Source organism: Coregonus clupeaformis, chromosome 1 (genome assembly GCF_020615455.1).
Source record: "Coregonus clupeaformis isolate EN_2021a chromosome 1, ASM2061545v1, whole genome shotgun sequence".
Lineage (NCBI taxonomy): Eukaryota > Metazoa > Chordata > Actinopteri > Salmoniformes > Salmonidae > Coregonus > Coregonus clupeaformis.
Window position 1 is genome coordinate 79,648,378 of NC_059192.1, and position 72,089 is coordinate 79,720,466.

Sequence of the window (72,089 nt, forward strand, 5' to 3'; positions counted from 1 at the left end):
TACTGTGCTGGGAAAACTGTGAGTCAGGTGAAAAGAGTCCTGACGATTAATGATGGTTTAAAACGTCACAGCTGCTTTACATCTCCTACAAGACAAGGGCATACATAGGCGGAGAAAGAGAGAGAGAAAACTGGAGGGAGAGAGAGAGAGTGAGAGCGAGAGAGAGATAGCGTCCTTGTGGTGAAACACTTGGCAGAAAGAGTTTGAGCCAATCCTGATGAGCCAAAGTGTGTCTGAGAGTGTGTGTTTCAAAGTTTGTCTCGAAGTGTGTTCCTCTGAAAGTGTATGGGGAATAAGTGAATGGTCTGTGCCTTCAGGTTTCATATTGTAGCTAAGACACGGATGAGTTTGCTGGATAAGACGGAGCACAACAAGCTGTTACAGTCTAACTGAATTAGACGTTCATCAAAGTGTTTTTGTTGCTTCTGCTGCTCTCGTTCCATTTCTCCAAACGTCAAATTTCAAAGTTAAGGGTTAAGTTTAGGCACTCATTTCAAACGGTTAAGGTAAGGCTTAAGGTTTGGATAGGGTTAGAAAATTAAGTTTAGGCACTCATTACAAACGGTTAAGGTAAGGCTTAAGGTTTGGATAGGGTTAAAATAAAATAAACAGTTTCCACGACTGGGATCGAAAACGCAACCTTCTGATCCAGAATCCTGGATCAGAATCCATCCACCACCCCCGTCCACAACACCCTAGCAAAACCCCATCCTACTTGATGGTAATAGTGCTCACTATTGCCTCTAGTGGCCAGTTTTAAAGGCATTTCCCAATGTCCTCAGGACATGGATAGACGTCCAATTTCAATCTTGAACGACCTGGCTGATGTGCGTCCTTGCGTGCATGTTTGTATATGCCATTTTGTTCCTTGGGGCAGAGAAAAGTGGTGATGGTGTGTGAGTCTGTGTGTTTGTGTGTATGGATGTGCAATGTGGTGGTGTCAACACGCCAGAGGAAGTGTCATGTAACCCAAAGCTATTTACTGAAAGTGGACTACATGCTCACACACACACACACACACACACACATACACCCCTAGCTGGGTTTAGGCAATCTCTCTTTCTCTGATCTGTCTCTTTACATTAGGCTCCATGATGCTGACCCATTCACAATGGGCTTTTCACACAGCCACCCTCTGATTGGACAAACTCAAGCCAAACGTGAGGGCCGTGCCTCCAGTGGACAGGTCCACGAGTGTGTGTGCCTGAGTTTGTGTGTGTGTACCTTTTGACCCCTTCTTGGTGGCCTAAACTCTTCTTGTGCAGAGAAAGCGTGAGAGAGAGAGAGAGAGAGAGAGAGAGAGAGAACCACAAATTCAAATTGGCTATACTCAAACTCTTCAACATTATCCTAACTTGGGGAAAATTATCTGCAGTATCATCAACAGCAGACTACATAATTTCCTTGATGAACACAACGTCCTAAGCAGAAGCCAGATTGGATTTGTAAAAAATTATATTACAACAGACCACATTTACACCCTCCATACTCTAGTTGACAAACAAGTAAACCAAAACAAAGGCAAAATCTACTCGTGTTTTGTAGACTTCAAGAAAGCATTTGATTCAATTTGGCACAAAGGTCTTTTTTACAAAGTAATAGAAAGTGGTATTGGAGGGAAAACAATGATGTTATTAAATCATAAGAAATGTGCGGTTAAAATTGGCAACAAGCAAACAGACTTCTTCTCTCAGGAATGTGGTTTAAAACAGGGCTGCCCAATACTATTTAACATCTACATTAATGAATTGGCAAAAACATTAGAAGAATCGGCAGCACCTGGTCTCACCCTACACAACACTGAAATCAAGTGTCTGCTGTACGCAGATGACCTGGTGCTACTGTCTCCCACTAAGGAGGGGTTACAGCAGCATCTAGATAATCTGCACAGGTTCTGTCAGACCTGGGCTCTGACCGTTAATAAAAAAAAACTGAATATAATGATATTCCAAAAAAGGTCAGGAAATCAGGATGACAAATATACATTCTATTTGGACACAGTTCTATTAGAACACACCAAAAATTACATGTATCTAGGACTAAATATCAGCAACACAGGTAGCTTTCACATGGCTGTGAATGAGCTGAGAGACAAAGCAAGAAGAGCATTCTATGCCATTAAAAATCGAAATTCCAATTAGATTCTGGCTCAGAATTTTCCAATCAGTTATAGAACCAATTGCTCTATATGGCAGCGAAGTATGGGGTCCGCTCACTAATAATGAATTTACCAAATGGGACAAACATCCAATCGAAATACTGCATACAGAGTTTTGCAAGTGCTAAGAAAAACTCAAAATATCACATGTAGAGCAGAATTGGGCCAATGCCCCCTCCTTATTCTAATAGAAACAAGAGCCATCAAATTTTACAACCATCTAAAATCAAGTGACCCCAAAACATTCCATCACACAGCTCTAACTATGTCAAGAGATGAAACAAGAGAAGAGTCCCCTCAGCCAGCTGGTTCTGAGGCTCAGTTCACTAACCAAAACCAACCTCATAGAGCCTCAGGACAGCACTCTCAAATCTGGCCCAACCAAATCATCAAAAAAAGCAACAAAAAAAATATATCACTTATTGGAAAGACACCACAAAAAATCTAAGTAAACTTCAATGCTATTTGACTCTAAACAGACAGTACATGGTGGCAGACTATCTGACCACTGTGACTGATAGAAAACTGAGGAAAACAATGACTAGGTACAGACTCAGTGAGCACAGTCTGGCTATAGAGACCGGTCGTCCCAGGCAAACCTGGCTGCCCAGAGAGGACAGGCTGTGCTCACTCTGCCCACGGGGAGAGGTAGAGACAGAGCTGCATTTCCTATTACACTGGGACAAATACTCAGACCTAAGAGAATCTTTCTTTCCCAAAATTATCATTCAGTACAAAGAATTTGAAACTATAAAAGAGGAAGAAAAAATCAAATATTTATTGGGTGAAAAGCCAAAATGTGCAATTGGCAGCCAAATATGTGTCCTCCTGCCACAACCTGAGGGACAGCCAGTGAAAAGTGTAATGTAATGTCAATAATATTTCCTGTTTTGTTTTGTCTTTCATACCATGCCATGTGTCTTCTCAGTCATGTTGGGACTGGTCGACTACTATTGCTTTCTCATTAATATTGTTGTTGTAGTTACTGTTAATGGTAATCCCATTTCCACTACTACTATTATTATTGCTGTTGGTCCCATCATTTTTGTTATATGTATACTTTGACAATGTAAGCAATTTAACTTGCCATGTCAATAAAGGAGAGAGAGAGAGAGAGAGAGAGAGAGAGAGAGAGAGAGAGAGAGAGAGAGAGAGAGAGAGAGAGAGAGAGAGAGAGAGAGAGAGAGAGGGGGGGGAGAAGAGAGAGAGAGAGAGAGAGAGAGAGAGAGAGAGAGAGAGAGAGAGAGAGAGAGAGAGAGAGAGAGAGAGAGAGAGAGAGAGAGAGAGAGAGAGAGAGGTTGGCTGCCTGTTCCTCTGTCCGCTGCCCAGTGTGACAGGTAGCAGTGTTTATCACCGTCTCGATGTGTGGTGAGAAAATTCTCCTACATGATTTCATCACATTTTAACAAGTACGTGCAACAGCCACTCCTCGAGAGAGAGACTTCAGCATAGAGAGTCAAAGCAATGAGAGTGGAGAACATTGAAACGTTGAATCAACTCAAGTAAATGCTGGATTTAACTGTAAAACCCACACATTTGTCAGGCAGTGGGTGGTGTGTGTGTGTTTCAGGATCGGAATCTTTACCCTCTCACTGTGTGGACTGACTGACCTCTTACACTGTTTGCAAACATCCAGAGTTAAGAGGCAGATTAGTCTGCTACATCACTATGACTTTCCCATTGGCACATAGTGTATTTTTCTGAGAGTTGAGCTAAAGTTATTTCATACTTTAGAAGGGATATTTGAGCTGAATATTGGTTTGCAGTGTAATACTAGTGGAGAAGCCGTTACTCTTGCTTTGACAGCTCTGCCAGCTAATCCCTATTGTAGCTGTTTGAGGTGTGTGTGTGTGAGTGTCTTTTCAAACCACACTGAACCTTTAATCTCTAATCCTTCCTCCAATCACAAAGCAGGAAACTCTGGCACATGTGGCTGAGTGGCCAATAACAGAGAGAGACAGAGATGGGGAAAAGAACAAGAAGACAGCTATTTTAGAATGATCACTGTACAATGCACATTGGATACATCCTGCCTTGTCTATAACTAAAGGACATGTCCAAAGACTTGAATTTGATCCACAGTGTTTTCTCAAAATACTTATTCGGAGATGTTGGATTAGAAATAAAAAATACAATCACAAATCTCAATGCAAATCTCAACACAAGCAATATAGACTGCTGTAACAGGCGTGCATTTCTCTTGTTTATGTGTGTGTGTGTGTGTGTGTGTCTGTGTGCATGTGTGTGTGCATGAGTGTGTGAGTGCATTCCAGCTTGTGTAAATGTGTTTTCTGACACAATCTACACACCTTATCAGTGGAGCCTAAAGTCCCCCGATCGTTAGGTCCTATAGGAAAACCCATTTACACATGCTGGAATGCAGTCACACACTCAGACACACACAATATTATTGGCTCCTAATATTTATTAGCTCTGGTTCAAAGATCAGAAGGCCTCTCTCAATCAGTATAATGAGCCAATCTGGACAGAGGAGTGGATAGACGGAGGCAAACAGACTTCTTGAAGGGGTGGAGAGAGGGAAGAATGAAGGGGTGGAGAGAGGGAGGAATGAAGGGGTGGAGAGAGGGAGGAATGAAGGGGTGGAAGAGGTGAAGTGTAGACCAATTAGAACCACTAAGTATCACACGAAGGTCCTCTGTTTGGAAGCTACATTGAGTTACACTGATCAGGAAGGATTGGGACAAAAATAATTCACAACAAGATCGAATCAGACAGGTGCAGATAAATACTAAACTTGTATTCAGATATCTTTATGTCAACATATCTTCCATCGAACTAACTCTCAAAATACAATCCTTGTGCAAACGCATTTCCCAAAATGTAACTGTATATTCAGCAAATAAAATGTGCATGAATTTCTATTGGGTCTTCCTTCAGTGGACTCTGTAGCGTGTCATAATTTCTCATCATTTTACTATAGTTCAGAATCAACACTCATCATAGAGCTAAGTGACTGTTTACTCTGCTGGCAGGGACTCTGTTTCCCATTATATCATTCTGCAATGTCTCAACACATGAGCAAGGCAGCAACTCAACAGGGACTTTAACTAGAGCTTTGACAGATAAGGGCGGAAGTTGGAACGTGCTATTTTCTACAATAAACATGATTGGCAGAGGACTGTTATAATGTGTTATAATCCCTGGAGATCTTCTATAATAAACTGTAGATGTTAACCATACTCTCACATCTTACTTGATGGAGTTTGAAAAACATTGGACATAATTTTGCATTTATGCTATTTTATAATCATGAGATAATTCATTGAATTAAGTCAGTGCCATCCCGCCTCTTATAATGTAACAATCTACTCTGACTACAACAATATCTGTCAGCCTCTCATATAACAACAATCATACAATGTTATTACAACTGTTGATACAATCAACAACACTAACAATATCTGCCAATCCATTACTGGCTTATCTGTTTTGCTGTACAGATTGACCTGTTTTATAGTTGTAGACATGTGTCTAATAGTTTTGGTCTGTGGGGAGAACAATGCAGCTAGTGACAGTAGTCCTGGTCAATCATCACATAATGATATGACATAAACCAACCATCAGTGGTGTAAAGTACTTAAGTAAAAATACTTTAAAGTACTACTTAAGTAGTTTTTTGGGGTATCTGGACTTTACTTTACTATTAATTTTTTGGACAACTTTTACTTTTACTTCACTACATTCCTAAAGAAAATTATGTACTTTTTACTCCATACATTTTCCCCGACACCCAAAAGTACTCATTACATTTTGAATGCTTAGCAGGACAGAAATGGTCAAATTCACACACTTATCAAGAAAACATCCCTGGTCATCTCTACTGCCTCTGATCTGGCAGACTCACTAAACACAAATGCTTTGTTTCTGAATGATGTCTGAGTGTTGGAGTGTGCCCCTGGCTATTCGTAAATTTAAAAAACATGAAGAATTGTGCCATCTGGTTTGCTTAATATAAGGAATTTGAAATTATTTATACTTTTACTTTTGGTACTTAAGTACATTTTTGCAATTACATGTACTTAAGTATATTTAAAACCAAATACTTTTAGACTTTTACTCAAGTAGTATTTTACTGGGTGACTTTCACTTTTACTTGAGTCATTTCCTATTAAGGTATCTTTACTTTTACTCATGTATGACAATTGGGTACTTTTTCCACCACTGCCAACCATCACATGATCACATAATCTCCTTAGCTTGTTTAATATCTCCCTGAAATGGGAGAAATGTAGATGTGTTTATAGCAGTATTGGAAGTCATACCAGAATAAAGTAAAATAGAGTAAAACCCCTATAAAATGTAGTTCCTTTTTTATTTATTTTTTGGATCCCATTTAGCTGTTGAAGAAGCAGCAGCTATTCTTCCTGGGGTCAACACAAAACATACAGTCGTGGTTAAAAGTTTTGAGAATGACACAAGTATTGGTCTTCACAAAGTTCGCTGCTTCAGTGTTATGAGATATTTTTGTCAGATGTTACTATGGTATACTGAAGTATAATTACAGCATTCCATAAGTGTCAAAGGCTTTTATTGACATTTACATTAAGTTTATGCAAAGAGTCAATATTTGCAGTGTTGACCCTTCTTTTTCAAGACCTCTGCAATCCGCCCTGGTATGCTGTCAATTAACTTCTGGGCCACATCCTGACTGATGGCAGCCCATTCTTGCATAATCAATGCTTGGAGTTTGTCAGAATTTGTGGGTTTTTGTTTGTCCACCCGCCTCTTGAGGATCGGCCACAAGTTCTCAATGGGATTAAGGTCTGGGGAGTTTCCTGGCCATGGACCCAAAATCTCGATGTTTTGTTCCCCGAGCCACTTAGTTATCACTTTTGCCTTATGGCAAGGTGCTCCATCATGCTGGAAAAGGCATTGGTCATCACCAAACTGTTCTTGGATGATTGGGAGAAGTTGCTCTCGGAGGATGTGTTGGTACCATTCTTTATTCATGGCTGTGTTCTTAGGCAAAATTGTGAGTGAGCCCACTCCCTTGGCTGAGAAGCAACACCACACATGAATGGTCTCAGGATGCTTTACTGTTGGCATGACACAGGACTGATGGTAGCGCTCACCTTGTCTTCTCCGGACAAGGTGTTTTCCGGATGCCCCAAACAATCGGAAAGGGGATTCATCAGAGAAAATGACTTTACCCCAGTCCTCAGCAGTCCAATCCCTGTACCTTTTGCAGAATATCAGTCTGTCCCTGATGTTTTTCCTGGAGAGAAGTAGCTTCTTTGCTGCCCTTCTTGACACCAGGCCATCCTCCAAAAGTATTCGCCTCACTGTGCGTGCAGATGCACTCACACCTGCCTGCTGCCATTCCTGAGCAAGCTCTGCACTGGTGGTGCCCCGATCCCGCAGCTGAATCAACTTTAGGAGACGGTCCTGGCGCTTGCTGGACTTTCTTGGGTAGAGCATGGCGCTTGCAACACCAGGGTTGTTGGTTCGATTCCCACGGGGGACTGAAATCCTGCAGCACCCGCAAGGTCCCCCTGCTCAAGAAAGCACATACAGTGGGGAAAAAAAGTATTTAGTCAGCCACCAATTGTGCAAGTTCTCCCACTTAAAAAGATGAGAGAGGCCTGTAATTTTCATCATAGGTACACGTCAACTATGACAGACAAATTGAGAAAAGAAAATCCAGAAAATCACATTGTAGGATTTTTTATGAATTTATTTGCAAATTATGGTGGAAAATAAGTATTTGGTCACCTACAAACAAGCAAGATTTCTGGCTCTCACAGACCTGTAACTTCTTCTTTAAGAAGCTCCTCTGTCCTCCACTCGTTACCTGTATTAATGGCACCTGTTTGAACTTGTTATCAGCATAAAAGACACCTGTCCACAACCTCAAACAGTCACACTCCAAACTCCACTATGGCCAAGACCAAAGAGCTGTCAAAGGACACCAGAACAAAATTGTAGACCTGCACCAGGCTGGGAAGACTGAATCTGCAATAGGTAAGCAGCTTGGTTTTAAGAAATCAACTGTGGGAGCAATTATTAGGAAATGGAAGACATACAAGACCACTGATAATCTCCCTCGATCTGGGGCTCCACGCAAGATCTCACCGCGTGGGGTCAAAATGATCACAAGAACGGTGAGCAAAAATCCCAGAACCACACGGGGGGACCTAGTGAATGACCTGCAGAGAGCTGGGACCAAAGTAACAAAGCCTACCATCAGTAACACACTACGCCGCCAGGGACTCAAATCCTGCAGTACAGACGTGTCCCCCTGCTTAAGCCAGTACATGTCCAGGCCCGTCTGAAGTTTGCTAGAGAGGGAAAAAAAGTATTTAGTCAGCCACCAATTGTGCAAGTTCTCCCACTTAAAAAGATGAAAGAGGCCTGTAATTTTCATCATAGGTACACGTCAACTATGACAGACAAAATGAGGAAAAAAAATCCAGAAAATCACATTGTAGGATTTTTTATGGATTTATTTGCAAATTATGGTGGAAAATCAGTATTTGGTCAATAACAAAAGTTTCTCAATACTTTGTTATATACCCTTTGTTGGCAATGACACAGGTCAAACGTTTTCTGTAAGTCTTCACAAGGTTTTCACACACTGTTGCTGGTATTTTGGCCCATTCCTGCATGCAGATCTCCTCTAGAGTAGTGATGTTTTGGGGCTGTCGCTGTGCAACACGGACTTTCAACTCCCTCCAAAGATTTTCTATGGGGTTGAGATCTGGAGACTGGCTAGGCCACTCCAGGACCTTGAAATGCTTCTTACGAAGCCACTCCTTCGTTGCCGTGGCGGTGTGTTTGGGATCATTGTCATGCTGAAAGACCCAGCCATATTTCATCTTCAATGCCCTTGCTGATGGAAGGAGGTTTTCACTCAAAATCTCACGATACATGGCCCCATTCATTCTTTCCTTTACACGGATCAGTCGTCCTGGTCCCTTTGCAGAAAAACAGCCCCAAAGCATGATGTTTCCACCCCCATGCTTCACAGTAGGTATGGTGTTCTTTGGATGCAACTCAGCATTCTTTGTCCTCTAAACACGACGAGTTGAGTTTTTACCAAAAGTTCTATTTTGGTTTCATCTGACCATATGACATTCTCCCAATCCTCTTCTGGATCATCCAAATGCACTCTAGCAAACTTCAGACGGGCCTGGACATGTACTGGCTTAAGCAGGGGGACACATCTGGCACTGCAGGATTTGAGTCCCTGGCGGCGTAGTGTGTTACTGATGGTAGGCTTTGTTACTTTGGTCCCAGCTCTCTGCAGGTCATTCACTAGGTCCCCCTGTGTGGTTCTGGGATTTTTGCTCACCGTTCTTGTGATCATTTTGACCCCACGGGGTGAGATATTGCGTGGAGCCCCAGATCGAGGGAGATTATCAGTGGTCTTGTATGTCTTCCATTTCCTAATAATTGCTCCCACAGTTGATTTCTTCAAACCAAGCTGCTTACCTATTGCAGATTCAGTCTTCCCAGCCTGGTGCAGGTCTACAATTTTGTTTCTTGTGTCCTTTGACAGCTCTTTGTTCTTGGCCATAGTGGAGTTTGAAGTGTGACTGTTTGAGGTTGTGGACAGGTGTCTTTTATACTGATAACAAGTTCAAACAGGTGCCATTAATACAGGTAACGATTGGAGGACAGAGGAGCCTCTTAAAGAAGAAGTTACAGGTCTGTGAGAGCCAGAAATCTTGCTTGTTTGTAGGTGACCAAATACTTATTTTCCACCATAATTTGCAAATAAATTCATTAAAAATCCTACAATGTGATTTTCTGGAATTTCTTTTCTCAATTTGTCTGTCATAGTTGACGTGTACCTATGATGAAAATTACAGGCCTCTCTCATCTTTTTAAGTGGGAGAACTTGCACAATTGGTGGCTGACTAAATACTTTTTTCCCCCACTGTAGATACATTTGTACCTGTTTCCTCCAGGATCTTCACAAGGTCCTTTGCTGTTGTTCTGGGATTGATTTGCACTTTTCCCACCAAAGTACATTCATCTCTAGGAGACAGAAGGCGTCTCCTTCCTGAGCGGTATGACGGCTGCGTGGTCCCATGGTGTTTATACTTGCGTACTATTGTTTGTACAGATGAACGTGGTACCTTCAGGCGTTTGGAAATTGCTCCCAAGGATGAACCAGACTTGTGGAGGTCTAAAAAAAAATTCTGAGGTCTTGGCTGATTTCTTTTGATTTTCCCATGATGTCAAGCAAAGAGGCACTGAGTTTGAAGGTAGGCCTTGAAATATTCCACAGGTACACCTCCAATTGATTCAAATGATATCAATTAGCCTATCAGGCTTCTAAAGCCATGACATAATTTTCTGGAATTTTCCAAGCTGTTTAAAGGCACAGTCAATTTAGGGTATGTCAACTTCTGACCCACTGGAATTGTGATACAGTGAATTATAAGTGAAATAATCTGTCTGTAAACAATTGTTGGAAAAATTACTTGTGTCATGCACAAAGTAGATATCCTAACCGACTTGCCAAAACTATAGTTTGTTAACAAGAAACTTGTGGAGTGGTTGAAAAACTAGTTTTAATGACTCCAACCAAGTGTATGTAAACTTCCGACTTCAACTGTAACTACTGTTCCCTGAAGGAGGGAAACGAGGTACAACATACAATGGGGAGTCGCACTCTCGCAACCTCGGTTGACAGATCTACAATCACGCCTGACAAGGCCAATGAATTCTGCACCTCGCTGGAAGCCTTGCCTTCCACAGGTGATAAGCGTAAGGCTCAGATTCATTCCTTCAATGTAATACCGCTCTTCAGCGAGCCCAGGAACGGGCGGAGTGGAGCCAAACGTGTTGTACCTCGTTTATCTTATTCAGGTAACAGTAGTTATAACGTTACATTCATAACGTTACGTTCCCTTTCAGTCAGTCAACTTCGGAATAACATACTATGGGGAAATATAATCATGCCCCAAGCTGACAGATACTAAATGAAACGGCCCATGGCAGACCACCCAGACCTGACCGCGCCAGATGCAGCAGTCTGGGTATTGCGCACATGGCGTGCTGCCTAGTGACTTTCCCCTATCCCAGCCGTAAGCACGTTGTGTGCTATAATGGGAGCAGTGACATCCAAGCGATAAAACCTCACAAAAGTGTGTGGTGATGCCCAACTCGCCGCAGCACAAATATATCCTATAGTCAACCCTTTAACCCATAAGAGTCTAAGCCCTGTCTAAGCTGGGGGTGTACAGTGGGGAGAACAAGTATTTGATACACTGCCGATTTTGCAGGTTTTCCTACTTACAAAGCATGTAGAGGTCTGTAATTTTTATCATAGGTACACTACAACTGTGAGAGACGGAATCTAAAACAAAAATCCAGAAAATCACATTGTATGATTTTTAAGTAATTAATTTGCATTTTATTGCATGACATAAGTATTTGATCACCTACCAACCAGTAAGAATTCCGGCTCTCACAGACCTGTTAGTTTTTCTTTAAGAAGCCCTCCTGTTCTCCACTCATTACCTGTATTAACTGCACCTGTTTGAACTTGTTACCTGTATAAAAGACACCTGTCCACACACTCAATCAAACAGACTCCAACCTCTCCACAATGGCCAAGACCAGAGAGCTGTGTAAGGACATCAGGGATAAAAGTGTAGACCTGCATGGCTGGGATGGGCTACAGGACAATAGGCAAGCAGCTTGGTGAGAAGGCAAAAACTGTTGGCGCAATTATTAGAAAATGGAAGAAGTTCAAGATGACGTTCAATCACCCTCGGTCTGGGGCTCCATGCAAGATCTCACCTCGTGGGGCATCAATGATCATGAGGAAGGTGAGGGATCAGCCCAGAACTACATGGCAGGACCTGGTCAATGACCTGAAGAGAGCTGGGACCACAGTCTCAAAGAAAACCATTAGTAACACACCACGCCGTCATGGATTAAAATCCTGCAGCGCACGCAAGGTCCCCCTGCTCAAACCAGCGCATGTCCAGGCCCGTCTGAAGTTTGCCAATGACCACCTGGATGATCCAGAGGAGGAATGGGAGAAGGTCATGTGGTCTGATGAGACAAAAATTGAGCTTTTTGGTTTAAACTCCACTCGCCGTGTTTGGAGGAAGAAGAAGGATGAGTACAACCCCAAGAACACCATCCCAACCGTGAAGCATGGAGGTGGAAACATCATTCTTTGGGGATGCTTTTCTGCAAAGGGGACAGGACGACTGCACCGTATTGAGGGGAGGATGGATGGGGCCATGTATCGCGAGATCTTGGCCAACAACCTCCTTCCCTCAGTAAGAGCATTGAAGATGGGTCGTGGCTGGGTCTTCCAGCATGACAACGACCCGAAACACACAGCCAGGGCAACTAAGGAGTGGCTCCGTAAGAAGCATCTCAAGATCCTGGAGTGGCCTAGCCAGTCTCCAGACCTGAAGCCAATAGAAAATCTTTGGAGGGAGCTGAAAGTCCGTATTGCCCAGCGACAGCCCCGAAACATGAAGGATCTGGAGGTCTGTATGGAGAAGTGGGCCAAAATCCCTGCTGCAGTGTGTGCAAACCTGGTCAACACCTACAGGAAACTTATGATCTCTGTAATTGCAAACAAAGGTTTCTGTTCCAAATATTAAGTTCTGCTTTTCTGATGTATCAAATACTTATGTCATGCAATAAAATGCAAATTAATTACTTAAAAATCATACAATGTGATTTTCTGGATTTTTGTTTTAGATTCCGTCTCTCACAGTTGAAGTGTACCTATGATAAACAATTACAGACCTCTACATGCTTTGTAAGTAGGAAAACCTGCAAAATCGGCAGTGTATCAAATACTTGTTCTCCCCACTGTATATGTAGGGGGAGTGTGGTGTGGTGGAAGATGGGGGGTTTGTGATTGGAAAAGTGTGGTGAGTTAAGTGAGTGAAAAAGGAAAATGGTTGCAAGTGCCAGAGCCCATGTGTGTCAGCGAGCAGGAGTTGTGACAGAGGAAGTTTAACATTTTGTGCAGGTAAAACAAATTACAATATAGTCTATTTACAGTGGGGAGAACAAGTATTTGATACACTGCTGATTTTGCAGGTTTTCCTACTTACAAAGCATGTAGAGGTCTGTACTTTTTATCATAGGTACACTTAAATTGTGAGAGACGGAATCTAAAACAAAAATCCAGAAAATCACATTGTATGATTTTTAAGTAATTACTTTGCATTTTATTGCATGACATAAGTATTTGATCACCTACAAACCAGTAAGAATTCCGGCTCTCACAGACCTGTTAGTTTTTCTTTAAGAAGCCCTCCTGTTCTCCACTCATTACCTGTATTAACTGCACCTGTTTGAACTCGTTACCTGTATAAAAGACACCTGTCCACACACTCAATCAAACAGACTCCAACCTCTCCACAATGGCCAAGACCAGAGAGCTGTGTAAGGACATCAGGGATAAAATTCTGGGCTGGGATGGGCTACAGGACAATAGGCAAGCAGCTTGGTGAGAAGGCAACAACTGTTGGCGCAATTATTAGAAAATGGAAGAAGTTCAAGATGACGGTCAATCACCCTTGGTCTGGGGCTCCATGCAAGATCTCACCTCGTGGGGCATCAATGATCATGAGGAAGGTGAGGGACCAGCCCAGAACTACACGGCAGGACCTGGTCAATGACCTGAAGAGAGCTGGGACCACAGTCTCAAAGAAAACCATTAGTAACACACTACGCCGTCATGGATTAAAATCCTGCAGCGCACGCAAGGTCCCCCTGCTCAAGCCAGCGCATGTCCAGGCCCATCTGAAGTTTGCCAATGACCATCTGGATGATCCAGAGGAGGAATGTGAGAAGGTCATGTGGTCTGATGAGACAAAAATAGAGCTTTTTGGTCTAAACTCCACTCGCCGTGTTTGGAGGAAGAAGAAGGATGAGTACAACCCCAAGAACACCATCCCAACCGTGAAGCATGGAGGTGGAAACATAATTCTTTGGGGATGCTTTTCTGCAAAGGGGACAGGACGACTGCACTGTATTGAGGGGAGGATGGATGGGGCCATGTATTGCGAGATCTTTGCCAACAACCTCCTTCCCTCAGTAAGAGCATTGAAGATGGGTCGTGGCTGGGTCTTCCAGCATGACAACGACCCGAAACACACAGCCAGGGCAACTAAGGAGTGGCTCAGTAAGAAGCATCTCAAGGTCCTGGAGTGGCCTAGCCAGTCTCCAGACCTGAACCCAATAGAAAATCTTTGGAGGGAGCTGAAAGTCCGTATTGCCCAGCGACAGCCCCGAAACCTGAAGGATCTGGAGAAGGTCTGTATGGAGGAGTGGGCCAAAATCCCTGCTGCAGTGTGTGCAAACCCGGTCAAGACCTACAGGAAACGTATGATCTCTGTAATTGCAAACAAAGGTTTCTGTACCAAATATTAAGTTCTGCTTTTCTGATGTATCAAATACTTATGTCATGCAATAAAATGCAAATTAATTACTTGAAAATCATACAATGTGATTTTCTGGATTTTTGTTTTAGATTCTGTCTCTCATAGTTGAAGTGTACCTATGATAAAATTACAGACCTCTACATGCTTTGTAAGTAGGAAAACCTGCAAAATCGGCAGTGTATCAAATACTTGTTCTCCCCACTGTATTTATTGTCCTATCATGATGGAACGGTCCCCAACCCTATACCCTAGACACCCACCTGAGCGACCCACACACTAAGTAGAAGTCTTATCTGTTTCATAGGCCTACTGCAAGTAGCCTATACGCAGTCAACACAGAAAGATAAATGCGGTCAAAGACTCACTAAAGCAGCACCGCCCCCTCAAGAGTCTGAGCCTGGGACCAGCATGTGTGTGTTTCAGGGGAAAGGGTGATATTTGAGCTCCATCAGCTAGGACTTGACATTGGTTAAGCAAATCTCCCCATTCTTGCTCAATTTTGCATGCCTTCTCAAACAGCTCCAACTGTATATGCATTCGCACATCAAGTCTTCTCTTGAGTTGGGCTCGGGGATGGAACAACTGTTGAACACCTGAGCTTGTGGTTGTTTGTGGGGGAAGGGTGGGTAGAGTGTGTGTATGTACCCCACATCTGTTGCTAAAGGGTAATGATGTTAGGGACAGTATAGGATGAATCACAATTGCTTGCCAACATTTTATATTTTTGTAATGCCAGTCCTGTTTACAGGTAACAATCCTTCGTATGAAGTGCCTACATTATTACGCATATTATTCATTAGTTGTGAAAATAAATTAAGATATGCAAGATTTTTTAATAGATTTGTAATATTTTTTTAAAATAACAGTATACAATACAATCCAGGAGAGGGTGTTGGAAATGCTTTTGGCTGTTAATCTGCTTCTGTTCTGTAGGTGGCACTGTGTGCTCTTTTTAAAGATGTCCCAATCTCTCAAAGCCCCTTGGATGCAGGTGGACAGGGGTAGTCTGCCAGTCACTGGGATGACAAACGAACAGAACAATTGGAGGTTTACTCAGTATCAAATCAAATCACATTTTATTGATCGCATACACATATTTAGCAGATGTTATTGTGGGTGTAGCAAAATGCTTGTGTTCCTAGCTCCTTTTTGGCCTTCATGTGACATTGTGTGCAGTAGGTGTCCTGAAAGGCAGGCAGTGTGCCCACGGTGATCCACATTACCCTCTGGAGAGCCCTGCGGTTGCAGTCGGTGCAGTTGCCGTACCAGGCGGTGATACAACCCGACAGGATGCTCTCAATGGTGCCTGTAAAGGTTTGTAAGGGTCTTAGGGGCCAAGCCACATTTCTTCAGCCTCCAGATGTTGAAGAGGTGCTGTTGCGCCTTCTTCACCACACTGTCTGTGTGGGTGGACCATTTCAGATTGTCAGTGATATGTACGCAGAGGAACTTGAAGCTTTTCACCTTCTCCACTGCGGCCCCGTCGATGTGGATGGGGGCTTGCTCCTTCTGCTGTCTCCTGAAGTCCACAATCAGGTCCTTCATTTTATTGACGTTGAGGGAGAGGTTATTTTCGTGGCACCACTCCACCAGGGCCCTCACCTCCTCCCTGTAGTCTGTCTCATCATTGTTGGTAATCAGGCCTACTACTGTTGTGTCATCTGCAAACTTGATGATTGTGTTGGAGGCGTGTACTGCCATGCAGTCTTGGGTGAACAGGGAGTACAGGAGGGGGCTGAGCACGCACCTTTGGGAGAGGCCCACGTCAGTGGCACTGTGTTATCCTCAAAGCGGGCAAAGAAGAAGTTTAGCTTGTCCGGGAGTAAGACGCCTGTGTCCACGACTTGGCTGGCTTTCCCTTTGTAATCTGTGATTGTCTGGAGTCCCTGCCACATACGTCTCGTGAATTGCGACTCCACTTTGTCTCTGCACTGACGTTTTCCCTGTTTGATTGCCTTACGGAAGGAATAACTGCACTATTTGTATTCTACCATATTCCCAGTCACCTTGCCGTGGTTAAATGCGGTGTTTCCCGCTTTTCAGTTATGCGCGAATGCTGCCATCTATCCACGGTTTTTGGTTCGGGTAGGTCTTAATAGTCACAGTGGGAAAAACATCCCCTATATACTTCCCGATGAACTCAGTCACCGTCTCAGTGTATACGTTAATGTTATTCTCAGAGGCAACCTGGAACATATCCCAGTCCACGTGATCAAAACAATCTTGAAGCATGGATTCCGATTGGTCAGACCAGCGTTGAATAGACCTTAGCACGGGTTTGAGTTTCTGCCTATAGGAAGGGAGGAGCAGAATGGAGTCATGATCTGATTTGCCGAAGGGAGGGCGGGGGAGGGCCTTGTAGCCATCCCGGAAGGGAGAGTAACAATGGTCTGGAGTTTTTGAAGCGCGAGTACTACAGGCAATGTGTTGATAGAACTTCGGTAGCGTTTTCCTCAGATTTGCTTTGTTAAAGTCCCTAGCTACAATAAATGCAGCCTCAGGATATGTGGTTTCCAGTTTGCACAAAGTCCAGTGTCATGACTCTCCTGGCTGAGGATCCAAAGGCCTCAGATCAGCTTGGCAAACGGCTGACAACAACCAGACCCTCTCACCCACAGAAGAGGGGAAGGGGGGCTGTGCTGGTCTTGACACCATAACACTGGGTCGGAAATTTAAGCAGGAGAGAACCCACTCCCTGGCTCTCTAGTATTGAGAAAATAATGCTTTTGTCTAGTGAGTGAGTTTTGCCGCCAAAACCTTTTTCCCTAAAAAGTGAACATTGGAACATTTATTTCTATCATCCGAATGTTAAAAATGGTCAGTGGGGATCTAAAGAATAATCATGTCATATTGTTTATTATTTTGTGATGTCATTAATTATGGTATCAAGAAATAACTCTAACTCGGAAAGTGTACACATTCTATTTGTCAACTTCTAAATGTTGTATAAATGTTGTATACAATATATGATTAAGTATGAGAGTATTTTGTGAAGATAAGGTGATTTTAGTCTTCTAAATGAGATAATTGTTTTTCGTATAAACTTTTGCCAAGTCAGTAACCACGCCCAAGTGAGCACAGACATGGTGTGTCGGTGTGATGAAACGCCCCCTTTTTACCCGAGGATAAAAAGCCTTGGTAACGAAATTCACATTTCAGGAAGCGTGGAGCTGTGGCTACACTGCTTAAAATGGTTAGACTAGAAAGACCAGCAGACGTGAAGCGTGAGCTAAACGTTACAAAATGGTTAGACCAGAAAGACCAGAAAGCGTGAAACTGTGGCTACACGGCTGAAAATGGTTAGAACTTTGAATATCTACACGAGGTGAAGAAGATAAACTCATTAGACCAAAAAGCATTGGCAGTCTGCGGCTGTCCATGTAAAGTAGTCTAGAACTTTGACTAAAGACACGAGGTGGGAAGAAAGGAGAATCCCATCTCAAACAACAATTGGTGCATCTGAAGTAGCTGTCCTAACAATTGAATCTATTTCCCAGGAATGAAAAGCGTTGAGCTGGAGACAGACAGCTCATTTGGGGGCTCATATATACCACAGAGACTGTGTGTGGGATAATAGCATGGTCGTGTCCAACCCTGCTCGTTCCCTCAACTCCGCTACCAACAACTAATCGCCTATAGAGCCCATAACCTGTATCACTAGACACCTCATAGGGACTAGTGAGCTACAGGCAGGAATCACAGTAATGTTTTTGCGGAGAACGGCACCGGTTACTCAGAACCTTGCCAAGGCACCTCGCTCCGGGGGATACCCCAGGAACTGAAAATTGGCTAAACAAGAGAGCTACCTAAGAAACTCCACTGTGGGGAGGCAGGAATAAATAGTAATAGCTAGCTTGCCTCGGCGAGTTTGCCAACCTGGCTAAAACGCTATGCGGCTCTCGTTTAGCTAGCCCGGTCTCGAAAGTTCACGTAGGACTGGCTCACCGAGGTGGGACCAGACCCTTCATCAACAAGTCTGGGAAGAGAGGTAAGCAGTGTTTGACCGAGGCAGAGACAGGCGGCGGGGTGTACCCACCGAACCTGGCCGCCCTCTCTCTTCGAGTAGCCTCCCATAACCAGCGACACAGGAGTCGGGTTGGGCGCAGGCAGACAAGACATTTGCTCCGACCACCCAATCCATCTCAGCTTCCTGCACCTCGGTCCCAGCCGAGGTACCGGCAACCAGGAAGGGAAAGTCTTCATTGGTAATTCCAAGCTTTCTCAAGAATGCTACAGGTCTCCAGGGAGTTTGTATGCAGTACGTGGCAATGCACACACGGACTGTTTCAAGCGAAGGCCGCCTGAGTGTGCTCCAATCCGAGACACACTACACATACACTGTGAGTATCTTTCAGAGAAATGCTATAACCGCATGACTGGCGGTATGATCTCGACCCCGAAACCAGGTTAGCCATCGCTGTCTCGGTTGTTTTCTTAGCCATTGTACTTATTGCACCTGCAAATTGAAGAATATTTAATTGTTTGTGATTAGAAAACATATGTACAAACTTCAACACACAACATCCAGGGGGTGAGCACGCTTTAGCACAACGAGACTGTTTAATTAGCACAACATAATTGTTTGTTTTAGTAGCGTGAACCATTCCTGTTCACACCGAGGTGAAGAGCAGAATAATTGAATTAATGAATCTGAGCCTCAGGCTTAACACCTGTGGAAGGCGGGGCTTCCAGCGAGCCGCAGAATTCATTGGCCTTGTCAGGCGTGATTGTAGATCCTTCAACCGAAGTCGCGAGAGTGCAACTCCCCATAGTATGTTATACTGAAGTTGACTGACTGAAAGGGAATAATAGGTTTCACAGCTTCGCTATGAACCCCTAATTATAATATTTTCACCAGCTTTAGTATGAAAAGAACATACAAACACAAATCCACTAAAATGTGTCTGATTGAGGCCCCTTTGCTCCACTTGAAGCCAAATGGAATAAGTCAAGTAAATCAATTGACACATTTCCAATCTCTAGCACTGCTTTATTGTGGTATTGATGTGAATGTCTGACATGACATGAGCCCATAGGTTCCGGCAGCGGGGAGGTTTCAGCAAAGCTGCATGGGCACTGGGTTAAATGCTGTGTGTGTGTTTGACCCCACTAATTAGAGAGGACATAGCTCTAAAATCCATTGGTACTTTCATTGTACACCCAATATGGTGACAACAGAATTTGCAGAATGTGTAGAACACTGAGAAATCACCTAATTGAGAGCATCCATATGAACAAACACTCCAACCGGTGCAACCAATGTGGCCACCAGTCCACCCACTAAGTTAGAGTGCTTTGAATGAGAGTTGAATGAGAATTGGATTAATTTTGATGCTATGGCTGGGGCCATCTGTGTGTTGTGTGTGTCAGTGTTACTGATGGAAAGAGACAGACAGGCAGCGCGCCTCTATTCAACACCACCATAGACATTAGCATATCTCACAGAGCGTAACCAAACGACCTAGCCACCTGTAGCTGCTGTAGCCTGCCTGACTCTCAATATAGTGCACAAATAATTCACTGCCACCACACTCTGTGCATGTGTATGTGTGTGTGTGAGAGAGAGATCAGAGCAGTACAACAATCAGGGAGAGTAGAAAAGTATTTCCTTCTCTCTCACCTCTTTCTCTCCCTCTCCTATCTCTCCCGCTTTCTCTCATTCTCCCTCTCTAACTCTCCTTCTCACTCTGTCTCTCCACATGTGCACGCACATAGCACACACACTTGGACATTGGTAGTGCCTCTCTCTCTCTCTCTCTCTCTCTCTCTCTCTCTCTCTCTCTCTCTCTCTCTCTCTCTCTCTCTCTCTCTCTCTCTCTCTCTCTCTCTCTCTCTCTCTCTCTCTCTCTCTCTCTCTCTCTCTCTCTCTCTCTCTCTCTCTCTCTCTCTCTCTCTCTCTCTCTCTCTCTCTCTCTCTCTCAGAGACTGTCTACCAGAGAGGGTGATGAGGGGGGAGAATCTCTTCCCCCCTCAGAACCTCCCCCTGGTCTCTGATTGGCTGAGGTAGCACTGTGTGAGGCCTGTGATAGGCTGAGCCAGAGCTGTGTGGGGCCAGTGGGAGGGAGAGTGTTCTGGGAGTCTGCTAGGGGACCTGACAGCATACAGGGAGAAACTATCCCACTAGCTGATATACTCTAGCTGCTCCACACACACTGCTAGACACAGACAGAGAGAGAGGTGGAGGTAGAGACAGAGGAAGAGACAGCTGTGGAGTGAGATAGAGAGAACTGCAGGGAGAGAGCAAGAGAGTTAGAGTTTGACAGAGAGTTAGACAGAGGGAAAGGAGGCACACACAGCACTCACCCTCCACTGACCCCTCGTCTTACCCTCGACTCACCCTTGTCTCCCCACTTACAACCACCTGAGGCAGAGACACACAGCTCTACCAGCGCAGAGATGAGATGACTGGACACACACTAACACACACATTTTCTCTCTGTTGAAAGAAGACCAGAATATACACTTTCTTTTTGTTTTCTGTCTCAGCTTCTGCTCTCGTTCTTGGACAGGAAAAAAAGGATTACAGTTTGTTTCTTCAGCAAAAAGAGTTTGCCTTTATTCTCCAAAAGCCCTGTGTCACGTTGGACAATTTGGATACGTTCCTCTTTTCTTTCTCCCTCCAAGAGCTCAGAGCAACATGGCACAGGGACTAAAAAACCACAGCAACAGCAGGCAGCAGCAGGCACAACTACTCACTAACCCCTTCTCCACCATGGCACTGTCCCTCTCCATGTCCTTCTTCCTCCTCCTCCTCCTCCTCACCTCCCCTGCCTCGACCGCCGACGAATACGACTACTACAGCTGGCAATCGGACAACTTCCACAACGGTCGTTTCTACACCAAGCAGCCGCAGTGTGTGGACATCCCCGCCGATTTACGCCTCTGCCACAACGTGGGCTACAAGAAGATGCGCCTCCCCAACCTGCTGGACCACGAGACCATGCCGGAGGTCAAACAGCAGGCGGGTAGCTGGGTGCCGCTCCTCGCCAAGCGGTGCCACGTGGATACGCAGGTGTTCCTGTGTTCCCTTTTCGCCCCTGTGTGTCTGGACAGGCCCATCTACCCGTGTCGCTCTCTGTGTGAGGCTGTGAGGGATAGCTGTGCCCCCGTTATGGAGACCTATGGGTTCCCCTGGCCAGAGATGTTGACCTGTGATAAGTTTCCTATTGATAATGATCTGTGTATCCCCATGCAGTTTGCTGGGAACCAGGCCACCCCGGCTCCAGGTAAGATCACACACACACTTATTCACAACCCTATTTTTTCTTGCATGTTTAGAGACTGTATACTAACTTGTGTAAAAGATAGCCCCTAAATGACATGATAATGGTCCCTTCCCTAGAGTAATAACATGTTTAGTTGACTGTTGTGCCTCCACACATCATGGCCTTGGAAGTGCCATGGTCCTCTGTAGCTCAATTGGTAGAGCATGGCGCTTGTAACGCCAGGGTGGTGGGTTCGATCCCCGGGATGTAAAAATGTATGCGCACATGACTGTATGTCGCTTTGGATAAAAGCGTCTGCTAAATGGCTTAATATTATTATTATTATTACATCACACTGGCTCTAGATGGGAGAGAGCACAAGCCCTAATGCAGGTTAACTCTTACTCCAGCTTCAGAGCTTTGAACAGAATATATTGTCGAACAAGATTTATGTTTAATTTTTAAGTAATGGAGGGAATCATCTTTGGACAGGAAAGAACAAACCACTGAAACTATTTTGATAGTTATAGATACAAATATACACCTTTTAAGTCAATGCAACTGCTATGAGATATAGCTAGGGAAGAAAGGATAGTAAAGTTCCAGGTTAGATATCAGAATGTATTATATTCCCATAGGACAGCTAACATGCAAGTCAGTGTTTCTTCTACTGTATGAGAAAGCTGGGAATAATAGATAGACCACAGTGAAATGTCCATGTTTTCCAAATAACTTCTACTATAAAACAGAGTGACATAAAAGAAAGACCAAGGGGACGTTTTCATGTCAAATATTGCAACAATTTATTGTAATTGCAATGACAGAGATTAAAATAAAAGTTACTGTAGACTAGGGAAACATTTTCAGTTCATGTATCAGACTGTATGGTAGAACTGCTAGTGTGTGTACAAAAATAAAATGAAGAACAAGTTGAAAGTTTCAGACTGATCTCAGGGACAGCAGCTTTTCAGATAAACCCTTATCCCAGACATAGACTAAGACTATTCCTGAATCTCTGAAAACGCTTTCAGAGATTCTGCATTCGGCATGCTTTTAACTCCAGGAGTAGGTTTATTCTGGGTCAAGGAAACCGACCCTAAACTTAAATGTGCTTCCAAACAAATTCTCAGTTAAAACAAAAGAAGAAGAAAATATCAAAATCAGATGCTGATTGAAACCATATTTGACTTAATATTTTTACAGATTTAAGCAAGCAACATTTCCTGAACATTATCAGTGACTGGGCTGATCAAGGAGCTATTCTATAAGAAAATCTTAAGAAAACCATAAAAACTGGAGGGCTCTCCGGCTAGGACTCGAGTGCAGGACAGAGAAATACACACTTTTCCCAAATCAACTACTGTATGACCCCTGAGGTGTGAAACTTAGGGAGTGTGTGTATGCACGGCAACTAGCAAGAGAGAAAGATTGTGTGTGTGTGTGAGAGAGAGAGAGAGAGAGAGAGAGAGAGAGAGAGAGAGAGAGAGAGAGAGAGAGAGAGAGAGAGAGAGAGAGAGAGAGAGAGAGAGAGAGAGTCAATGTGAGTCTAGAATGTGAAGGGGACACTCCACTGTGTCTCTGTTGTCCAGGCCTGCTCTGTCTTTTGTCTGGTCCGCCAGTTAGACAGCCAATTAACTAGCCAACTAATTACTGAGGGCGAATTAGTCTACAGAGAGAAAAGGAGAGGGGGAGGGGGGCAGTTAGAGAGAGGGGGTGAGGGAGAAGGGGGTGTAAGAGGGAGAATGAGAGAGAAAAACAGGGGGGTGAGGGAAAGAAGGAGAGAATGAGTGGGTTTTAGAGAGAGAATGAAAGAGCTGCGGCGAGAGGGAGGAGAAAGAGGGGAAAGAGTTTAGTGAGAGAGGGACAGAGAGAGGGGAGGTTGTGAGGGAAGTAAAGTGAAAGAACAAAGTAAAGAAAATAGAGTGGTTCCTTTCCAGTTTCAATTAGGATGGGAAAGAGAATGTTTAATTCATTCATTCATTCATTCTTTTACTTTTCTACTCAGGTTGGTCAATTAAGAACCAGGTTTTCATCTACAGTGCACCATCTCAGGCAATATGAATATAATCTGTCTATGTAATAATACTAGAATCCTTCTGGTTCTATGCTTCAGACTGAACATTATATTTAAAACAGTACAAAGACAAGAAACTGGCTTAATAGAGTCAGACAAACTTGGCCGAGAAGGACAGGAGGACAATGTAAAGTTTGGATATGAGAAGTAGGATGGAAGAGACATATGGCCGACTTAATCTAGGAAAACGTGTCAGTTTTAATCAGTCCAGACACTCTAAATGATAACAAAAGTCTGCAAACGCTTCATGTTTCATCAGGAAATATGAAGTGTTCAGGGAAAGCTCATTCAGCAAGTGTCTACGAACACACACACACACACACACACTCAACATGTGTGCAGTTGATAGCATAGGAAGACAGAGATTCATAGGAGCTGTTTCATTGAGCTCATGCAGAGGAGAGAAAATGTGTCCCAAATAGCACCCTATTACATATGTAGTGCACTACTTTTGACCAGAGCCCTGTTCAAAAACCGTGCACGATATGGAGAATAGGGTGCCATTTTGGATGCAGACCATATTCCATTATGAAAATAGATGTTATGTTTTTATAGGACTAGAATCAACTATGTGACATATTCACTTCCCTGAGCCATAACTCACTCTTTTACATGGTCCTTGAAAAGTAGATGGTATGAATTGTACATGAACTTTATCTTTTTATATGGAAAACCACATGTATATTATAGGCTACTGCAGAGTGTACATTTCATTTCAATGACTGGTTCATGGTCAAATAGTTACAATAAAGTTGCAAAGTCCAAGCTTACAATGTGATATTACAAGATATGCTGGTTCTGAAATACCCACATGGTGGAATAAGTACAAATAAAACAAAGGCTTAATTTAAATATTTTACTCTGTTATGTTAGGATTCATGTATTTATTAAAACACTGATCACAAGGTCAGTGTCATAAAAAAATAAACGATTTCAAGAACAAAATACATTTTAGACTTTTTTCTGGAAACCTGGTTTCAGCTTTTGATTGAATATTGCTCCCGGTGTGTGTCTCCATGCTGTTGGAGTGGAGCATTTGAGATTTACACTTCTGATCTTGGCAAACGTGCATGTATGTGTGTTTGAGTGTGTGTGAGTGTGTTGTTGTTGTTGTTGTGTGTGTGTGTGTGTGTGTGAAACAGAGTGAACCCTTATCAGTTCTAGCCTGGCGGGTTAGAGGCTGCTGACATGCTGTTAAGAACCAGAGCTTCTCTGATGTACCAGCTCCATGTCCTGAGAGCCTCCTAGTCTGAAACTACACCTAACCCTGCAACGTTTCAGACACACCATAATTATCCTTCTAACACACAACTGCTACCAAACACCTCTAAAGATGCAATCTACGCTGAAAAAATATATAAACGCAACATGTACATTTTTGGTCCCATGTTTCATGAGCTGAAATAAAAGATTCCAGAAATCTTCCATAAGCACAAAAAGCTTATTTCTCTAAAATATAGTGCACTGTTAGTGAGCATTTCTCCTTTGCCAAGATAATCCATCCACCTGACAGGTGTGGCATATCAAGAAGCTGATTAAACAGCATTATCATTACACAGGTGCACCTTGTGCTGGGGACAATAAAAGGCCACTCTAAAATGTGCAGTTTTGTCAAACACCACAATGCCACAGATGTCTCAAGTTTTGAGGGAATGTGCAATTGGTATGCTGACTGCAGGAATGTCCACCAGAGCTGTTGCCAGATAATGTTATGTTCATTTCTCTAACATAATGTCGTTTTAGAGAATTTGGCAGTACGTCAAACCTGCCTCATAACTGCAGACCATGTGTTTGGCGTTGTGTGGGCGAGTTGTTTCTCATGTTTCAGCATGATAATGCATGGCCCATGTCGCAAAGGTCTGTACACAATTCCTGGAAGCTGAAAATGTCCCAGTTCTTCCATGGTCTGCATACTCACCAGACATGTCACCCATTGAGCATGTTTGGGATGCTCTGGATCGACGTGTATGACAGCGTGTTCCAGTTTCCGCCAATATCAAGCAACTTCACACAGCCATTGAAGAGGAGTGGGACAACATTCCACAGGCCACAATCAAAAGCCTGATCAACTCTATGCGAAGGAGATGTGTCGCGCTGCATGAGACAAATGGTGGTCACACCAGATACTGACTGGTTTTCTGATCCACGCCCCAACCTCTTTTTTTAAGGCATCTGTGACCAACAGCTGCATACAATATCTGTATTCCCAGTCATGTGAAATCCATAGATCAGGGCCTAATGAATGTATTCCTTATATGAACTGTAAAACTGTTTGCCCACTGGTGAGGTCACATTTGTTCCACAGGATAGAGTACCAGCCTAGCTGTATCTCACACATACACTACTTGGTCTGGTCTAGAGATGCCCCCGATAGTAGTTGGAGAACTGAGGGGGAACTTCAGAGTTAAAAATAAAAGAACATAAACAGGTGGCCTAAATGGAACAATTATTTATATTTTAAGGTTGAGTTTATTTTTTTAAACTTTTTTTTCATAGCCTCTGTGCCTCTACTCAGAGCTCTAAAATCACTTCAAAGTGGAATTAATTGTTGGTCTTTAGAAACCACTAGGTCTAGATCATTCTTCCCTGTAAAGTCTTTCTGACTTTTTATCACTCAGAGGGATCTCTCCTGTCTGTCTGGAAGAACCAGATACCAGCTATTCTGCAATTACATGATATAGCACAGCTACACACATACACATGCACGTACATTCACGCACACATAAACACACACGTGTGCACACACACACACACACACACACACACAAACTCACACGTACACACACACATACACTAGAGAAAAAGGAAGAGTGAGGAAAGAGAGAGAGAGGGAGCAAGAGAAAGAGGGAAAGAGAGGGAGAAGAGAACACGGTTACGGAGCTGGTGTGGAAACTAGCACAACAGAGTTAGATTCACTTTCCACCTCTCGCTTCAGAGAGAGAGAGAGAGAGAAACACTACCAGTGTCCAACTTTGTGTCTGTGTGCTTGTGTTGTTTGCGTGCTATGTGTGTGTGTGTGTTTGGGCACTGGGTGTGCGATTACATGAAACTGACACCTAGAGATAGCAAGGCAACACAAACAAGCAGCAATACCTGGCAGGACCATGGGTTCTGGGGTTGTTAGAGGAGAGAGCGGAACATGGAGGCTGGAGTGTATTAAAGCATAACAAGCAGAAGAGGATTAGACTGACAGTGTGTATGTGTACTGTGTTGTAGGGTGTTACTCAGTGGTGGTGCAGAGCCTCTGCAGGATTTGATAACCACTCTATGGGATCTACTCAGCTCACTCGAGAAATGGGATGAGGGGGTTTAGAGGCTGGAGAGAGTGAGAGAAGAGAGATAAGGGAGGTCTGGGAAGCCCTGTCATCCTAACCTTAAAAATTCAGGGTGATGCCTAAACTTAACCTTAAACACTTTGAACAACTTTGAAATTTGATGTTTGAGAAACATAGATGAACGTCTAATTCTGACGTGAGACTGTGAGAGCTGGTAGGCTAGGACATTTGTTTTTATTATTTTCTGTTTTAACCCTATCCCAAACCTTAACCCTTACCTTAACCAGTCGGAATGAATGCCTAAACTTAACACACACACACACGCACACACACAGACACACACTCATATTTGCACAAACAATCACAAGTATCAGAGGGCTTTTATTAATAGAATGTTCCGTTTAAACTATGCACAGGTCACAATCTCACGGCTCATTTGGGCCCTTTAACTTACGAGCAGAGACACTTCTGACATAAAACGCTGTTGTGACGGGGATGAAATACACACACACACACACACGAAATACAGCGTGTGATTTATGTCAGTGAGACTAACATCTGGTTAAATGCACCATGCTCACAGACAGAGAAGAGCTTAAACATCGCCCAGCGGGCTGACCCCCGGGACCACTAAAATACAGCACGCTTCTCGCATATGTAGGAATCCTATACTCACAGTGTGTTTGTGTGTGTGTGTGTGTGTGGGTAGGTGCGTGTCCTCTATAGAACAAAAATAATATTCTCCAAAGGCATGGCCAGTGTTCTGTGCACAGAGCGTTGGATCAGATTTTCCCTTTTAACATCAGCCCAAATCAAATCAAATCAAATCGTATTTGTCACATACACGTGTTTAGCAGATGTTATTGCGGGTGTAGCGAAATGCTTGTGCTTCTAGCTCCGACAGTGCAGTAATATCTAACAAGTAATATCTAACAATTCCACAACATATACCCAATACACACAAATCTAAGTAAGGAATGGAATTTAAGAATGTATACATATATGGACAAGCAATGACAGAGCGGCATGGACTAAGATACAGTAGAATATTATAGAATACAGTATATACATTTGAGATGAGTAATGCAAGATATGTAAACATTATTAAAGTGACTAGTGTTCCATTTCTTAAAGTGGCCAGTGATTTCAATAGGCCCAGCAAGTATGACTTGCGGTCATGGTGTTATTGGTGACCTGACAGTGTTAGCCTGGTCCCAGATCAGTCCTGCCAACTCCTATGGTCGTTGACCAGACAGCAACCTTGGGACTTGGCTATACAGCACAAACAGACCTGGGACCTGGCTATGACAGTGCTGACTGTCTGTCGATGTTTGGAACATACACTGACCACTTGAATAAAATTATGAGAGGCTAGTGTATTTACATGACCCCTGTCCAGTTTGTACTGCCATGTACAGATACATATGCATGCAAACATGTACTCATAGGGATAGAACTAAAGAAAGAGAGAGAGGGAGGAGAGAGAAAGTAAGAGGGAGTGAGAGAGAGCCCGTTCATTATCAGGCCAACCCGTTCTCCTCCCAGGGTTAAAAGTCAAAGGTTGGAGGTTATCACCTGGTCCTAACTAGCTGTCTGGCCTGATAATGACAGGGGTCAGAGTGCAACATGCCTCACTGCACTGGGTCGCATCGAGGCGAACCCTTTAGTCACACAGAAACCCTCAGTGTGTGTGTGTCCTTGTCTTATTGTCAGCAAGACACAATTAAAGCCCTGACCCTCTCTGTATAGCAGGCCTCACTGTGTTAATGCATGGGAACTCTCACAGTGGAAAGACTCAACAGTTACTCTCTCTCTCCTTCTCCCTCTACCTCTTTCTCTCTGTTCATTCTCTCACGCACGCGCGCGCACACACACACACACACACACACACACACACACACACACACACACACACACACACACACACACACACACACACACACACACACACACACAGCCTCTCTCTCTTCCCCCCTTCTCTCTCCCTCTCTGCTCTGCCTGTTTTGAACGATTCACTTGAAGGCTGTTGCATATTATTCAGCCTATAGAGTAATAGATTGTGATTTCTCTGGGGTGGTGGAGTATTGGCAGGCTGCCCAGTTGTCTCAGTGCCAGGGTATGTGTCAGGAGAATGCATTCCTTCAATAGAGCATTCCTTCTATACACAACCAACGCTCTGTCCTGTTTAGTCATTAACAATCAATTAGACTGGGCTGACTGCAGTCAGTGAATAGGTCACAAATGGCACCCTATTCGCTATATAGTGCACTACTTTTGCCCAGGGCCCATAGGGCGGCCTGTTTTTACTATATTGTCTTGTAATGTATGTGAATTGAAGTAGTTTACTTTGAATTAGATATTCCCAAAGCAATCATGAATTTAAAGACATATGATTTGTGTTTTTTTCCCTTGTCCAGAGATACTCTGCTATTATGCATTTAAATGGACAATCAGGTAATATACCATATATATATATATATATATATATATATATATATATATATATATATATATATATATATATATATATATATATATATATACAGTGGGGAGAACAAGTATTTGATACACTGCCGATTTTGCAGGTTTTCCTACTTACAAAGCATGTAGATGTCTTTAATTTTTATCATAGGTACACTTCAATTGTGAGAGACGGAATCTAAAAAAAAAATCCAGAAAATCACATTGTATGATTTTTTAGTAATTAATTTGCATTTTATTCCATGACATAAGTATTTGATACATCAAAAAAGCAGAACTTAATATTTGGTACAGAAACCTTTGTTTGCAATTACAGAGATCATACGTTTCCTGTAGGTCTTGACCAGGTTTGCACATACTGCAGCAGGGATTTTCGCCCACTCCTCCATACAGAACTTCTCCAGATCCTTCAGGTTTCGGGGCTGTCGCTGGGCAATACGGACTTTCAGCTCCCTCCAAAGATGTTCTATTGGATTCAGGTCTGGAGACTGGCTAGGCCACTCCAGGACCTTGAGATGCTTCTTACAGAGCCACTACTTAGTTGCCTTGGCTGTGTGTTTCGGGTCGTTGTCATGCTGGAAGACCCAGCCACGACCCATCTTCAATGCTCTTACTGAGGGAAGGAGGTTGTTGGCCAAGATCTCGCGATACATGGCCCTATCCATCCTCCCCTCAATACGGTGCAGTCATCCTGTCCCCTTTGCAGAAAAGCATCCCCAAAGAATTATGTTTCCACCTCCATGCTTCACAGTTGGGATGGTGTTCTTGGGGTTGTACTCATCCTTCTTCTTCCTCCAAACACAGCGAGTGGAGTTTAGACCAAAAAGCTATATTTTTGTCTCATCAGACCACATGACCTTCTCCCATTCCTCCTCTGGATCATCCAGATGGTCATTGGAAAACTTCAGACGGGCCTGGACATGCGCTGGCTTGAGCAGGGGGACCTTGCGTGCGCTGCAGGATTTTAATCCATGACGCCGTAGTGTGTTACTAATGGTTTTCTTTGAGACTGTGGTCCCAGCTCTCTTCAGGTCATTGACCAGGTCCTGCCGTGTAGTTCTGGGCTGATCCCTCACCTTCCTCATGATCATTGATGCCCCACGAGGTGAGATCTTGCATGGAGCCCCAGACCGAGGGTGATTGACCGTCATCTTGAACTTCTTCCATTTTCTAATAATTGCGCCAACAGTTGTTGCCTTCTCACCAAGCTGCTTGCTTATTGTCCTGTAGCCCATCCCAGCCTTGTGCAGGTCTACAATTTTATCCCTGATGTCCTTACACAGCTCTCTGGTCTTGGCCATTGTGGAGAGGTTGGAGTCTGTTTGATTGAGTGTGTGGACAGGTGTCTTTTATACAGGTAACGAGTTCAAACAGGTGCAGTTAATACAGGTAATGAGTGGAGAATAGGAGGGCTTCTTAAAGAAAAACTAACAGGTCTGTGAGAGATGGAATTCTTACTGGTTGGTAGGTGATCAAATACTTATGTCATGCAATAAAATGCAAATTAATTACTTAAAAATCATACAATGTGATTTTCTGGATTTTTTTTTTAGATTCCGTCTCTCACAGTTGAAGTGTACCTATGATAAAAATTACAGACCTCTACATGCTTTGTAAGTAGGAAAACCTGCAAAATCGGCAGTGTATCAAATACTTGTTCTCCCCACTGTATATATATATATATATATATACACACAATGGTTTATCCTTAAAAATTCAGTTACTGTATGTCAGCATATCTGCCTCTAAGACCCTTGTCTAAATTCAACATTACCAAATGCTTCAGTATTATAGTGAGGGAGGCTAGTGGGATGTTGTGTGGGGAGAGAATGACAAATAAGTATTTACCACAACTATAAGCAAAGACCCAGCTTTGTTTGAAAAGTACAGTCAGCAGATGGCTAATGCTTTTTCCCATTGACATGCTATATCTAGTCATAGCAAGCTTACTCACACTGCCCCACAGATATATACACTGAGTGTAGAAAACATTAGGAACACCTGCTCTTTCCATGACATAGACTGACCAGGTGAAAACTAGAGTATGATCCCTTATTAATGTCACCTGTTAAATCCACTTCAATCAGTGTAGATGAAGGGGAAGAGACAGGTTAATTAAGGATTTTTAAGCCTTGAGACAATTGAGACATGGATTGTGTGTGTGCCATTCAGAGGGTGAATGGGCAAGACAAAATATTTAAGTGCCTTTTGAACGGCGTATGGCAGTAGGTGCCAGGTGCTCCGGTTTGAGTGTGTCAAGTACTGCAACGCTGCTGGGTTTTTAATGCTCAACAGTTTCCCTTGTGTATCAAGAATGGTCCACCACTCAAAGGAAATCCAGCCAACTTGACACAACTGTGGGAAGCATTGGAGTCAACATGGGCCAGCATCCCTGTGGCATGCTTTCGACACCTTGTAAAGTCCATGCCTGACGAATTGAGGCTGTTCTGAGGGCAAAAGGGGGTGCAACTCAATATAAGGAAGGTGTTCCTAATGTTTTGTACACTCAGTGGATGTTACAGTGGTAAACATATCGACAACCACATCCTTACCCCCGCTGTCTCCCCTCCTACTCTCTTTCTCTCTTCCCTTAACCTTTGTTGTGTGGATCAATTAACTAATTTCGGTATCTATATGAAACGGGATAACACAACTGCATAGACATTCTTAAAACCATGTGATTTAACACACCCATGTGCACACACACACACACACACACACACACACACACAGGGGTATCAGAGTTAGTTAAACTGAGACGAGAACCTAATTTGAGTATTTTGCTTTGCTTTTTCCTTTTTCCACTTTTTCCTTTTTCCACTGTAGCGTATCAGATTACACATATGTGTTTCATGTTTGAATATACTGTGTGACTGGTTCTCTGCTTCTGCAGACAAAATCACTGTTCACTAAACTTAACTGTTACTGTAGCCGTTTACCTTTCTCACACACACACACACACAAACATGAACACAGACACAGATGCACGCACACACAAGCCAACCCCCCACCCACAACACACATACACAGTAATGAGAAACACACACACGCCACGCCTCAACACCAAAATATACAACTTCTCAAATTAAAACATTTTCTCAAGAGTAATTGCAGTGAAAACATCACTAAAGATCCTGCGCTATATATTCCCTCTTCAGCAAATAACTTCTGACAGGCAGCTTCTAAACAAGTGCTTCAGTCTAGACAAGGGCATAAAGCAGCACAGGCTGATCTATATATAGTGCATTCAGAAAGTATTCAGACCCCTTGACTTTTTCCACATTTTATTATGTTACACCTTATTCTAAAATTGATTAAATTGTTTTTCCCCCCTCATCAATCTACACACAATACCCCATAATGACAAAGCAAAAATAAGTTTTTAGAAATGTTTGCAAATGTATTAAAAATAAAACCCGGAAATATCACATTTACATAAGTATTCAGACCCTTTACTCAGTACTTTGTTGAAGCACCTTTGGCAGCGATTACAGCCTTGAGTCTTCTTGGGTATGACTCTACAAGCTTGGCACACCTGTATTTGGGGAGTTTCTCCTATTCTTCTCTGCAGATCCTCTCAAGCTCTGTCAGGTTGGATGGGGAGTGTCGATACACTGTTATTTGAAGGTCTCTCCAGAGACGTTCGATCAGGTTCAAGTCCAGGCTCTGGCTGGGCCAATCAAGGAAATTCAGAGACTTGTCCCGAAGCCACTCCTGCAATGTCTTCGCTGTGTGCTTAGGGTCGTTGTCCTGTTGGAAGGTGAACCTTCGCCCCAGTCTGAGGTCCTGAGCACTCTGGAGCATATTTTCATCAAGGATCTCTGTACTTTACTCTGTTCCCTCGATCCTGACTAGTCTCCCAGTCCCTGCCACTGAAAAACATCCCCACAGCATGATAATTCCACCACCATGCTTTACTGTAGGGATGATACCAGGTTTCCTCCAGATGTTACGCTTGGCATTCAGGCCAAAAAGTTCAATATTGGTTTCGTCAGACCAGAGAATCTTGTTTCTCATGGTCTGAGAGTCCTTCAGGTGCCTTTTGCTAAACTCCAAGTGGGCTGTCATGTACCTTTTACTGAGGAGTGGCTTCCGTCTGGCCACTCTACCATAAAGGCCCGATGGGTGGAGTGCTGCAGAGATGGTTGTCCTTCTGGAAGGTTCTCCCATCTCCACAGAGGAACTCTAGAGCTCTGTCAGAGTGACCATCGGGTTCTTGGTCACCTCCCTGACCAAGGCCCTTCTCCCCTGGTGTTCTTGGGTCCTTCAATGCTGCAGAAATGTTTTGGTACCCTTCCCCAGATCTGTGCCTCGACACAATCCTGTCTCGGAGCTCTACGGTCTTCGACCTCATGGCTTGGTTTTTGCACTGACATGCACTGTCAACTGTGGGACCTTATATAGACAGGTGTGTGTCTTTCCAAATCATGTCCAATCAATTGAATTTACCACAGGTGGACTCCAATCAAGTTGTAGAAACATCTCAAGGATAATCAATGGAAACAGGATGAACCTGAGCTCAATCTTGAGTCTCATAGCAAAGGGTCTGAATACTTTAAATAAGTTATTACTGTTTTTTATTTGTTATAAATTTGCAAACAATTCTAAACACCTGTTTTCACTTTTTCATTTTGTGGTGGTCTGTGTAGATTTATGAAAACAATTATAATAATCAATTTTAGAATAAGGCTGTAACGTAACAAAAGGTGGAAAAAGTCAAGGGTTCTGAATACTTTCCGAATGCACTGTATGAACAAGCTTATTCTCTGCTCTACTGTAGCCTTCTACTCTACTCTTGTCCACTCTACTCTACTCTACAGTACTCTGGCTGTTGTATATAAGCAGCTGTCTACCCTAGCTGAAATTAATAAATTCAATACTAATTCATTATATTGTAGCGACCTTAACCCAACACCTAGCTTTGTCATCAAGAGGTTAGGATATCTTGGTGTGACAGTTAAGGTATTGGGCTGAAAGTCGGAAGGGCCAAGGCTCAAGCCCAGGTTGGGACTGCCCTCAGCCTTTGCTACAATATCAATCATTCTCCTCTCTCTCTCTCTCCCCAGCATCTAAAGCTTGCCCTCCGTGTGACAACGAACTGAAAGCTGACACCATTATGGAACATTACTGTGCCAGTGACTTTGGTAAGTACTACACACACACACACACACACTCACACACACAAACACACAGCAGTGTGACCTGTGATATGTGTAGTTGGGTCATTCCACCAATTCAGTGCCTTTTGAGAAGTGTAGTCGGAAAAAACGTTTGATTTCACCTAATTTGTACATTCAGTCAACCTGTTCAACTTAATAAAAAACATATTTTCCCATCTCAAAATATTATAGTAAGTGCCTATTAAGTGCCAAATAAAGTAACAGGGTTGACCGTAACAGGGTTGATGATTTCATCTTAAATCAGCCATAAATCCCCTTGTGACGTGGGGAATGGAAGCTTGTTGTGTGCAAAAGGAGGTGGCTAATTGCCAAAAAGAGTAGAACCAGCTCACCTGCTTTTACACTATGATTTATTTGACTATTAGATGTTTCATGTTTCTTTTGGGGGAAAAAAAGTATAAAAAATGAATAGTTTCACCATATTAAAACGAGAGATCAGTAACAGGGTTGACCTTAAATGAGGGACATACGTAGATGATTCAGAAATGACTTTGTTAAAGCAACAAAATAACTAGGGCTTTACAATGATGGTGAAAACTTTTTTGGGGGCTTAAGTGGGTTAAAATCTTCCTAGAAGTCAGAGGGTGCACGGAGGGGCATGCTTAATTTTGGTACTTTAGCAAGTCTTTATACATATAAAAAATCTGATTGATTGAATTCTCCATGTTGTCTTTAATAAAGGGCAATTAATTTAATATAACAGGCTTTTAATTGTATATTGGTGCACAACTTTATACATTTTAAAGGGATGCAAAAGCGACTCTTTTCGTGGAACAACCCAGTTAACAGGAATGGCTGATAAGACGACAGTTTTAGTTTGACAACTCAATATTGTAGATTGCCTTCTCTCACACACACACACACACACACACACACACACACACACACACACACACACACACACACATCTCACTCCAGAGACGATGACAGTAATGAGAAACACATAGTGTGAATAGCAAAAATAAATCAATAAAATCCACACAAAAAACTGCATGTGCTCCTGCTGCGGAGCTAGTTCCTAGCTAAGACTTGTTTGCTACAACATCTTGCTGTTCAGCTGTTCGTTCCCAACACAAAATTCTAAAACTGGCTAGTTTAGCCTCGACTCATCTCTCCTTATATCGTATTTTAGATGTAAACCAGGTTTACTTTTACTTTGCTGCTTTTGTGTAAAATTTGTTGACTTGAATGTGAAGTATTTTATTTTCATGACGGTCTTCATCCATAATCGTTGGTTACAGAATTATACAATTACCGTGCCAGCCCTACACACACACAAATCTCTCCCTCACTCATCCAAACACAGAAATCATTAAGGACATCGGCTAACCGCCACATCACCACATGTAAATCGTGAGGAGAACCACACATTTTACATTTTAGTCATTTAGCAGACGTTCTTATCCAGAGCGACTTACAGTTAGTGAGTGCATAATGTTTTTTGTAAAAAAATAACAATACTGGCCCCCCGTGGGAAACGAACCAAGCGCCATGCTCTACCAACTGAGCTACACGGGGCTTACCATAATAATGATTCCATTACAATCAAGGTTGGGTAGGTTACTTTCTAAATGTAATCCGTTAGTTACTTGTTACTTGTCCAAAATTGTAATCAGTAACGTAACTTTTGGTTTACCCAAACTCAGTAACGTAATCTGATTACTTACTTTTGGATTACTTTCCCCGTAAGAGGAATTAGAAGACAGACAGACTCGCTCAGGTGGATCAAACTTAAAGGTGCAATATGCAGAAATCGCTCCGCCATTTCCTAGTTGCTAGAATTGTAATTGTTCACCAAATTTTTGTTTATGTGACAAAACAAGTGTAGAAAATCATTGTACCATCTAAACCGCTGTAAAATATATTTTCAGTAACCAAAAATATTGTATTTTCAGCTGTTTGAAGATGGTGTAGTACAAAACCAAAAGTAAAAGAAGCAAAAACTAAACTTAAGAACGGGAAGCATAGAAATAGGGCACATAGAACAGATATACCGCTTCTTAGACTTACTTTCAATGTGAATGACAGATCTATAACTATATTTCTATGTGAATTTGGTCGTGTTGCCCAAAAAGTTACATATTGCAGCTTTAAACTTGCACCTTTTTTTTAATGCTAAACTGAATTGAAAACAGAAAGGTGTACATACATGTAATCAGTTACTGCCCAACCCCGATTACAATATGTGAAAGATACAATAATACAGATGGGATGAAGGATGACAACAATATGTGTAAAAGTCTCATTTTAAGAAATCTAGTCAGCAGGTTGTGTTAACTTCGAGTTCAGTTTAAGTGCATTTTGAAACAATTTAATGTAAATCTCTACTCATTGTGTGCCATGTCATGTTTGAAATGTTACATTTCAGGGAATGTCCTGATAATAATGTCCATACAACATTGAGGTAACGCATGGCCGCGGGAAGATGTTTTGGGTTGTGGGTACTGTCGCCGAAAAAAATAAATATATATATTTATAAAAATATATACAGTACCAGTCAAAAGTTTGGACACACCTACTCATTCAAGGGTTTTTCTTTATTTTTTACTATTTTCTACATTGTAGACATCAAAACTATGAAATAATGAATATGGAATCATGTATTAACCAAAAAAGTGTTAAACAAATCAAAATATATTTTAGATTTTAGATTCTTCAAAGTAGCCACCCTTTGCCTTGATGACAGCTTTGCACACTCTTGGCATTCTCTCAACCAGCTTCACCTGGAATGCTTTTCCAACCGTCTTGGAGTTCCCACATATACTGAGCACTTGTTGGCTGCTTTTCCTTCACTCTGCGGTCCAACTCATCCCAAACCATCTCAATAGGGTTGAGGTCGGGTGATTGTGGAGGCCAGGTCATCTGATGCAGCACTCCATCACTCTCCTTCTTGGTCAAATAGCCCTTACACAGCCTGGAGGTGTGTTTGGTCATTGTCACGTTGAAAAACAAATTATCCGAATGCTATGGTAGCCATGCTGGATAAGTGTGCCTTGAATTCTAAATAAATCACAGACAGTGTCACCAGCAAAGCACCCCCACACCATCACACCACCTCCTCCATGCTTCACGGTGGGAACCACATATGCGGAGATCATCCATTCACCTACTCTGCATCTCACAAAGACACGGCGGTTGGAACTAAAAATCTCAAATTTGTACTCATCAGACCAAAGGACAGATTTCCACCGGTCTAATGTCCATTGCTCGTGTTTCTTGGCCCAAGCAAGTCTCTTCTTCTTATTGGTGTCCTTTAGTAGTGGTTTCTTTGCAGTAACTATCTTCTTCTCACAATACAACTGATTGGCTCAAACGCATTAAGAAGGAAAGAAATTCCACAAATTAACTTTTAAGTAGGCATACCTGTTAATTGAAATGCATTCCAGGTGACTACCTCATGAAGCTGGTTGAGAGAATGCCAAGAGTGTGCAAAGCTGTCATCAAGGCAAAGGGTGGCTATTTGAAGGATCTCAAATATAAAATATATTATGATTTGTTTAACACTTTTTTGGTTACTACATGATTTCATATGTGTTTTTTTATAGTGTTGATGTCTTCACTATTATTCTACAATGTAGAAAATAGTAAAAATAAAGAAAAACTTTTGACTGGTACTGTATATATTATAGTTTTTTGTTTTTTTCAGGGGGTGCTGCAGAACCCTCAGCACCCCTACTTCCCGCAACTATGAGGTAACGTCCCTATCTGGTTCCCCGGATGTAATGGTCCCAGCAGGACACACTGGGTCAACAGCCAGATCACTCAAGATTGACTTCGAAATTGGACCTCTGTCCATGTCTTGAGGACGTCGGGGAATGCCTTCAAAACTGTCCACTAGGGGCAACAGTGAGCGCTATTACCATCAAGTATGCTTGGATTTTGCTAGGATGCTGTGGACAGGGGTGGTGTAATCCCATTCCGAATTTTTAACCCTATCTCAAAATGAATAATCTGAATTTAACAGTGTAATTGCTTTTGTTTTAACACTATCCAAACACTTTAACCCATAACTTAACCATACGGAATGATGCAGAGCAGGAGGAGCAACCCAGGGTGTCAAAACATTTCAAAATGTGACATTTGGAGCAACTTCGAAATTTGAAGTTTGGAGAAATGTGGATAAACATTAGAATCTGAAGTCAAATTGGTAAAACCGTGAGATCTTGTTGGGGTCAAACATTAGCCAATACTTTTAGCTTGTCCCTACAAGACTATAACTCTCAAAAGCTTCTACGTTGAACTATCTCTAGATCATTGCCAAAGTCTTTAGAGTTTATATTGTTCTGGACTGGATACTGTGTGTAGAAATCATGTTGTGTGTGTGTGTGTGTGTGTGTGTGTGTGTGTGTGTGTGTGTGTGTGTGTGTGTGTGTGTGGAAAAGCCACACACATGCTTAGCCTTTGTAGGGTTGTGTAGAACTATTCATTGAATGATTATGATAATCATGGACATTGCCCAAGCTGTCCAGATCTCTAGTGGCAGTCAATCATTGTTCAAAACAAGCAACTAAAGCGAAGATATTCCACGTCTTTCAGGTTTTTGTACATTAGATCACAGAGTACACTATTACCTCTTTTATGTGTTAGAAAACAAGTTAAAAACTCACCCCAAAATGTAAGATATTTACCAAAATATAATTGCTGTCCATTACCCACAAGTTCATATGATACCAGCCAAACCTTTAATTAATAAGGAGGTACTTCTGGTTGAAGCATGGCGGAATAGTGTCATTATTCAAATCCAAGAGAAACACAAAAAAAGGGAATGTGTCCCAAATATAACCCTTTTCCCTACATAGACCCTTATAAACCCTGGTCAAAAGCAGTGCACTATATAGGGAATAGGATGCAATTTGGGACACATCCGATGTCTTCATTCTCTTTCACACTTAGAGTAGCAGCCAACACTGCCGTCCTATCCTTTGTCATCTAGCATGAGGTCACAAACACATCTAGATATATTTATTTGTCTGTTTAATTGTGAGATTGAATAATGGTAAATTGTAGAGTCCAGGGGGAATGAAAGAGAATAGTAGGGGAATATAGCTTGGAAAAGCATGACGCAATAACTCTCTTATTAGAATGTAATATGATTGCGTATGAAGGCAGATAGCCATTTGAAGACACACAGAAACACACATGCAAATGCACACACACCAGTGGCAGTCTGTGCTGTTTAAGATGAGGGAGGACAATACTTTTTTTATGAGCATGGCCTTATTTCTATTACAGCATATTGGATGAATGTCATTCATATTCCATTCACCCAGCTCAATGTAACATTGATAGGTTTAGGCTACTACATGATACTAAAATTTTCCCTATACACATCATGAGGTTGCTACAACCTAGCCTATGAATGAAAGTTTACAACGTAGGTGCACAGGTCAAGAGAAATTTGAGTAATCAAGGTGACAGACATTGACATATTCAATACCACCTTGCACACTCTTGCCTTCATCTAGCTGATCTAGCGTGTAATCATTAGTCCAACAGTTGCAAACTAGTTTATATTGGAAAAATTCAGGTATGTTTATCCCCGTTTCGTTCCATTTATTTCCGTTTAAGAAATGTTTTTCAACAGAATCGACGGTATGAAAACACCCCTGATCACACACAAACACATTTCACTTTCATAGCAGCCAACATACAAACAGCATGATCACTTTGCTTGTTGTATAATTCCTTCTCGCATGTATGTACTCTCCTCTCACCTTTTCCCTTCGCTTGTGGATTTCAGTGCACAACACATCAGCTTCCTGTGACCAGGCAAAAAAAACTTTCCAAGCCAAACCTTCATATCATAACCGCTAACTGCTACACACAGCCTACATCCTTGTCACCATATTAACGTCATAGTAGTATACTAGAACTAGAACTAACGTGTTAGTAAACCTGTTACAAGTACAGTGTACAGTCAGCAGCAAGCAGTTTAGCAGTTGCACCGGCAGGCCTTGGTGGCAATAAATTAATATAACCAAAAGCTTACCTTGACTTGGAAGAGTTCCAGTGTTGGATAGCCATAGCCAGCTAGCTAACATAGCATCCCGCTCTGTTTGAGCCATGTGTTTGAGTAGGCTAAACTAGCTAGCTGCATTCGCTAGCTAAGTGAAAGTAAAAGTGATAAAAATAAAGAAAAATAAATCTCTCACTTCTCCTTCATTTTTGAAGAAATTAATTTGTTCAAAACTGTTCAACTATTGTCTTTCTCTCTCTTTGAGTCAACAACTCACCACATTTTATGCACTGCAGTGCTAGCTAGCCGTAGCTTATGCTTTCAGTACTAGATTCATTTTTTGATCCTTTGATTGGGTGGACAACATATTGCAAGAGCTCTGATAGGTGGAGGTCATCCTCCGGAAGTTGTAATAATTACTGTGCAGGGCGTGAGAACCACGAGCCTCCTAGGTTCTGTATTGAACTCAATGTACCCAGAGGAGGATGGAAACTAGCTTTCTTCCGGCTACACTATGATGCTACCCTACAGAGTGGTGTTGAGGCTACTGTAGACCTTCATTGCAAAACAGTGTATATTTTTTTTACAACTGTTTTTTTATTTGGCATTTTTTTATGATTATACCAATAGCAGACATAACAGGTTAGAGGGCAGAACACACACAGATCCCCTACCAAATCAAATCAAACCCACCCCAACCCCCCCATGCTCTATATACATATATATATATACAATGAGTAATATAATGAAATAGTAAAAAAAAAATACTAAGATATTCTAAAACAAAAAGTTAATAAAACGTTTTTTTTTTTTTTACCTTTATTTAACTAGGCAAGTTTATGGAGTTGTGAAATTATCCAATGGTTAAAAGTAGGAGGAAACCGATCCTTCCACTTAAATAGTATAAGACATCTACCTAGAAGAGTAGTAAATGTCAGCATGTTGCCCATAGAACTGTTTAGAGGGGCCTCCTGTAGTGCCACTCTGATTAATGCAATAAAGGCAGAAGGTTCTATAGGTCTCTCCAGTTTCTTAGAAAACGTCTCAAAAATGGATGTCCAGAAATCTGTCAATTTCGGGCATGTTCAAAACGTGTAATAAAGTAGCAGGAGCCTGCTTACATTGGTCACAAGTGGGATCTATTTCTGGTCTAATCTTGGATAATTTTGCCTTTGACCAACTATTTTAAATTGAATTACAGCATGTCTTAGACATATAGATGAAGAATGTATTCTCTGAAGCATACTCTGCCAAGTTTCGTCTGAAAGTTGTTCACCTAAATCCTCTTCCCATTGGTTCTTAAGAGAGTTCAAGGAATCCAGATTGTGCAAGTTTATTAACGTATAGATCAAGCTTTGATATAAGGGTTGACTTTAAAAATAGAATCTAGAAAGGAGGTAGGTGGGCGTGATGGGAAGTGACTAGAGTATGAAGATACAAAACTACGCAATTGCAGGTATCTAAAGAAATGGGATCTAAGAATATTGAACTTTTGTACTAACTGTTCAAAAGATGCTAAATCCATATCAATGTACAAGTCGTTCAGTGACGAGATCCCTTTTCCAAATCAGTTATGAAACGCCTGGTCTAATAATGATGGAGATAATGTATGGTTCTTTAAAAAATGGGGCAGAAGTTGAAAATTCACTGAGACCAAACGATTGCCTGAACCGTTTCCAGATTTTTTGAGAATGTTTCACAATAGTTTTTTTTACCTCTTTTTCTCCCCAATTTCATGGTATCCAATTGGTAGTTACAGTCTTGTCCCATCGTTGCAACTCCCGTACGGACTCGGGAGAGGCGAAGGTCGAGAGCCGTGCATCCTCCGAAACACAACCCAACCGAGCTGCACTGCTTCTTGACACAATGCCCGCTTAACCCGGAAACCAGCCTCACCTGTGTGTCGGAGGAAACACCGTACACCTGGCGACCGTGTAAGCGTGCACTGCGCCCGGCCCGCCACAGGAATCGCTAGCGCGCGATGGGACACGAACATCCCTGCCGGCCAAACCCTCCCCTAACCTGGACGACGCTGAGCCAATTGTGCACCGCCCCATGGGTCTCCCGGTCACTGCCGGCTGCGACAGAGCCTGGACTCAAACCAGGTTCTCTAGTGGCACAGCTAGCACTGCAACGCAGTGCCTTAGACCACTGCGCCACTCGGGAGGCCCACCATTTTTTTTTGTGTATTTGGAAACAGGCTCAGCTAATGCAAGTTTTGAGCAGAGTAAGTGGCTAAGGTGGAGGGGCCACAGGATGAGATCTCCAAGGTCAACCTTTTCGGCCTGTTACATCAGGGATTTCTGTCATCCAATATAGAATGATTCTTATATTAGCTGCCCAGTAATAATATAGAACATTTGGAAGTGCTAGACCACCCTAGGGACGAGATCTCTGCAATACATTCTTATGTATCCAAGGGTTTTTCTCGTTCAAGATAAAAGCAGATATCAGTTTATCTATGGAGATAAAAAAAGATTGTCAGTAAGATAGGAATACATTGAAATAAGCATAAAACCGTAGGTAATACAGTGTTAATTCTTCCTCCCAAAGAAAGAGAAAGTAAATCCCAGTGTTCAAGATCCTGTTTCAGGCGAAGTATCAAGGGAGGGAAATTGGCTTTATAGAGATCTTTGAAATTGTGTGTGACCCAAATATTTCAATTTCTGTGTAGTCACTCTGAAGGGCACATGACTAAAATTAGTTTGCATGGCAGAAGGATTAATAGGCATCAATTCACTTTTTTGTAGATTAACCTTATACCCGGATATTTTACCAAATGTCTTTAGTAGAACCTGGATCTCTGGAAGACCAGTTAAAGGGTCAGACATACAGTGGGGAGAACAAGTATTTGATACACTGCCGATTTTGCAGGTTTTCCTACTTACAAAGCATGTAGAGGTCTGTAATTTTTTAAAAAATCCAGAAAATCACATTGTATGATTTTTAAGTAATTAATTTGCAATTTATTGCATGACATAAGTATTTGATCACCTACCAACCAGTAAGAATTCCGGCTCTCACAGACCTGTTAGTTTTTCTTTAAGAAGCCCTCCTGTTCTCCACTCAATACCTGTATTAAATGCACCTGTTTGAACTCGTTACCTGTATAAAAGACACCTGTCCACACACTCAATCAAACAGACTCCAACCTCTCCACAATGGCCAAGACCAGAGAGCTGTGTAAGGACATCAGGGGTAAAATTGTAGACCTGCACAAGGCTGGGATGGGCTACAGGACAATAGGCAAGCAGCTTGGTGAGAAGGCAACAACTGTTGGCGCAATTATTAGAAAATGGTTCAAGATGACGGTCAATCACCCTCGGTCTGGGGCTCCATGCAAGATCTCACCTCGTGGGGCATCAATGATCATGAGGAAGGTGAGGGATCAGCCCAGAACTACATGGCAGGACCTTGTCAATGACCTGAAGAGAGCTGGGACCACAGTCTCAAAGAAAACCATTAGCAACACACTACGCCGTCATGGATTAAAATCCTGCAGCGCACGCAAGGTCCCCCTGCTCAAGCCAGCGCATGTCCAGGCCCGTCTAAAGTTTGCCAATGACCATCTGGATGATCCAGAGGAGGAATGGGAGAAGGTCATGTGGTCTGATGAGACAAAAATAGAGCTTTTTGGTCTAAACTCCACTCACCGTGTTTGGAGGAAGAAGAAGGATGAGTACAACCACAAGAACACCATCCCAACCGTGAAGCATGAAGGTGGAAACATCATTCTTTGGGGATGCTTTTCTGCAAAGGGGACAGGACGACTGCACCGTATTGAGGGGAGGATGGATGGGGCCATGTATCACGAGATCTTGGCCAAGAACCTCCTTCCCTCAGTAAGAGCATTGAAGATGGGTCGTGGCTGGGTCTTCCAGCATGACAACGACCCGAAACACACAGCCAGGGCAACTAAGGAGTGGCTCCGTAAGAAGCATCTCAAGGTCCTGGAGTGGCCTAGCCAGTCTCCAGACCTGAACCCAATTGAAAATCTTTGGAGGGAGCTGAAAGTCCGTATTGCCCAGCGACAGCCCCGAAACCTGAAGGTCTGTATGGAGGAGTGGGCCAAAATCCCTACTGCAGTGTGTGCAAACCTGGTCAAGACCTACAGGAAACGTATGATCTCTGTAATTGCAAACAAAGGTTTCTGTACCAAATATTAAGTTCTGCTTTTCTGATGTATCAAATATTTATGTCATGCAATAAAATGCAAATTAATTACTTAAAAATCATACAATGTGATTTTCTGGATTTTTGTTTTAGATTCCGTCTCTCACAGTTGAAGTGTACTTATGATAAAAATTACAGACCTCTACATGCTTTGTAAGTAGGAAAACCTGCAAAATCGGCAGTGTATCAAATACTTGTTCTCCCCACTGTATATAGTAGCATGTCATCTGCATAGAGTGAAACTTTATGCTATAAGCCCCCTCTTCGAATACCTTTGATAGTGGTGTTATTACGTATTGATATGGTTAAAGGCTCAATTGCGATGACAAACAGTTGAGGATATAATGGACAACCCTGTCTTGTCCCACGTTGAAGTTGAAAATTGGATGGAACGTTGTTATTTGTGTGCACTGCAGCCAAAGGGGAGGAGCAAAGGTCTTTGATCCAGGATATAAAATTGGAACCGAATCCAAATAGTTTGCGAGTATAAAATAGATAATCCCACTCCACCCGATCAAACGCCTTCTCAGCATCAAGTGATAACAATATCTCTGGAGTGTCAGATGAAGAGGGGTTATAAAGTATATTATAAAGTCTGATGTTGAAAAAATAATGACGATTTTTTATGAAACCAGTTTGAGCTGTAGAGATAATGTTTGACTGACTCAAAACGGCAGGCAATCATCGCAATTCAGTAAAGAAATTGGCCTATATCCCTCTCATGATATTAGGCCTAGCCATGTAAAGTCAGGTGGGAAAAGGATAGATGCCAGAATACAATAACAACTGATCCATAAATTTTTTTCTCCAGAAATAGCAAATAAAACCCCCAAAAGTTGAAGAAGAATAAAAAACATAAACAAAGTCTGGTATGAAAAAGAAAACCCACCCTGGTCACCTAATAGAACAAGGTAACCGCTAATCCCCACGCAAAGATATCCACACATAATGTGCTTGTAGTGGGGAACACTAAACTTATCGAGTAGAGAGCCCTGCTGAAATAGCCATAGCCATCCAACCTGCTGTTTCATCACTGAAAACTGTGTGAGACAACTCTTTCCATGGCATTATTTTGTGCAATGTCTCAGGTCAAATCCTAGCCGGTGGGACACACACACACACACACACACTAAACAGACACATATCCCCCTGAACATGTAAATATAAATATATATGTGTGTATGAAACGTATGAAATATATGTTTATAAAACAGCAGGCGAGAAGTGAAATGGCAATATTCTAGGCGGTTGGAAACATAGCGATGTGTCATACCAACGTTGGTCCTTACCCTCAACATGATTCATTTAGCCTGTCAGTGTGTTCACATGGAGAATTCCTCTCTGTTACACACACACACACACACACACACACACAGACACAGAGGGCAGCCCCATTTTAACCCGCCTTCACATGTGTACATTAAGCTGTATAAATGATTGTATAGGAGTCGCTAGCTTAATGCTCTGTTTGTCATAGCAGATATCTACGCTGATGCTATCTATTTGTGATTCATCAGAATGTAAACAACCATATAGAGGAATATACAGTGCCACATGTAGGAATATTGACATTCATAACTGGGTTTCAGTGAGTAAGAGAATACTGCAGGACCGAGTTTGGGAAACCCTGATCTAGAGAGGTGTAGAGTACCCTTGTGCTTTGGACGGGATCTAACTGTGTGTGTGTGTGTGCGTGCATGCATGCATGCGTTTGTGTGCTGTCAAAGCAATGGCCAGGTCACAACACAAAACACATGATTAGCTTTCATATAGTCTTTGAATTATCAAGTCCAATGTTAGGCTGATTTGATTTGCTAAAGAATGGATTGCATGTTTTTTTGTTTAGATCATGTCATGTTGTCTTTGTTTACCCTGCCATAGATTCAAACAAGTTAAATATGTTGTTTAAAGGCAACACAATCATTAGGATGTTCATCTGAAATAAAATTGCAAGTCAATGATCCAATTTTGTATATCTCTTCATATTTCCTCCCTCTCATATCTCTCTCTCTCTCTCCCCCGTCACTTTCCCCTCTCTCTCCTTTCTCTCTCCCTCCTCCGTCCCTCTCCTCTTCTCTCCTCGCTCCCTCTCTCCATCCTCTTTCTCTCCCTCCTCCCTAGCTATCAAGATGAAAATCAAAGAAGTGAAGAAGGAGAAGGGCGACCGTAAACTCATCGCCGCCCAGAAGAAGAAGAAGGTGTTCAAGATGGGTGTCCTGCGTAAGAAGGACTTGAAGAAGCTGACACTGTACATAAAGAACGGAGCCAACTGCCCCTGTGCTCAGCTCGACAGTCTTGGCAGTAACTTCCTCATCATGGGCCGTAAGGTGGACCAGCAGCTGCTGCTCATGTCCATCCACAAATGGGAGAAGAAGAGCAAGGAGTTGAAGTTCGCCATCAAGTACATGAAGAGTCAGCAGTGTCCCACCTATCATACTGTCTTCCAGTGACCTTAGTGATACAACAATCACAACCCTACTCCCAGTCTTCCCCAGTTGTCCCCCCCCCCCCTCTCCCTTCTATCCTTCCAGGGTCCTACCTATCATACTGTTTTCCAGTGACACCGTGGAGATGTATCCTTCATATCCAGTGGTGTAGTTGTGCCTGTAGAAGTGGGTATACTCTAATTCTACCCAAAATAATCCCAAATGGCCCACCCGTCAAAGGAAATAAGAAAAATATATATATTTTCCTATACTTTTAGATTTTTCCTATAGATTTATCAGGTTTTCACTCTCAAAATTACACTTTTTTAAATAGAAAAAAAGAAATAAAAATGTATGTTCTAAGTCCACAACAATGCTTAAACCACATCAGGGGACCATTTTTGAGGCCTGGGAAAAATCATAATAAAATAGTTTTGTCAGGGTGTAGTTGCCCTTTAATTCAAGTGTACACCTAGCAAGAGACCATTTCTGCCCTACAAAGGCAAAATGCAGCAACTACATATTTTTTTGTTTTTGCAAAACTGTCTTCAAAGTATTTTTCTGTCTAGACAGAGCAATTTCTGATACTCCATGATATATTCTGACAAACTGGCTTGTTCTTGTGTCAGGAAACTAAATACCACAATAATATACCTAGCCATTAGAACAGATCAAAGATTTTTGACCAAATTCGTAGTTACTGCATTTTGCCTTTGTAGGGCAGATTTGGCTAGCGGTGTTTCTGTAGTGTACAATGTCCTACATGTGATGGCGGAGTTAGCAAAAAAAATGACCTCCCAATTGATACAAATCATAATGATATCATTCTACCAGGTAGGCCTACTTTGCAGTCAACATTTAATTGGAAAGGTTTTTTGCCTTACATTTTCATTCAAACAGCGCATGATGACTAAATTGCACATTGCAAAGATTCAGCAAAGACTTTGGACCACACTTTTTCAATACCTGGTTTGCATACCCATTGTTAGTTAGCATTTACATATCATCAAGTTGAAATGTCTTTCCTACCTACTCTACTTACCGATGTCGTTCTTCTGTGAGCTGCTCCATGCAACAACCAGTTGAGAGCTGCGTGCTCTTGCTGTCTGCGCTGACACTAGTCTATGTGTGCAGCTCGCATGTGAATATACACTATATATACAAAAGTATTTGGACACCCCTTCAAATTAGTGGATTCAGGTATTTCAGCCACACCCGTTGCAGACAGGTGTATAAAATTAAGCACACCGCCATGCAATCTCCATACACAAACATTGGCAGTAGAATGGCCTTACTGAAGAGCTCAGTGACTTTCAACATGGCACCGTTATAGGATGCCACCTTTCCAACAAGTCAGTTCGTCAAATTTCTGCCCTGCTAGAGCTGCTCCTGTCAAGTGCTGTTATTGTGAAGTGGAAACGTCTAGGAGCAACAACTGCTCAGCCGCGAAGTGGTAGGCCACACAAGCTCACAGAATGGGACTGCCGAGTGCTGAAGCGCGTAGGACGTAAAAATCGTCTGTCCTCGGTTGCAACACTCACTACGGAGTTCCAAACTGCCTCTGAAAGCAATATCGGCACAAGAACTGTTCGTCTGGAGCTTCATGAAATGGGTTTCCATGGCCGAGCAGCCACACACAAGCCTAAGATCACCATGCGAAATCCCAAGCGTTGGCTGGAGTGGTGTAAAGCTCGCCGCCATTGGACTCTGGAGCAGTGGAAACGTGTTCTCTGGAGTGATGAATTACGCTTCACCATCTGCCAGTCCGACGGACGAATCTCTGTTTGGTGGATGCCAGGAAAACGCTACCTGCCCCAATGCATAGTGCCAACTGTAAAGTTTGGTGTAGGAGGAATAATGGTCTGAGGCTGTTTTTCATGGTTCGGGCTAGGCTTAGTAGTTCCAGTGAAGGGAAATCTTAACGCTACAGTATATCAATCAATCAATTTTATTTTATATAGCCCTTCTTACATCAGCTAATATCTCGAAGTGCTGTACAGAAACCCAGCCTAAAACCCCAAACAGCTAGTAATGCAGGTGTAGAAGCACGGTATACAATTACATTCTAGACGATTCTGTGCAAATTTGTGGCAACAGTTTGGGGAAGGCCCTTTCCTGTTTCAGCATGCAAATGCCCCCCTGCACAAAGCGAGGTCCATACACAAATTGTTTGTCGAGATCGGTGTGGAAGAACTTGACTGGCCTGCACAGAATCCTGACCTCAACCCCGTCGAACACCTTTGAGATGAATTGGAACGACTGCGAGCCAGGCCTAATCGCCCAACATCAGTGCCCGACCTCACTAATGCTCTTGTGGCTGAATGGAAGCAAGTCCCCGCAGCAATGTTACAACATCTAGTGGAAAGCCTTCCCAGAAGAGTGGAGGCTGTTATAGCAGCAAAGGGTGGACCAACTCCATAGTAATGCCCATGAGTTTGGCATGAGATGATCGACGAGCAGGTGTCTACATACTTTTGGTCATGTAATGTATTTCACATGCTTTGCGTTTATGTAGGATACTTTGTGCATGATTTCTTTATTTTACTACATAATTGATACGGTGTATACCTCCACTACACTACTTTGATACGCATCAGTGGGGATTAAGAAGCGAGTGTATGCAATGCCCACTTGGGATTAAGAAGTGAGTATTCACAATGCCCACTGAATTTTTTGGGGGTATACAGTGTATACCTGGGTACAGCCTCCACTACACTGTTCATATCTCACAAATACCTCTTACAGTATATCCTATTAGTATCGGATTTGTCTTCCCATCAAGTGTGTTCCCAGATCTCTTTTTGCTCTTTCCAACTCCATTTCTGTCCTTGTCAAGCCAAAATGACAATGAGTGACAGGGAGTTGGGCATAATACCACAAACAGACTGGCACTCAGGCTACTTCCCACCTGGCTATCTATCCCTTAGTCTCACCCAAGTCTCCCCAGTCTCTCTCCCAAGTCTCGCCCAGTCTCACCCCAGTCTCCCACATATCCCACCATGCTCTAGCAAACACCCTCCAGACCCCTCGGCTCCAGACCCTCCAGACCACTAGTCCAAACATTGAACCTTTTTTGTGGCCCAAGCTCCTTCGTGCTACCCACCTACCCCCTGTAGACTATTCTGATAACTCACTCCCTAGCTCCTACCCAACAGTAGCACTTTATGTCTTTTATACCTGCCCTGAGAGCCCCAAAGAAACCCAGACTTTCTAACAGATAGTATATATACATCTACTTCCTGTTTTTGAGATGGTTACTACAGATTTTTGATACAGGGGTGGTGGTGTTACTGACCCGCCATATTGGCGTCAGCGTTTATCACAGACACAAGGCAATGGGATCCTCCAAGACACTATTAGATTGTTAGATTCAATAAATAAAACAATCACAGGTATACTTTACAGAAAATACCTTATCATTATGACGATAGCAGAGGGGGGTAGTAAAAAGTATGGTAAGACTTGCACAGATTGCAGTAAGGACAATGATTTTGGTGCTTTGAATGATTTTGTAATTCTTTGAAAGAATGTAGTCATTGGAGTAAAGCAAGCTTCCAGATTTAATGGACGAAAGGGAGAGTTTATGTTTTTGAGAAAAAGGGGTAAGAGAAAATAGAGCTATATAGCATGTGTAAAGTTTGAGTAAAAGGTTGTGCCCTTAGCAAGCCGTTTGTGTGTTCAGTAGACACTGACATAGACAAGCTCCCTGTCTGTCCAGAGTGGATATAGAAAGTCAGTTAGCCACTGATGACACCTTATTTGAATGTTCTGCTCAAAATCATGACTAAGCTGGATCTGGTATTTTCTGAAAACACAGACGTTGCAGAAATCCTGATTGGAGGATATCCACATTTCTTTCCTATTCCCTCCTGATTCCAGGAATCTTTCAACCAGGATTTATAGAAAACCTGGGAAAGTTATCGGAATTTTGCAGGCCTGCACAGAAACATTATGGAATATTCAAATAACGTGTTACCGTTGGCTTGTTATGTTTCTCATTTTGTGTAGATAAGAGAGAAAAAGTTAATTAAATGTCAAAATAATAATAATAATAGGTTGTTGATATAAAAAATAAGAGATGGATGTATGGATGAATTCCTTGAAAGAAGAAGAAGATACGGACGGATGGATTGATGGATTGATGCTGCCACTGACTATCGTACAAAGCAGCCTGCATTGGGACCATAGGCCTACTCCTCAGAAAGAGATAGAGAGAGAAGAGAACAGATCTGAGAACAGCAAGAAAAAGAAGAGGCCAGAGAGAGAGAGACTCATATTATGGAATGAAACTACCAGTTGGGTGGTGAACTCTCTGGTTCTCACTATGTTTCACTATCACTATTGAAATATGTCACTTTTTAGTAACGCTTTATTTTACGGTTCTCTAGTTACCAGGTATTTACTTATGTATTAAAATATATTGTGAGAACATATTGGTTAATTTAGGAATTGAGTGTAATATAGACCAGGGAGTACTTTTTGTTACCAAGAAATGTCACATTACCTACCAGATTTTTTTTTTTTTTTTAATACCAGTGGTAAAAGGGCTGTAAAGTAAAAGCGTTCAACTTTAAAAATATTTTTTTTTATTTGTAATAATTTGCTTCAATTAAACTTTGGTACGGTACACCAGGAATCATAAATACAGACATAGCACCTGAATTCAATGTTGCTTTAATCATTAAAATATTAATTTAACTTCCACAGTTATGTTTTTAATGCTTTAAAACTGTAAGTAGTTCTGTTACTGAACCACTTTTTATTGTTTTGCAAAAAGTAAACAAATAAAATATAGTTGACATTTTTACAAAGATAACTATCTTAATGGTGCCATTTATTTTCAAACCAAAAGATATATGTGATTTTGGCATTGAATCTAACGTTGTTTACTCTATGGAACTTTTAGGCATTTTGTTTGTTTCTCTTTCTACTTTTCTAATATTAACTCTAAGAAGGGATAAGATAGTAAAACAAGGGCTAAGTCACCTTGTTCCCTTACTCCAGGCAGCACTAGCGATGGTGTTGGCGTCCTCCTTCTCCAGTCCTTGTGTGTGTGTATGAGTGTGCGGAAGAGACAGGAAGTGATGGAGAAGAGAGCGATAAAGAGAGGGAGAGAATGGGGGGGGAGACAGAGAGGACAGAGAATGACAGGACGGAGAAAAGAGAGAGAGAAGGGAAAGAGAGAGGGACAGACAGACAGACAGAGCGAGAGGGACAAGAGAGAGGGAGAAGGAGAGGGAGATATACTTTCTGGCTGTGTCCCATATTCCGTCTATCTTCACCTCCGCAAAGGTCACTTAGCGTGGCTAATGAGGGCCTGATGAGGGACCCTGGACACAGACAGGAGCCATCTTTGTCCCCTGGTCCCCTTTACACACATGCACACAAGCACATGTGCATGTGCATACACACACAAAGACACACAAACACACACACACAAGGATGCATATCCACACGCACTTACACACACAAACACACACACACAAGGCCAATCTCAAACTAATTCAGACCCTCCATCAGCCCCTGTCTCACTGTCAAGCCTGGCTATTGTCCTCCACCCTGCTTTCCCAAAAAGATCTAAAATGTTGACACGGTTTGACTTCAGTATTCGACGTTTGTCCAGACGGGGATAAACATCAAATGTTGACGGTTAAGTTTAGGCATTAATTCCTAATGGTTAATGTAAGGGTTAAGGATTGGGATACGGTTAAAATATATAAAAAATTATGGTTAAGTTTAGGCATTGTTTCTGAATGGTTAAGATAAGGGTTGAGGTTTCAGATAGGGTTAAAACAAATAAAACCAAAAACTAGTGCCTAGCTCTGGGATTGAACAGGCGAACCTCTGAGACGAATTTGAAGCATACGCCCATCCGCCATCCCCGTCCACAGCGCCCTAGCAAGCCGCAAGCCTACTTGATGATAATAGCGCTCACCGTTGCCCCTAGTGGCCGGTGTTGAAGGCATCTCCCGATGTCCTGGAGACCTGGATGAACGTCAAATATCTCCTTGGATCTGGAGTGACCTGGCTGTCTTTCCAATAATCTACCCCTGTTCTCCCCCTGGCCTCCCCATTGGATGACTTTGACTAATGGGAGGGTTGAATATGGAAGAGAAACTCTTGGATTGGCTACCTTCAACTAAAGGCAGGGCTGTATCAGGAACTGCATGTTGCAGATATAATGAATAGATCACACACAATCTCCTGTACTATTCCAATCTATCTGACAGTAGATCATATTTGATCTACACAATACATTTCTATCTGAATATGCTGTACATTTCCTTTCTCCTGAACAGACCCCAGGTGTAGATAATCAAGTCAAACCAATCAACCAATGATATTTTGACATCATTTTAAGTATCAATAAGTTGTGACACTAAACTACTGTATGCCTCTTTCAACATGCCACTGAAAAGGTTGAAAGATGTAATACATTTTATGATACCTGAAAATACTGCAGAGAAATTCAAAGCAATTTGCAAACATTGCAAACAGGAAGTTGGATGCTCAACAAAAACAATTTCGATCTTCTTTGTCTATCTGAGTGTTCTTATTTCAAACACACAATAAACTATATTTAAAGGGATAGTTTACTAAGAATATAAATAAACATGATTTTACACCAACCTTGGCTGTAGTTGATTCAAGAAGGCAGTTTAAATATTTAGTTCCCTTAGACACTTAATAGCCATATTTTAACCGTTACTGTTAGCATTCTCAATAACAGTTATTGTGCCTGTGTAGTAACTCTGTAATTATTTTTTGAGCACAATTTTATTTACATGATGTTACATAATACTTTGGTAATTAAATTGCATAGCAATGAGCCGAGAGGTTTTGAAATTACTGTGCACAAGATTAGTGATTGTACCTTATTCCACTTGTGTAATAACTCCATTATTATGCAATTAGAAAGCAATGTCTAAAGTCTTGTTTAACAACCATGTTGCTATTGTAGTAATCACAAGGTTACCACGTATATATTGTATATGTAAGTTATATGAACTTGATGTCAAGTGTTACTGTACCTTATGTCTCACTCATTATGAACCTTTATTTTAGTCATTTTGAAAATGCAAAGTGTTCTACTCCAATGTTGAGATGAGTCCATGTCCCTCACAAACAATTGCCTAGATCTACCTAAATGCCTGATTGGTTTACATTTGTATTCCTCTCCATTATTTAGATTGATAAATGTTAATGTTTAGCATGTTTTATTTTCTTAAATCATGAAGTATTTAATTATAGGCTATATATTAAGATTCATACCATTCAAAGCCCTACAAACCATGTGCTAATGATCATATATCTACAATAGCTAAACTAACTGTTGTAATTTCTTCATCAAATATTTCGCAGCCATCAAATATATACCGTTTTTTTTCTTTTTCTGAGAGGTATTCAAAATACTTTCAAATATTTTCAAGAAAAGAGGACCAAGGCACTCTTCATATAATTCATTAAAAAGCCTTTATTTGTGCTTTCAAATATTATTTGTTTTTCTGAGACCTGTGTTTGAATATCAAAGGAAATAATTGTCTTCAGTGGATTCTCTATATTCGACTACCTTGAGTATTTGAAAATATGATATTTTTAAATAAACGACAAAATACAAATATTCTCTACCCAGGTCTGAAGCACACGCATGCACACACGCACGCACACCCACACACGCACACACACACAAACACACACACACACACAGCAGGAGAATAGGTCCTTTGTGCCTTTATTGCTGTGCGGTGATAAGGGGAACCTTTTTCACAGTTAATTAGAGCCTTTCTGTCTGCTTGTCTCCTCTGTCTACAAACACACACACACACACACACACAGACTTACACACACACACACACACACACATGCGCACACACACACACACACGCACACACAGAGCAAACTTGTATTACAACTTGATCTAGAGAGAGATGACTGTGTTTGCATTGAGTCCTGGATGACCATGTATAACAAAGCCAATTTGAAAGGCCTAGGGCAAGGAGAGTAATATATTCCAATCTAGACACAAGAGTCAGAAAACAAACACACATGCATGTATGCACGCACCCACACACACATGCACGCACCCCCCCTACCCCCCCACACACAGGTGTGTTCCTGCTTGGTTGCTGCTTGGGCCACTGGCCGCAGACACAGTCATATTCCATGTCAAGGTCGAGAGGAAGAGAGGAGATAGAAATGTCCTATCTAGAGAGAGAAAGAGAAACAAACACACACACAAACACACAAATAAACACATGCATACACACGAAGACACACAGTGGGAGGTCATTAGGAGTGACCTCTATAATTGTCATCAACTTTGACCCATGAGGCCATGAGAGCGTAGGGGGTGTTCTGTCACTGTGAGAACACTAATTGATTTAATCCCTACACTCTCTCCTGTCAAGACCCTTTTCAGTCCCTAATCAATGAGGATGGGGAGAGAGAGAGAGAGAGAGAGAGAGAGAGAGAGAGAGAGAGAGAGAGAGAGAGAGAGAGAGAGAGAGAGAGAGAGAGAGAGAAAGTGTCTGTTTATGTGTGTGTCACCGTATGTGTGCATCTGTCTATATGTTAGTGTGTGTATATGTCATTTTCCGTGTGTGTGCATGTGTGTGTTTGTACATCCGTCCGTCCGTCTGTGTATGTGCCCGTCTATGTGTGTGTATGTGTGCGTGCATGTATTTTCATCTATATTTTTCGTAGCTGTCGATTTACCACTACAAACAGATGCTGACACTAACACTGCACTCAACGTGCTGTCTAGGGCCATAAACAAACAAGAAAATGCTCATCCAGAGGCGGCACTCCTATTGGTCAGTGATTTTAATGCAGGGAAACTGAATCCTTCTTACCTAATTTCTACCAGCATGTCACCTGTGCAACTAGATCACCTTTACTCCACACACATAAACGCATATAAAGCTCTCCCTCACTCTCCATTTGGCAAATACAAGCAAAAACTCAAACAGGAAGTACCAGTGACACACTCAATACGGAAGTGGTCCAATTAAGCGGATGCTAAGCTACTGTTTCGCTAGCACAGACTGCATTATGTTCCGGGATTCATTCAATGGCGTTGAGGAGTTCACCATATCAGTCACCGGCTTCATTAATAAGTGAATAGACATCAATACAGGACTAAGATCGAATCCTACTATGCCGGCTCTGACGCTCGTTTGATGTGGCAGTGCTTGCAAACTATCATGGATTACGAAGGGAAACCCAGTAGCAAGCTGCCCAGTGACGCGGGCCTACCAAACGGGCTGAATGAATTCTATGCTCACTTCGAGGCAAGCAACACTGAACCATGCATGAGAACACCAGCTGTTCCTTACGACTGTGTGATCACGGTCTCCATAGCCAATGTGAGTAAGACCTTTAAACAGGTAAACATTCACAAGGCCAGACGGATTAGCAGGACATGTACTCAGACATTTTCTCTCCTCTCCCTGACCCAGGCTGTGATACCTACATGTTTCAAGCAGACCACCATAGTCCCTGTGCCCAAGAATGCCAAGGTAACCTGTCTAAATGACAATTGCTCCGTAACACTTACATCTGTAGCCATGAAATGCTTTGAAATGCTGGCCATTTCTCACATCAACAACATTATCCCAGACACCCTGGACCCACTTCAATTCACATGCCACCCCAACAGATCCACAGATAATGCAATCTATACTGCACTCCACACTACCCTCTCCCACCTGGACAAAAGGAACACCTATGTGAGAATGCTGTTCATTGACTACTGCTCAGCGTTCAACACCATAGTGCCCTCCAAGCTAATCACTAAGATAAGGACCCTGGGACTGAACACCTCCCTCTGCAACTGGATTTTTTATTTTATTTATTTATTTATTTATTTAACCTTTATTTAACCAGGTAAGCCAGTTGAGAACAAGTTCTCATTTACAACTGCGACCTGGCCAAGATAAAGCAAAGCAGTGCGATAAAAACAACAACACAGAGTTACATATGGGGTAAACAAAACATAAAGTCAAAAATACAACAGAAAATATATATACAGTGTGTGCGAATGTAGTAAGTTATGGAGGTAAGGCAATAAATAGGCCATAGTGCAAAATAGTTACAATTTCGTATTAACACTGTAATGATAGATGTGCAAAAGATGATATGCAAATAGAGATACTGGGGTGCAAATTAGCAAAATAAATAACAATATGAGGATGAGGTAGTTGGGTGGGCTAATTTCAGAAAGGCTGTGTACAGGTGCAGTGATCAGTAAGCTGCTCTGACAACTGATGCTTAAAGTTAGTGAGGGAGATAAGAGTCTCCAGCTTCAGAGATTTTTTCAGTTCGTTCCAGTCATTGGCAGCAGAGAACTGGAAGGAATGGCGGCCAAAGGAGGTGTTGGCTTTGGGGATGATCAGTGAGATATACCTGCTGGAGCGCAGACTATGGGTGGGTGTTGCTATGGTGACCAATGAGCTAAGATAAGGCGGGGATTTGCCTAGAAGTGATTTATAGATGACCTGGAGCCAGTGGGTTTGGCGACGAATATGTAGTGAGGGCCAGCCAACAAGAGCGTACAGGTCACAATGGTGGGTAGTATATGGGGCTTTGGTGACAAAACGGATGGCACTGTGATAGACTACATCCAATTTGCTGAGTAGAGTGTTGGAGGCTATTTTGTAAATTACATCGCCGAAGTCAAGGATCAGTAGGATAGTCAGTTTTACGAGGGCATGTTTGGCAGCATGAGTGAAGGAGGCTTTGTTGCGAAATAGGAAGCTGATTCTAGATCTAACTTTTGATTGGAGATGCTTAATGTGAGTCTGGAAGGAGAGTTTACAGTCTAACCATACACCTAGGTATTTGTAGTTGTCCACATACTCTAGGTCAGACCCGCCGAGAGTAGTGATTCTAGTCGGGTGGGCGGGTGCAAGCAGCGTTCGGTTGAAGAGCATGCATTTAGTTTTACTAGTGTTTAAGAGCAGTTGGAGGCTACGGAAGGAGTGTTGTATGGTGTTGAAGCTCGTTTGGAGGTTTGTTAACACAGTGTCCAATGAAGGTCCAGATGTATACAAAATGGTGTCGTCCGCATAGAGGTGGATCTGAGCGTCACCAGCAGCAAGAGGGACATCATTGATATACACAGAGAATAGAGTCGGCCAGAGGTCCAGACAACAGGCCCTCCGATTTGACACATTGAACTCTATCTGAGAAGTAGTTGGTGTAAGACTCCTGAACAACTAATCATAGCTACCCAGACTATTTGCACTGCCCCCCCACCCCATCTTTTTACGCTGCTGCTACTCTGTTAATTATTTATGCATAGTCACTTTAACTCTACCTACATGTACATATTACTTCAACTACCTCAACTAGCCGGTGCCCCCGCACATTGACTCTGTACCGGTACCCCCTGTATATATAGCCTCCCTACTGTTATTTTATTTTACATCTGCTCTTTTTTTCTCAACACTTTTTTGTTATTTTATTCTACTTTTTTATTTAAAATAAATGCACTGTTGGTTAAGGGCTGTAAGTACGCATTTCACTGTAATGTCTGCACCTGTTGTATTCGGAGCATGTGGCCAATGGGCAAGTTGCAGCGGAGGGTGCAGAGCTGGTGGCCGGGGTAGTGGTAGCCAGGTGGAAAGCATGGCCAGCCGTAGCAAAATGCTTGTTGAAATTCTCGATTATTGTAGATTTATCGGTGGTGATAGTGTTTCCTAGCCTCAGTGCAGTGGGCAGTTGGGAGGAGGTGCTCTTATTCTCCATGGACTTTACAGTGTCCAAAAACGTTTTGGAGTTAGTGCTAAAGGATGCAAATTTCTGTTTGAAAAAGCTAGCCTTTGCTTTCCTAACTGATTGTGTGTATTGGTTCCTGACTTCCCTAAAAAGTTGCATATCGCGGGGGCTGTTCGATGCTAATGCAGTACGCCACAGGATGTTTTTGTGCTGGTCAAGGGCAGTCAAGTCTGAGGAGAACCAGGGACTATATCTGTTCTTAGTTCTGAATTTTTTGAATGGGGCATGATTATTTAAGATTGAGAGGAAAGCACTTTTAAAGAACAACCAGGCATCCTCTACTGACGGAATGAGGTCAATATCCATCCAGGATACCCGGGCCAGGTCAATTAGAAAGGCCTGTTCGCTAAAGTGTTTTAGGGAGCGTTTGACAGTGATGAGGGATGGTCGTTTGATCGCGGACCCATTACGGACGCAGGCAATAAGGTTGTGATCGCTGAGATCCTGGTTGAAGACAGTGGAGGTGTATTTAGAGGGTAAATTTGTCAGGATGATATCTATGAGGGTGCCCATGTTTACAGATTTAGGGTTGTACCTGGTAGGTTCGTTGATAAGTTGTGTGAGATTGAGGGCATCTAGTTTAGATTGTAGGTTGGCCGGGGTGTTAAGCATATCCCAGTTTAGGTCACCAAGCAGCACGAACTCTGAGGATAGATGGGGGGCAATCAGTTCACATATGGTGTCCAGGGCACAGCTCAGGGCTGAGGGGGGTCTTTAGCAAGCTGCAACAGTGAGAGACTTATTTCTGGAAAGGTGGATTTTTAGAAGTAGAAGCTCAAACTGTTTGGGCACAGACCTGGATAGTACGATAGAGCTCTGCAGGCTATCTCTACAGTAGATTGCAACCCCACCCCCTTTGGCAGTTCTATCGAGACGGAAAATGTTGTAGTTGGAATTGGACATTTCTGAATTTTTGGTGGCCTTCCTAAGCCAGGAGTCAGACACTGCTAGAAAATCAGGGTTGGCGGAGTGTGCTAACGCAGTGAATAACTCAAACTTAGGGAGGAGGCTTCGGATGTTAATGTGCAAGAAACCAAGGCTTTTACGATTACAGAAGTCAACAAATGATAACGCCTGGGGAGTAGGAGTGATACTGGGGGCTACAGGGCCTGGGTTAACCTCTACATCACCAGAGGAACAGAGGAGGAGTAGAATAAGGATATGGCTAAAGGCTTTAAGTACTGGTCTTCTACTGCGTTGGGTACAGAGAAAAAAAGGGGCAGATTTCCGGGCGTTGTAGAATAGATTCATGGCATTATTTACAGAAAAGGATATGGAAGGATATGAGTACAGTGGAGGTAAACCTAAGCGTTGGGTAACGATAAAAGAGATAGCATCACTGGAGGCACCGATTGAGTCGGTCTCCGCGTGTATGGGGGGGTGGGACAAAGGAGCTATCTAAGGCAGGTTTAGCTGGGCTGGGGGATCTACAGTGAAATAGTACAATAAGAAATAACCGAAACAGCAATAAGCAAGGCATATTGACATGGGAGAGAGGCATAAAGCAATCACAGGTGTAATTTGAGAGAGCTAAGACAAAAGCTGGTAATGGCGACAAAGTTTGGGCTGAGGCTAAACATAAACAGGATGCGGTACTGTAAAAAGGAACAGTCCAGCAGGCATCAGCTGTATAGCTGAGTTATCATAAGGTCCGGTGAACAGCAATAGGATAGTTCGGAGGTAGTTCGGGGGCTGCTATAGCACTTGCGAGCAAGAGGCCACGGCTAGCGTATGCTAGCGGGCCGGGGCTAGCAGATGGATCTAGCTCAACTGGTAGAGCACGGCGCTTGTAACGCCAAGGTAGTGGGTTCGATCCCCGGGACCACCCATAAACAAAAATGTATGCACGCATGACTGTAAGTCGCTTTGGATAAAAGCGTCTGCTAAATGGCATATTATTATTATTACATGGTCGACGTCGTAACGGGAAGCCTGTATAGCCATCAGCTGTATAGCTGAGTTATCATAAGGTCCGGTGAACAGCAATAGGATAGTTCGGAGGTAGTTCGGGGGCTGCTATAGCACTTGCGAGCAAGAGGCCACGGCTAGCGTATGCTAGCGGGCCGGGGCTAGCAGGTGGATCTAGCTCAACTGGTAGAGCACGGCGCTTGTAACGCCAAGGTAGTGGGTTCGATCCCCGGGACCACCCATAAACAAAAATGTATGCACGCATGACTGTAAGTCGCTTTGGATAAAAGCGTCTGCTAAATGGCATATTATTATTATTACATGGTCGACGTCGTAACGGGAAGCCTGTTGTAACCACATCAGACGATTTCGTCGGCAGACCAGTCGTGTTGGATCGGCGGGGCTCTGTGTCAACACTAGGAGGTCCCGTCCGGTTGACAGAGAGGTAGATAGCTGGGAGATGGGCCTGGCTCAAGGCTAACTCAGGGCTGATTAGCCAACCACAAACGTCCATTTGGTTGCAGCTAGCTAGTAGCGATGAATCCGGTGTTAAAGGTTCAGTATTCCGGCAGAAAAACTGGACATCCTGACAGGCCACCCCAAGGTGGTGAGGGTAGGTAACAACACATCCGCCATGCTGACCCTCAACACAGGGGCCCCTCAGGGGTGCGTACTTAGTCTCCTCCTGTACGCCCTGTTCACCCACGACTGTGTGGCTGTGCACAACTCCAACACCATCATTAAGTTTGTAGACGACACAACAGTGGTATGCCTGATCACTGACGACAATGAGACAACCTATAGGGAGGGTGTCAGGGGGTAAGAGACCTGGCAGTGTGGTGCCAGGAGAACAACCTCTCCCTCAACGTCAGCAAGACATAGGAGCTGATTGTGGACTACAGGAAAGCGAGGGCCGAGCACGCCACCATTCACATCGACAGGGCTGTAGTGGAGCGGGTCGAGAGCTTCAACTTCCTCGTTGTCCACATCACTAAGGATCTACAGTATCAGGGTCCACACACACTAACACAGTTGTGAAGAGGGCATGACAATGCCTCTTCCCCCTCAGGAGGCTAAAAAGATTTGGCATAGGCCCTCAGATACTCAAAAAAGGTCTACAGCTGCACCATTGAGAACATATTGACAGGCTGCATCACCGCTTGATATGGCAACTGCTTGGCATCTGACTGCAAGGCGCTACAGAGTGTAGTGCTTATGGCCCAGTACATCACTGTGGCCGAGCTCCCTGCCATCCAGGAATTCTATACCATTCGGTGTCAGACGAAGGCCTTAAAAATTGTCAAAAACTCCTGCCACCCAATTCATAGACTGTTCTCTCTGCTACCGCACGACAAGCGGTCCCGATGCACCAAGTCTGGAACCAACAGGACCCTGAACAGCTTCTACCCCCAAGCCATAAGACTGCTAAATAGTTAGTTATAAAGTTAACCAAATATCTACCGGGACTATCTGCATTGACCCTTTTTGCACTAACTTTTTTTGATTCATCACATACGCTGCTGCTACTGTTTATTATCTATTATGTTGCCTAGTCACTTTATTCCTAGTGATATGTACATGTTGTGACGTCACGAGAGGCTACACAGCTTTCAGCGGGATTGCTCAAGTAGTGCAAGGAGACAAGGTTCAAACAAAACAAGGATTTTATTATAGGTCTTGGGAAATTAACGAAAATATAACAAAATTCTGTTCTCTTGTGGCTCTTTAAGGGTTAACCGTTCAGGGATGTCTCTTCCACATCCAAAATCATAATTCTCACTCGCTCAGATAACTTTTCCCCAGCCTTACTGTAGTCCACGTTGCAGCTAGTGGCCAACCCAGCAAAAAGTCCTTCCAAATGTCTCTCACGTATTTCCACAGGTGCATATATCCAAAGGTGAGTATTTCCCAAAGGTAAGTATCTCCAAATCCTTATATTCCTCATGGAAGTGGACGTGCAGCACTCTTGTCCTCCAGAGAGCCCAGGTTGGAGACTGTGTCTCTTCCCTTCCCAAACCTTCAGCTCATCAGCTCCTCATTTGTTTCAGCTGCGTGGGAAGATTGGCCATAGAGGGGTGGAGTTCCCGACCATACCAGCAGATGGAGCCATAGCTGTCTGGGTTTGCAGCCACCTCAGGGGGATGTAACGTCCCTCCAGGACACAGCCTCTCGTGACATCACACATCCCCCTCCTCGGGACCGACGTCCTCGTCGGGGTAAAGGCAGCGAAGAAGGCATCACGCCGGGAGAGGGCGTCCGCATTGCCGTGGTGCTTGCCAGACTGCTCTCTCTTCAACTCCTCCAACTCTAGGACCAGGGACTCAGCCTCCTGTTGTCTCTCCTTGAGTTTCTTACTGAACGCATCAGCCTTGGTTTTAGCAGAGTTTAGCTTCTGTTGAGCAGCTTTCAGTTCCTTCTCTCTCTCTGCCTCCGCATTCTTCATCTTGTTCTCCAACACCTTGTACTTCTCCTCTGCCTTCTTCTGGACCTCCTTACTCCTGCGCAGGGTCTCCTCACACTCCTCGATGGTCCTGCGCAGCCTCTCCAGCTCCACCTGTTGCTTAGGGAAGGAGCTCTGTTGGAGTTTAGCCTGGAGGATATCTAACTCTTCTGTCTTCATGTCTACCTGTTGCTTTAACAAACGATACCTCTCAGCGGTCCCCTTCAGACCAGACAGTTCTTTGTCCAGATTCTGTACCTCCGTCTCTGTGTCGGTCTGGGCACCTGCCATCCCTATCAGAGCCCGGGCGGGAGTGAGTAACTCGGAGGATTGCACCGGAGCCTTCCCAGGATGAGTCTTGCCTCTCCGTTTCCGAGGTACTCGGGTTATCCTCTCCTGAGACTCTCTCCAGAGTGGGTAAAAGGCTGGGCAGTCTCGTCCAATTAGGACAGGGACGGGGAGGGAATCAACCACCCCCGCCGTCGTGTGTATGGTTCCCCGTGTGCTGGTCATTGTAAGTTCAGTAATGGGGTATTCTCTGGTGTCCCCATGGACACAGGAAACTGGGAGGACTTTCCCCGGGGTCAGACACGTTGGGCCCACCAAATCCTTACGCACCAGGGTGGCCCGGCTACCAGAATCCAGTAAGGCCTCCACATCATGGTGATTCACAGTTACCGGGCAGGTGGGGGGTCGATCTGGGCCGCCATCTACGACTCCCAAGAGCGAGGCAAAACGGTGTGTGGGTGCTGAGCTGGAGGACTCCGCAGTGGGCATAGGTTCATCGGCTGGTTTCCCACACTGCCAGGAGATATGTCCCATCTCCCCACACCGGTAACACTGTCGAGTTTCCCCCTCCTGGTGTACTCTTCTTGGACCCGCCTGGTTTCTGGCTCCCCCTGGAGCCGGGATAAGTCCTGACGTGGCTGGGTTCGAGACCTTGGGGTCCTTTGGACGGGTTCTTCCCATTTGTGGTGGGGCCGCCCTCCTGGGGTCTTTTTCGGAAGCATTCAGCATCTCCGCTGTGGCCTGGTACTTTTCCACAGCTTCCACGGTCAGATCAGCCGTGGTCAAGGCCTGTTGACTGATGAACCGTTTTGCCTCATAAGGCAGGGCGCGTAGGTAACGATCCACCACAACGGCCTCCACCACCGCCGCTGCTGGATTCCTCTGCGGATCCAGCCATTTCCTTGCGATTCGGACAAGTTCATGCATCTGCGCCCGAGGAGGTTGGTCTGGTTGGAAGGTCCAGCTGTGAAAGCGCTGGGCCATACCAAACTTTGTGAGTCCATATCTGCTGAGGATCTCAGACCTCAGGGCATCATAGTCAGTAACCTGGTCAGGGCCCAGGTCCCGGACAGCATTCAGCGATTCCCCGTTTAGAAAGGGGGCTAACAGACCAACCCACTGTTGCTTGGGCCAGGCTTCCCTAGTGGCCGTGGCCTCAAATGCATGCAGGTATGCCTCAATGTCATCGGTAGCTCCCATCTTAGATATAAAGTCACTTGCCTTTATTGGGCGGGTATTTTGGACAACCCTCTGTCTCTGCAACTGCAATTCCTCTGCCTTCAGAAGGTTGGCTTTCTTTGCTCCTCCAAGAGAGCCACGTTTGCTTGCATCTGGGCTTGCTGGCCAGCAACAAGGGCTTTCAATATGTCCTCCATTTCAGTCGTGCGGGGAGCCTACGGCCAACTTGGAAAACTGGGTGATCAAACCTTCGGTATCCTCCTCTGACATGCACTATTAACGCTTGAGCGTGCCTGTATTCTCCACCATCTGTGACGTCACGAGAGGCTACACAGCTTTCAGCGGGATTGCTCAAGTAGTGCAAGGAGACAAGGTTCAAACAAAACAAGGATTTTATTATAGGTCTTGGGAAATTAACGAAAATATAACAAAATTCTGTTCTCTTGTGGCTCTTTAAGGGTTAACCGTTCAGGGATGTCTCTTCCACATCCAAAATCATAATTCTCACTCGCTCAGATAACTTTTCCCCAGCCTTACTGTAGTCCACGTTGCAGCTAGTGGCCAACCCAGCAAAAAGTCCTTCCAAATGTCTCTCACGTATTTCCACAGGTGCATATATCCAAAGGTGAGTATTTCCCAAAGGTAAGTATCTCCAAATCCTTATATTCCTCATGGAAGTGGACGTGCAGCACTCTTGTCCTCCAGAGAGCCCAGGTTGGAGACTGTGTCTCTTCCCTTCCCAAACCTTCAGCTCATCAGCTCCTCATTTGTTTCAGCTGCGTGGGAAGATTGGCCATAGAGGGGTGGAGTTCCCGACCATACCAGCAGATGGAGCCATAGCTGTCTGGGTTTGCAGCCACCTCAGGGGGATGTAACGTCCCTCCAGGACACAGCCTCTCGTGACATCACAATGTCTACCTCAACTACCTCGTACCCCTGCACATAGACTCGGTACTGGTACCCCGTGTATATAGACAAGTTACCGTTACTCATTGTGTATTTATTGTTATGTGTTATTACTTTTCTATTATTTCTCTATTTTCTTTCTCTCTGCATTGTTGGGGAGGCCCTGTAAGTAAGCATTTCACTGTTAGCCTACACCTGTTGTTTACTAAGCATGTGATGAATACAATTTGATTTGATGTGCAACTCTCATAGTCTCACTGCGAAATCAGACGTCCAAACCCTATCCATAAACATCACATTTCTAAGGTTAAATTGAGGCATTAATTCCGAATGGTTAAGTTAAGAGTTAAGGTTTGGAATAGTGTAAACAAATACAAAAATTACATTGGGATTGAACATGCAACCCTTGGAGCCAGAGCTCACGGTTTACACCCATCCGCCATCCCCATCTACAACGCCCTAGCAAAACCCAAGCCTACTTGATGGAAATAGCACTCAACTTTGCCCCTAGTGGCCAGTTTTGACACCATCTCCTGACGTTCTTCTTACCTGGACGGATGTCTAAATACACAATGGATCTTGAGCTACCTAGCTGGTATGTGTGTGTGTTTTCTATGCCAGTGTAAATCTCCTGTCTGACATGTTTGTTCTGTAGAGAAACAGCAGGACTGGGACTTTATTTTAAATCTTATTATTATATATCCTGATGCCTAGTCACTTTACCCTGCCTTCATGTACATATTTACCTCAAATACCTCGTACCTCTGGTACTGGTACTCCCTGCACTCAATGAGCTGTATAAGCCATAAGTAAAAAGGAAAACGCTCATCCAGAGGCAGCGCTCCTAGTGGCCGGGGACTTTAATGCAGGAAAACTTAAATCCGTTCTACCTAATTTCTACTAGCACGTTAAATGTGCAACCAGAGGAAAAAAAATTATAGACCACCTTTACTCCACACACAGAGACACATACAAAGCTCTCCCTCAACCTCCATTTGGCAAATCTGACCATAACTCTATCCTCCTGATTCCTGCTTATAAGCAAAAACTAAAGCAGGAAGCACCAGTGACTCGGTTAATAAAAAAGTGGACAGATGACGCAGATGCTTAGCTACAGGACTGTTTTGCTAGCACAGACTGGAATATGTTACGGGATTCTTCAGATAGCTTTGAGGAGTACACCACATCAGTCACTGGCTTCATCAATAAGTGCATCGATGACGTTGTCCCCACAGTGACTGTACATATATACCCCAACCAGAAGCCATGGATTACAGGCAACATCCGCACTGAGCTAAAGGGTAGAGCTGCCGCTTTCAAGGAGCGGGACTGTAACCCGGAAGCTTATAAGAAATCCCACTATGCCCTCTGACGAAACATCAAACAGGCAAAGAGTCAATACAGGACTAAGATTAAATTGTACTACACTGGCTCTGACGCTCGTTGGATGTGGCAGGGCTTGAAAACCATTACAGACTACAAAGGGAAGCACAGCCGCAAACTGCCCAGTGACACAAGCCTACCAGACGAGCTAAATCGCTTATATGCTCGCTTCGAGGCAAGCAAAACTGAAGCATGCATGAGAGCATCAGCTGTTCCGGATGACTATGTGATCACGCTCTCCGTAGCCGATGTGAGTAAGACTTTTAAGCAGGTTAACATTCACAAGGCCGCAGGGCCAGACGGATTACCAGGACGTGTACTCCGAGCATGTGCTGACCAACTGGCAAGTGTCTCCACTGACATTTTCAACATGTCCCTGACTGAGTCTTTAATACCAACATGTTTCAAGCAGAGCACCATAGTCCCTGTGCCCAAGGACACTAAGATAACCTGCCTAAATGACTACCAACCGGTAGCACTCACGTCCGTAGCCATGAAGTGCTTTGAAAGGCTGGTCATGGCTCACATCAACACCATTATCCCAGAAACCCTAGATCCACTCCAATTTGCATACCGCCCCAACAGATCCACAGATGATGCAATCTCTATTGCACTCCACACAGCCCTTTCCCATCTGGACAAGAGGAACACCTACGTGAGAATGTTATTCATTGACTACAGCTCAGCGTTCAACACCATAGTGCCCTCAAAGCTTATCACTAAGCTAAGGATCCTGGGACTAAACACCTCCCTCTGCAACTGGATCCTGAACTTCCTGACGGGCCGCCCCCAGGTGGTAAGGGTAGGTAAAAACATGTCTGCCACGCTGATCCTCAACACAGGGGCCACTCAGGGGTGCGTGCTCAGTCCCCTCCTGTACTCCCTGTTCACCCATGACTGCATGGCCAGGCACAACTCCAACACCATCATTAAGTTTGCCGGCGACACAACAGTGGTAGGCCTGATCACTGACAACGTTGAGACAGCCTATAGGGAGGAGGTCAGAGACCTGGCCGTGTGGTGCCAGCAGAACAACCTCTCCCTCAACGTGATCAAGACAAATGAGATGATTGACGGGGCTGTAGTGGACCAGGTTGAGAGCTTCAAGTTCCTTGGTGTCCACATCACCAACAAACTATCATGGTCCAAACACATCAACACAGTCGTGAAGAGGGCACGACAAAACCTATTCCCCCTCAGGAGACTGAAAAGATTTGGCATGGGTCCTCAGACCCTCAAAAGTTTCTACAGCTGCACCATCGAGAGCATCCTGACTGGTTGCATCACCGCCTGGTATGGCAACTGCTCGGCCTCCGACCGCAAGGCACTACAGAGGGTAGTGCGGACGGACCAGTACATCACTGGGGCCAAGCTTCCTGCCATCCAGGACCTCTATACCAGGCGGTGTCAGAGGAAGGCCCTAAAAATTGTCAAAGACTCAAGCCACCCTAGTCATAGACTGTTCTCTTTGGTACCGCACGGCAAGCGGTACCGGAGCGCCAAGTCTATGTCCAAAAGGCTTCTCAACAGCTTCTACCCCCAAGCCATAAGACTCCTGAACAGCTAATCATGGCTACCCGGACTATTTGCACTGCCCCCCTACCCCACCCCATCCCCCTCTTTTACGCTGCTGCTACTCTGTTTATTATTTATGCATAGTCACTTTAACTCTACCCACATGTACATATGTCCTCAATTACCTTGACTAGCCGGTGCCCCCGCACATTGACTCTGTACCGGTACCCCCCTGTATATAGCCTCCCTACTGTTATTTTATTTTACTGCTGCTCTTTAGTTATTTGCTTAAATTTTTTCTTTTTCTTTAATTAACACTTTTATTTTACATATTTTCTTTAAAAAACTGCATTGTTGGTTAAAGGCTTGTAAGTAAGCATTTCACTGTAATGTCTACACCTGTTGTGTTCGGCGCATGTGGCAAATACAATTTGATTTGATTTGATTCAATTTGTATATAGCTCCACTCTATTTTATTATTATTATTATATATGCATCTTTGGGAAGTGCTCATAAGGAACCATTTCATGGTAAAGTCTATACCAGTTGTATTCGGCGCATGTGACAAATACATTTTGATTTGATTTGATTGTTTCCTAGTCCCAACGTCCCTGGGGTTTGATGCGTTTGGCTGTGGTGTGTGGGTGGGTGGGGAGGGGAGGATTTTGTGTTTGTTTGTTTGTTTCTGTGTGTGTTATCAGAAGACATGACAGTAGACTGAAGATTCCTTTCAGACAGATTTTGGCCGACGACTCTTGTCAGTTTTCCACTGTTACGAATCAAATATTCAAAATTCAAAGTGTTAATGGGTCCTAATGATCCAACGATATAAAACAGCAACACATGTTTGGCATAGGAAAATGACTTGAGTAAAGGAGAGTTTGAAAATAAATTGTTAGGCAGATTTTTTTTTTTTTATGACTTGATGACTGTGTGGTCAGGGGACGTATTCACTGGCGTACCACTCCCCCCCCCCCAGATATCATATGAACATATCATGAACCATGGCAAAAATGTTTAGAATAGCATGAGATTAGGTATGAAATGGCACATTTTTATCTATGCCCCATGACAAAAAATTAAGAATAGCAGGAAATTAACTTTAAAACATCAACATTTTCTCTTAGCCTCATGACAAAATGTGTAGGATAGCATGAGATTAGCTATAAAACTGAACATTTTTCTCCTTGCCCCATGGCAAAATGTGTAGAATTGCAGGAAATTCGTTTTAAAACAGCAACATTTTCTCTTAGCCTCATGGTAAAATGTGTAGAATTGTAGGGTTGGGGGGAGTCTCGTGAAACTACAGTACTCCACTGGCCGTATGTATCAAGCGATTTAGAATAGGAGTGCTGTGAGTCGATATCCACTCCCGCACGGCCTAATGAGTACAAACTTTTCACAGAAGCTGTATGGACAAACATTATGTCCAATATAAATAACAAAGGGAATGTCTGTTGACTGTTTTGCTGCTGCTGATATTGTCATAAAACATTGGTTATAGGCTACTGATTAGGCTACTGTGTGCCTCCGCTGGCAAAATCGATGCCAAAACCAATTGTGTTACTGCTAAGACCAGCTTTTTGTGAGTCTTAAATATCACCAGTAGCGCTGCTTGAAATTGGTTTTTAAGGACACACCTAAAATATTTCCACCTCAGTGCAAGCGATCTGATATAAGACAGGTAAATTACCAACACTGGCATGAGGGTTGGAAAATAGCAGAGCACTGGCTTTACAAGTCGAAGTTGCCAAAGATATTTACGTTTGACACTGGCACCAACTTAACGCCAGCCAAAAGTAGAGCCCTTAGACTTTTAGTGGTTAAGGATCAGTTTTGCCTTTTAGATCACCTTGAATAAAATAACATGGACAGGATGGACCTGATCCTCGATCAGCACTCCTACTCTGAGGAGCTAAATACATACAGCCCTAGGGCTGTAGGACCTGTAGTTTGTGCTGGTCAGATAGCAGCACCATTAAGACACTCATACACATCACACACACACACACACACACAAACACACACCGTGATCAGGCGTTTTTCATTAAACCCTCTGTCACATCACAGTATCTCCTTTCACACTTTTTAATCTACTATACACACAGGGACTCATCCTCTCTCTCTCTCTCTCTCTCTCTCTCTCTCTCTCTCTCTCTCTCTCTCTCTCTCTCTCTCTCTCTCTCTCTCTCTCTCTCTCTCTCTCTCTCTCTCTCTCTCTCTCTCTCTCTCTCTCTCTCTCTCTCTCTCTCTCTCTCTCTCTCTCTCTCTCTCTCTCTCTCTCTCTCTCTCTCTCTCTCTCTCTCTCTCTCTCTCTCTCTCTCTCTCTCTCTCTCTCTCTCTCTCTCTCTCTCTCTCTCTCTCTCTCTCTCTCTCTCTCTCTCTCTCACACACACACACACACACCCTCTCAAGGTTACCGCCTCACAAAGTCACACCAAGGAATGACCAAGTTTATCCGAAATCACTCCTGACAAGAGAGCGATAGAGCATTTGAGGAGAGAGAAACGGATGGAGAGAGTGAGAGAGGGTAGGAGAGCGCTAGAAAGAGGTAATTGGGGATAGAGAGTGAGAGAGAGAGGAAGTAGAGAGCCAGAGAGGGGTAGTTGGGGATAGAGAGTGAGAGAGAGAGGAAGGAGAGAGCTAGAGAGAGGTAGTTGGGGATAGAGAGTGAGAGAGAGAGGAAGAAGAGAGCTAGAGAGAGGTAGTTGGGGATAGAGAGGGAGTGAGAGAGGAAGGAGAGAGATAATAAGTACAGTGACATGTAGAAAAATGGATAGAGAGAGAGAGAGAGAGAGAGAGAGAGAGAGAGAGAGAGAGAGAGAGAGAGAGAGAGAGAGAGAGAGAGAGAGAGAGAGAGAGAGAGAGAGAGAGAGATAGATAGATAGATAGAGATCATTTAAGTACATTAACATGTATGTCTTGTTGCTATCCAACAGAACAGCCTCTCAGATGTAAATTATTTATCATCAGTCTTGTTGGTTTCTGTACTCCACTCAGCTTACATGGCTTTGAAAATGATTGCTCCCCTCCAATATAATGTAACATAATTTATATATCATATACAACAATAAATAAACATCTGCTCTCTATCAAATATATATTTTTAAAAAGCATATTGATTATATTTTATATAACTTACATACATGTATACTGTAACAATAGTTTATCCATCTTTATCAATATCTGTCCAACACAAAAAATGCAATGGGTCAATGGCAGGATTATTGTCTGAGAGTGCTGATCTAGGATCAGTTGTGCCTTTTAGATCATAATTAATTAGATTATTATTAGTAGTATTACTAGATCAGCACTCCTACTCTGAGACACTTGATAAATACAGGCCCTGAATACTTATGTGAGCCCTCA

General features: G+C 43.2%; 1 protein-coding gene across 1 annotated transcript; it reads left to right on the plus strand.

Moving 5' to 3' along the window:
• Positions 1–20,753: 20,753 nt before the first annotated feature.
• LOC121584049 (secreted frizzled-related protein 5-like) lies at positions 20,754–48,528 on the plus strand. Its single transcript, XM_045224972.1, has 3 exons — positions 20,754–21,779; positions 34,655–34,732; positions 47,019–48,528. The coding sequence occupies exons 1-3, from the start codon at positions 21,191–21,193 to the stop codon at positions 47,345–47,347; spliced, it is 996 nt and encodes a 331-aa protein (XP_045080907.1). The 5' UTR covers positions 20,754–21,190; the 3' UTR covers positions 47,348–48,528.
• The last annotated feature ends 23,561 nt before the right edge of the window (positions 48,529–72,089 follow it).

Coding starts and splice junctions, on each gene's coding strand:
- LOC121584049 (XM_045224972.1), top strand. CDS start 21,191: ATGGCACAGGGACTAAAAAACCACAGCAACAGCAGGCAGCAGCAGGCA. Junction 21,780..34,654: donor CCAGGCCACCCCGGCTCCAG/GTAAGATCACAC, acceptor CTCTCTCCCCAG/CATCTAAAGCTTGCCCTCCG. Junction 34,733..47,018: donor TTACTGTGCCAGTGACTTTG/GTAAGTACTACA, acceptor CCTCCTCCCTAG/CTATCAAGATGAAAATCAAA.